We start from the raw sequence: 60,948 nt of genomic DNA, 5'->3' as shown, positions 1-60,948 counted from the left end.
AGATAATCAAATACAAACGGATACGAGATCTTTCAGATCGTTCCTAAGATTCTTTTAAAGTGCCCATCAAAAAAAAAAAAAAAAAAAAAATCCAAAGACAACCAATAATAGGATTTAACAACAACAACAACAACAAAAAAAAAAAAAAAACATAAGGATATAATAAAATAAATAATTGCTTAATAGAATAATTATGTTTAAAAGTAATCTTGATTATTTATTAGAGGTTTTTTTTTTTTTATCGAGAATGTACACACAAGTGCCTGTCCTGTGCATTTTATCTGCCGACCGAGTAACTAGCGATTTCTGCTGATAAACCAGCAATGTCACTCCGTACATTTACTTGGAAACTATGTACGGCGCATGTGCTAATTTTAGTTTGTGTTTCGTACACAGCTTTCCCTTCTACATGTGCCGATTGATGGACTAGGAACTTACTTTACTCATCTGTAGTTTCTTATTTCTGCACAAGTGAGTAATTGGTCCATTATTTTTTTTTTTTTTCTGTATGAATAGCACAATATTTAAATATATGTATTATATATATATATATATCGCTTTATTGGTTATATATCTATCGCTTTATTGGTTATAAAAGGATATGTTTAAGTACACATTGATCGCGATTGCTTTTCGTTCTGTTATTACAAGGAAATGAAAGCCAGTTTTACGTTTCTGTACGATAGTTGTGCCCTCTATGTGTATAAGTTGGTATCACTGAATTAACTTAAAAATACTTGACGTAATTGATTTTATTTATCAATTTAATTAATAAATACTAGATACTAATAATTACATTATTCTGTTCACGAAGACATAAAGGATTATATCATTCAATTAACATAATAACGCATATTAGTTAAACTTAATGAAATATTCAAATCTTTTAATTTACTCAACATAACAAGTACTAGATATAAAATGATTATATAAGTAATGACAAACTGGAAACAATTGTCTGCCTAACAACTGTTAAGCAGAAGGTCAAAATGTATTATGTTATTAGTTTACTGATTATATACCATAATTATCAGTTTTCTTATAAAAAGAGCTATCAATTTAAATTATTAACTAATGCAATTATAATTTCTTTAAATGGCCGTATGAAGTATGATGAAGAGCAATCTCCAACAATGAGTCCTGGGACTCCATATAGGTATCATATCATATAATAATAATAATCTCTAATTTTATAATAATCTGTTATAAAAACACAATGAAAATATTTCTTTGCAATAATGAATAATTATCGTTTTGTGCTTCATACATTGAAACTGAAAATTTATTTACACTGAAGAAGTAGTACACATGAACGTGTAATAGAAAAATACATGTGCTAATATCAGATTACAAAAGTAATACTACGTATATGAAAAAAATACAGTTACTGTTCAAGTTGTAATGTAACGATTGATAGGTTAACATGTTCGTTGCCAAACACGCGATATCGCGCGATGCGAGCTTTTACCAAACGGCCGATCACGCGTTATCGCGTGGACGTCGTTAACTAAATAAAAAAAATAAAAAAAATTTCGCCACCACAAGAAATTCCAATTTTCAGCTTGGCAATGAAAGTATTAAAGAAAGACTTGGGAAGAAAGAATATAAAATGGAAATCGACTGGAAGGAACTGTACGGTGAGAGTAACCAATGGCCATAGTCATACTGGTTACTTTTAAAAATTGAAATGTCGACGACGCAGACACTACAAAATTAAATGACTCTATCTACTAGGACACACGTAATATTCATCATATACTTAAGAAGACGTAATACACATACCGGCCACTGAATTTGGAACTTTAAATTAATTATAATACCGGAATTAACTCGTAAAATATTATTTATTAGTATAATTTTCGCCTAAGCAAGAAAGGTATCTTCAGCACAAAGCTAATCAAACAATAACTGATAATTCTAAAAGGTGCCACCTAAGTAGCTAATGTAAGAAAACTAAAAAAGGTCATTCGATTTCCTAACTTATTAAAATAAAAATAAAATAATTAAATTAAATAATATATGTAATTTTTAAAAAGAAAAGTTAAGAAAGACTAGCTGATTTAAAAAGTACTATCTCCCACAAAGGGGACAGACGTAGACCATGGGATCTGTTTAAGTTAGGAGAGTGAAGTAAAGTTTCGCATGTTTCTTTATAAAGCCATCCCATGAGGAACCGACTTTTGTGAAGGACTCTTCACAAAAGATCTGTTTGGCATGTGAATGCCAACAAATCATTGCTTGAAAGTGCAAAGTCAGTAATGGCTATAGCTCTAATTATTCTATTTTGCATTCGAATGAAAGGAAGCAGATTGTTTAATAATCTCCACCCCAACAGATGGCATGTTGCAGTGAAGAATTAACCCATGAAAAATGCAACATTGACAATAATATTAACATAATGAATTCTGTTAATCACGAACCTCAGTTTGTTTGTTAACCATGAGATATGGAAGTTCCATTTCAGGATGCCGTCAATATGGACGCTCTACTATTTTACCGAGTTTGTTCTTGGAATAATCTACAGTTATAATTTTGAATATCGGTACAATCGTTTCATGCCATTTAATAGTTCTATTTTGATGTATGTTATTTCTTAAAACGAATTATGTACGAATATATATTTAGTTTTATCAGTATTAATTTTAAGGCAATTAATGCTAAACCACTTATTTAGTTTCAACATATCATGGTTAATCCGATTTTCTAGATCCTCAATTGTTGCTTCAGTGTCTACTTATACTTCCTACTCACACAGATCATTTACATATATTAAAAATTGGATAGGTCCCAACACCGAACCTTGTGAGTAGTAGGGGAGCCTCTTCTGACCAAATGCTTCCGGTGGGCGTGGCTTTTCCCTGAGGGTATATGTGTCAATGGCTTCAGCTTGGAGTTTCTGACCAAATGCTTCTTGACGTCATTGTGAGTGACGTCATGAGTTTGGAATGTTTGGAATTTCCATGTGGGCAACTGTGTGAATGGCTTCAGTTCTTGTGTTTTGGTTCGCGTATGGGATTATGGGTGATTTTTTTGGTTCGCCTATGGAATTATGGGTGATGATAGAGATAAGGATTCGTGTTGTGATTGGTGGGACATTTTAAACCAAATGCTTCCGGTGTGCGTGGCTTCCTGAGTCAGAAATTTCCCTGGGAGCATATGTGGTCACTGGCTTCAGTTCTTGGGTTTTGGTTCGCGTATGGAATTATGGGTGATGGTAGAGATAAGGATTCGTGTTGTGGGTGTGTGTTGTTTTCAGATGTAGATACGTGACGTCATTTGTTATTTGTAAATAAATGTCGTCATTTGTTATTTGTAAATAAGTGACGTTATTGTTTTGAATGGAAAGGGAAATATTAGTGGATAAGTAATCGTGTTGTCATTGGTGGACACTTCTGACCAGATCAAGATCAAGATAAGATAAGGAATCGTGACGCTAATGTTTGTTGTTATTAAGTTTGGAATGATAATTTAATTTAACTATATTCTATGTCACACAAACATACAGTTTTTTTTTCTTCTATAGATGGTTGTACTAATTTTCCAATACATTTTGGGTATTTCTTTCCTGTTAAAGTGTGGGAATTCTTAGAGAAAGTCGTGATGGCTCTCGTGTTTCGAGTTTTTTTGAATAATTAATTATATACTTAAAAACCTGTCCTTAAACACACATACACACACACACACATATACATATACATATTAGATATAAAAAATCGCTAATGTATCCATATTGATACTCTAATATATACCCTATGATTATTCTTATGGAAAAAAAAAAAAAAACTATTCAGTATTAGAATTACGCTTACCAAAAACATACGAGCAGTTATTATGTTTAAGTTAAATGTGACACACATCCGTCATTGTCGTCTGTGGGAATTCTTAGAGTAAGTCGTGATGGCGGCAATCTTTCGAGCTTTTCTGAATAATTAATTATATACTGATGTCACTCAAACACACATACTTTTTTTTTTCCATACCTCATCTGTATTTTCTTCTATATTCATATTCTAATCAAGTTCATATTTTATTCATAATTCATCCGGATATTTTGATTTGTCTAAAAGTAAGATCTTAAAGTTCAATAAATAAATAAATAAACAAATCGTGTGTGTATTCACGGTTATTTCAAAAGTGTTCTTACTTAAGCATACATACATAACACATCAAAGACACTGTTTGTTCTTTTAAGTTTACATATTTATTTCACAGATATTATTTACATTGCAATATGCAAGAAATAGGAATTGAATTTACATATATCACCAATGCAAATGGTGTTTTTCTACACACACACATAAGACATAAAAATCGCTAATGTGTCCATGTTGATACTCTAATATATACCCTATGATTATTCTTATGGTAAAAAAAAAAAAAAAATACTATTCAGTATTAGAATTACGCTTACCAAACAACATGGTTTTTGTGTTTGTGTTGTGTTGTAGCTTTCCAGATGACTCTTCCAAATACGAATATCCTCCAGAAGATGTCTGCTCATCTAAGGGAGATGAGCTAGTTTGCCGTTGTCGGATTTCTTTTAGTCATGTCACTTCCAACTGATGCTAAATGCTCCCCCATCCCATACTCTAACCCATCATCCCTCTCTCCTCCAGCAGATGTCTGCTCAGGTTAGCGGAGATTAGCGAGATTATTATTCGCGGATATCTTTTAGTGATATAAAATGAGAGGGATTAGGGGAGTATTGCAGGGAAGACCTCAGTCACCCTCTTGACTATCTTTTCACTTCCACAACCTGATGCTATTTTTTTTCCTCCAAAGTTATCAGTATCAGTTGGAGGTAACATCACTAAAAGATATCCGCGAATAATAATCTCGCTAATCTCCGCTAGCCTGAGCAGACATCTGCTGGAGGAGAGAGGGATGATGGGTTAGAGTATGGGATGGGGGAGCATTTAGCATCAGTTGGAAGTGACATGACTAAAAGAAATCCGACAACGGCAAACTAGCTCATCTCCCTTAGATGAGCAGACATCTTCTGGAGGATATGGAGGGTGGGGGAGCCTTGCAGGGAAGACCACTGTCAACCTCTTGACTACCCTTTCACACCCAACACATAATGCTACTTTTTTTTTTTCCATCCAAACAATTTCGGACATCCGCAATGGCGAGATCGTTCATCTCATTGGTTATCAGTTTGAGGTGACATCACTAAAAGATATCTACAAATGGGTAGCTCGCTCATCTTCCTTTGGATGAATTCGAGCCACAGAGATAAAGTTTGTACCATAATGTCACAAAGTAAGATAAACGCACATCAACATCAATCCACCAGCATGCGAAAACATGTCTGTGAGTCACCTGCGCGAAAGTTTCATTTGGAAGGAACGGTCAGGTTAAAGGGTCAGGTAAACAGTACTATAAAGAAAAACAATCGAGTCGAGTGTCTTTTCAGTTACTGCAATTCGTTCATCCTGTGCAGCTATCGTATTGTGTTGTGTTGTGGTGTTTAGGTCCAGTAAAGTAAAATAATGAGTGAACCACAAAAGTCTTTGAAATTTTCTTTCTTCAGGAAAATAGTGTAAACTAAATATTGTGAAATATTTGTAGGTAATTACAAGTTTCGATTTTTTTTTCGTTGTAAGTAATATTTCAGCAAAATAAAATAAGCATTTGTAAAACTTAAATGAACAAAGATGTGTGTTGCTGTTGTGTTTTCCACAGTGAAATTTTTACTCAGTTATTCAGTTTAGAATTTGATAATAAAATCCATAACTTTATACCTTAATGCAATTCTGTTTAATTATTGTAAAAAATCACTAATGTGAAATTAATGCAAGGACCATGGGAAACCTGATATCCTGTAATTAAGTATTTAGAAATTTGTCTAATGCTACCTATTGACATTTTTTTTTTTTGAGTTATCTGTAAACATTTCGTTCGCATACTCGAAAATCCTACCTGTTAGAATTTGGTGATTTTACAGAGAGAAAGCAGATAATTTTACCCAAAACATAACTTAACTCTTAAAGTTTAGTATAGAAAAGAGGTTTATACTCTCCAGATAACAAAGTAAGATAAAAATTTGGTTATTTTACAGAGTGCAGATATTTTAACTCATCACGTTACCAAACTCTTAAAAAAGCTTGATGTAAAAAAGAAAAGAAGGTACATTTTTCTTTTCTTTTAAGATATTTGTACATGATAAAAGTTTAAAAACATATCACTGCCAGTCGAAACTTTTTTTTCAAAACTTGACAACACATATTTGTAGTTTGGTGAATAAAGTACAAATGAACTGAAAAGTGACAATTTTGTTACTACATCTGTAGATACCGTCACCAGACTAGAAAAACAATCGTACCAAATTCAAACAATACGACTGTTAGAATTTGGTTATTTACAGAGAGACAACTGATATTTTAGTCTATCACGTTACTTAAACTCTAAAAAAGTTTATTGTAGAAAATAAAAATGATATCGTAGCATGCAGATAACAAATGAATCAACATGTATATATCAAATAATAATCGCCTTTGGAAGAGAAAAATCAAAATCATTAACAAACTTAATACCCATACCCGTTCTTCATTTAAATGATACCAAATGATGAAAACAAAATGGGTATGAATTTCCAAACTTTGAAAAGCTGCTGAATTTCTTGCTTGCTGTGATCATAAATAGTTATTTGAATGTAAACATTTTATTTTTCTTGCGAGTCCAAACTTATTTCAAAACTTTACCACCCGTACATTCTAGTAATGGGGGAATTAAAAACAGAGACCATACCAAATAACGGATTTGTAGTTTTGTGAATAAAGTAAAAATGAAGTGATAAGTGACAATTTGTTACTACATCTGAAGTAGATACCTTCACCAGACTAGAAAAACAGTCGTACCAAATTCTAACAATACGACTTGTTAGAATTTGATTATTTTACAGAGACAAACAGCTGATATTTTAGCCAATCACGTTACTTAAACTCGAAAAACGTTTGTTGTAGAAAATAAAAAGGTATCGTAGTGTGTAGATAATAAGGAATCAGCATGAATGTATCAAAAAAAAAAAAATTACAGCCAATGGAAGAGAAAAATCAATAACATTAACAAACCTTATAGCCAGAACCGTTCTTCATTTAAATGATACCAAATGATGAAAACAATATGGGTAGGAATTTAAAACTTTGAAAAGGTGATGAATTTCTTGTTTGCTGTGATTCCAAAATAGTTATTTGAAGGTAAACTTTTTTTTTTCTTTACAATTTTCTTTCTTTCTTTCTGAGCTAATATTTATTTGAAATAAGAATACATAATTATTTATTTGTGTTGGAAAGAATATCTAATATAATAATTGTGTTAAAATATATAAATATCCCTACTGTGAAAAAGAAAAAAACAGTCGGACTGAGAGGATAACAGTCAAAATACAAATTTAAGTAAGACCACAACATTTTTTTTTTCTCCGTGTAAAATTTAATACCACAAACTAGATTTTTGTTATTTTATTTTTATTTATTTATTTTTTTTGACTCAGTGAGTTAAAAGTCTTATTTGTTCATGCAAGCCCTCAAATATATCAATAAACTGTCAACTCTTGGAAGCAAAAAAAAAAAAAAAATCGAGTATTATTTTAATAACCGGAATTTTAGTGCAGAAGATTTCATCTGAAATTACAATACTGCTATAATTTGGTTATTTTACAGAGCCATTAGATATTTTAAACCAACACGTTACTACACACACACACTATTTTTCACCTAGGTACAACAAGTTGGCGACCGGATAAGAGATATATCTTTAAGATACGACTTAGTGAGAAATCTACAGTGTTGGAAAATAAATTCACATTTTATTTATTCGTTAATTTTGCTCAGTTATTCTGTTAGAATATGTAATTAAACTGATTTTTAAAAGTAAAATACAGAAAATAGTCATTCAATTTGAAAAAAAAAAAAAATAAATAATTTCACTTGTCAGAATTACATACCTTAACAGCACTCGTAATTCGAAACAGGAAATTACACTTACCCTAAACAAAAAGGCGCATAGAGTTTCCCACCAAGCTTAGGAAACATAGCATGAGCAACTGTGGGAAGGAATTAAACAGAGAACGAACCAATCGGATAGTAATCTAAATTAAATATTCAACTAAGTCTCATATACTTTATATATTTATTAATTCTGCTCAGTTATTCTGTTAGAATATGACCTGTAAAAGTAAAATACAGAAAATAACGAATCAATTGAAAAAAAAAATAATAAAAATTTCACTTGTCTGAATTCCATACTCTAACAGCAATCGGAATTCGAAACCGGAAATAACACTTACCCTAAACAAAACGGCGCATAGACTTTCCCAAGTGGGAAAGAATTAATACAGACAACCAATCGGATACTACTCTAAATTAAAATTAAATGTAAGCATTAATTTACAACACCAATGAATTCCGACGGTAACGAAGAATGAATAATTTTAGGATATGTATTATTCAAACATCTTGATACTAAGTCCTTAGTCATATGTAATTATTTGAGAAATATCCAAACTTGAGAAAATGCTACCTTTTGAACAATACGGATGTGACTCATGTCATCCCCTTTGAAGAAAACCGCTCGCTGGAGGATATTGCAAATGACGAAACCACAGCATCTATGGTGTGTAACTAGTTCAGGTTACAGTATTTACAGAAATTTCATTCTTTGTGGTTTTTGTGTTTGTGTTGTGTTGTGGATATAAAATTGAACTATTTTGGAATATTCGTATTTGGAAGAGTCATCTGGAAAGCTGTAAGTACTTTTTTAACTTAAACATATCTGATCGCATGTTGTTTGGTAAGCGTAATTCTAATACTGAATAGTATTTTTTTTTCCATAAGAATAATCATAGGGTATATATTAGAGTATCAACATGGACACATTAGCGATTTTTATGTCTTATGTGTGTGTGTAGAAAAACACCATTTGCATTGGTGATATATGTAAATTCAATTCCTATTTCTTGCATATTGCAATGTAAATAATATCTGTGAAATAAATATGTAAACTTAAAAGGACAAACAGTGTCTTTGATGTGTTATGTATGTATGCTTAAGTAAGAACACTTTTGAAATAACCGTGAATACACACACGATTTGTTTATTTATTTATTTATTTATTTATTTATTTATTGAACTTTAAGATCTTACTTTTAGACAAATCAAAATATCCGGATGAATTATGAATAAAATATAAACTTGATTAGAATATGAATATAGAAGAAAATACAGATGAGGTATGGAAAAAAAAAAAAAGTATGTGTGTTTGAGTGACATCAGTATATAATTAATTATTCAGAAAAGCTCGAAAGATTGCCGCCATCACGACTTACTCTAAGAATTCCCACAGACGACAATGACGGATGTGTGTCACATTTAACTTAAACATAATAACTGCTCGTATGTTTTTGGTAAGCGTAATTCTAATACTGAATAGTTTTTTTTTTTTTCCATAAGAATAATCATAGGGTATATATTAGAGTATCAATATGGATACATTAGCGATTTTTTATATCTAATATGTATGTGTGTGTGTGTGTGTGTGTTTAAGGACAGGTTTTTTAAGTATATAATTAATTATTCAAAAAAACTCGAAACACGAGAGCCATCACGACTTTCTCTAAGAATTCCCACACTTTAACAGGAAAGAAATACCCAAAATGTATTGGAAAATTAGTACAACCATCTATAGAAGAAAAAAAAACTGTATGTTTGTGTGACATAGAATATAGTTAAATTAAATTATCATTCCAAACTCAATAACAACAAACATTAGCGTCACGATTCCTTATCTTATCTTGATCTTGATCTGGTCAGAAGTGTCCACCAATGACAACACGATTACTTATCCACTAATATTTCCCTTTCCATTCAAAACAATAACGTCACTTATTTACAAATAACAAATGACGACATTTATTTACAAATAACAAATGACGTCACGTATCTACATCTGAAAACAACACACACCCACAACACGAATCCTTATCTCTACCATCACCCATAATTCCATACGCGAACCAAAACACAAGAACTGAAGCCAGTGACCACATATGCTCCCAGGGAAATTTCTGACTCAGGAAGCCACGCACACCGGAAGCATTTGGTTTAAAATGTCCCACCAATCACAACACGAATCCTTATCTCTATCATCACCCATAATTCCATAGGCGAACCAAAAAAATCACCCATAATCCCATACGCGAACCAAAACACAAGAACTGAAGCCATTCACACAGTTGCCCACATGGAAATTCCAAACATTCCAAACTCATGACGTCACTCACAATGACGTCAGGAAGCCACGCCCACCGGAAGCATTTGGTCAGAAACTCCAAGCTGAAGCCATTGACACATATACCCTCAGGGAAAAGCCACGCCCACCGGAAGCATTTGGTCAGAAGAGGCTCCCCTACTACTCTTGTGGGAGTCAGTATTTTACTATTTTTATGCACAGTTGAAGGTGCATAGCTGGTATATTGTTTTCTATGAGTAATTCCCTATCTACACATTTTCAGTAGAAGTCATGATACATACAGTCGAATTCTTCAGGTATATCAAGAAAAACAGCTACTATGTATTTCAATAACCTTTGAGAATATAGATAATATATAATAGTGATATTGTTCTGTAATTTCTGATTTCAATTCTGTAACCTCCTTTAAATAACGGAAGAACAGAAGTTTAGTTATAAAATGTAGTTTTTCGGTTGCAGTTATGTGATCATACCTCATGTTTTCTATTTTTTAATCCAATTACTACATTCTATACTTCATCCTCGTTTACTGCATACAGTTCCATTGAATTCTTTATCCATGGTAGCTGACTTAGACAAAATAATGGAAGCTCTTGTTCTTTATTAATATGGTGTTGAACAACTGTTCCTCTTCAGTACGGCCTGAATTCTTCGTGGAATAGACTCTCAAGTAAGTTTTGAATAGAAAAGACTTTTGGAGGTAGGAATCTGTTTGTTAATCTAGTCTCCAAAATTGACCAGAGTGGTTCAGTAATCTTCGAATGTGGTGATTCTGCTGGCCAGTGAAGCTTTTTAAGTTAAATTTCATGCTCTACAAACCACTACTGTACAGCCTAAGCTGCGTGAATGGGAGCATTGTCGTCTTGGATTACTACATTACTGTTTGGATCATGGTACGCAGTTGATTACCCAAAATATGTTAATAATCACTTGCAGTACTGTCATGAACAGTAATAATGGGACCAATTGAATACTGCGATATTAACTGCCCAGACCATCATAGAACCGCTCCCCCACCCCTCTGTTGGAACCACCCATTCATTGTAGTCTTCCTTGGGTGTTCTCTAAACGCAAACTTGTCCTGATGTACGAAAGAGTGTGAAGGTCGACTCGTCTGACCATAGCACACATTTCCACTTTTCTAATGTCTGAGTTTGAATGCCATGTATCTCTATACAACACGTGCACTCCAAGAACCAACGCTGTTATTCATGGCCTGCTCAACAACGGCAGTAGCTACTTCATTCACTTGTTGTGAACTAATTGGTTTGCGATCTCTGCCAGGTGTAACTCCCAACGATACCATTTCTTAAAAACGACTGATCATTCGTCGCAGAGCACTTGGAGATCAATAGCAGACCTTTTTCACATTTGTTCAGGCAACGAAATTCGCGGAATGCATCAACAGCATTGCAATTGTTTATGTAGTGCAGCTTCAGATGCAAATTCAAGGCAAGTTGGGGGGAAGGTTAGTTCGATAGTTGATTTCTGAGTCATTGAAGAGGATGTTGTCAGTCATTGTAGAGTATGTTGTCTCATCAAATTTGCCAACTAATATGGGATTTTCTCTATGGCTCTGTTACTTCACCCACCTTCTGCCTCATATATAAACGATGTTCTCAGACTAAGCTTCAATTCATAACATGATCATTAGTTGGCCAGAACATCCCGTGTTTGACTAGATCTTCTTTGCTCTGGAAATAGTTATTGATTTATGGTTGGCCAGGTCTGTTTACATTAGTCTTTCTAATAACTTATCATTACCCTTATGTTGTATGTTGAGATGTAAACAGATGTTGAGTAGTATATCGCTATTGTCTTTCTCGGAGTACTTCCGAAGGTTTAGTTAGGTTTTATTGTTGTCTCAAAACAGATGTAGAAAAAGAGTTCCTATCGTTGGTGAGTGGAAATGATCTCATAACAGTCTTTCTCCTGCATAATAATGATTTCCGTGATTTTCATCATGAAAATCATTATTATGCAGGTCATCGTGAGATTTATATTAAAATGCTTCTTATAGGAATTAATGATTACGATGTAACGATTGCGTTTTTTCTTTTATAGAGAAATGGAGGAGTGGCAGAAGGGAAACAAAACGGTACTGGCCAGAACCAAGGCTTTGATTGAAAGCAAGAAACTGTGCGATGTAACATTTTATGTTGGAGAAAGGAAAGTGAAATTTGAGGCCCACAAATTGATTCTAGCAATGGGGAGTCCTGTATTTGAAACGATGTTCTATGGCAGCTTACCAGAAGATGAAGAAATTACAGTTCCTGACATTAAAGAAGAAGCCTTCGAAACAATGATCAAGTATGAGTCTTCATAATATTCTTCCGTGTTGAATACATGATAATGATATTACATATATAATATATAATATAAACATTTCTATATATATCTATATATATATATATATATATATATATATATATATATATATATATATATATATATATATATATATATATATAGATATATATAGAATATATATCTATATATAGGCAATGATGGAGCAGGAGGCCCGCCCACTCTCTATTAATCATCACAAAAAAAAAAAAAAGAATAGTATAAAACATCGAGTACCACCTACGAAGAATCAAAAGGCAATAGTGGGTGTGTTTAGATTACATTTCAATTATAGTATCTACTGATTTAAGTGGAACAGCTTTTATGTATGTTGCTCGCTATCTGCAAGAAAAATATGCTTGTGTATCCTTTGAATATATTTTGATTTCCATCTTATCTTTTCCTTACGTGTTAGTTACAATGTCAGGTCAGGCTCAAGTAAGTGATCTTTATAAAAACCTAATGCAGTGAAAGCAATTAACGCTACGATAGGGGGGTTAATACAATCTATTGAGACTGCTATGTTTAACATTTTGAGTGTATACTTTAGCCGGCTTGACTGTCTTGGAAAAAAAAAAAAAAAAAAAAAAAAATTCGGGTAGGAAACGGATAGATCACGTTCACCGTCCAACCGCAATTTCTCCAACCATAGTTGTTTGAAAAAGTATGTATTTTGATTAAACACGCAGATTACTTTAAATGAACTGTATTCTTGATATTTTCTATATAACTAATTTTTCTTATTTTTTCCCCTAGATACCTGTACACTGATTCCATCTCTATAGATTCATTGGAGCTTGCTATGAATACACTATACTGTGCAAAAAAGTACAACATTCACCATTTAGAAGAGGATTGTGAGCATTACTTAAGTGAACATGTTAAAAGATCTCTGGAAAAAATCATCCGCATATTCCAGTTTGCTAAAACTATGGATCTCCGGGATATTCTTTACCAATGCATCATGAAAATAGAGAAACACACAGAAGAGATACTGCAGTCGTCGGATTTATTTGAAGCTGATGTTACTACTTTACAGTTCATAGCAGAAAGAGAATCACTTTCGTTGTCATCAGAACTTAATTTATTTAAGGCTGTTTTGTCATGGGCTTTGGCTCGATGTTCTCCAGAAAACACCACTGAAAATGCCAGAGATCTGCTGAAAGATATTCTACCACATATTCGATTTTTGTCGATGGATGCAGAAGAAATAGTGATTGTTATAAGGAGCGGGGTGTTCACGATGGAAGAATTTGGTCCGTTTCTATGTCATTTAGTCGTTCCATTGCCTCCATTTGTAATGAACGTTGAAGGATTATCCACAAATGCAAACAAGAGAGAGTTTAAAGAATACGATGAAGTGGAATTCGTTTCAGCAAAGATTGAATACAGCGACGAATGTATTGATAAACGCGAGATTACATTTCATATCGGAGTAATTTCTGGATCCATTTTCATTTCTGGAGTTAGTTTACAATGGAATTCGATAGCTATTGATCGCGAGCATCGCGGTTATGTGCAGTATAACCGTTCGTCTCAACATCCACAATCTAGCTATAACATACTGTGGTCGAGTCACACTCCTGAACTTGTCCAGTGTTCAGTCACAGTGGCAGAAATTCCAAGAGAGGAGGAACTGATAGCGGAATATAAAACTGACTCGATTATTTTACGTTTCAAGCAACCAATATATGCAGAGGCAAAGTCTGGCTTTATACGATTGAAGTTTCCATCTTTGTGTTGGTCATTTAACTACAATCAACGGAATCGTTTCACGTCAAATGAAGAAACAATGGTTAAAGCACTTCAAGAATGCATTTTAGTGAAGCAGAGTTCAATTGAATTTGAAAGTTATTTGAAAATATCTCAAATTCCAAAGCATGCATCATTAAAACTGCTGTATAAATATCTCTGATGAGAAGAAGATAAGTAAAATTATATATGCCTTTATAGCATTAATATTTTGTGGTATTATGAAACATATTACATCATTTTTTTTTTTTTCGATTTTAAAATTCATGTGAGCAGTCCGAATTTCTCTCACTATGGAACGACTTTCATCAAAGTGGTCTATCTCATATCTTCTGGCATTTCAGTGATTGTCAATCGACATCTGAGACTTATACATCTGCTTTCCATTGTCCTTTATATTCTTTTTACGTTTTACAAATTTAAAGACTTTCTCAGATTGAATAACAGAAATAATACTTATCAGATTGAAGTCTTTCATTCCCCACTCTACCTACAATCAGACATCCATGACGTATGCTATAGTTTTCCTACAAGTATGCCAAAGAGGACAAAGAAAACATTCAGCATATACCAATAACATCAAACCAAAACCCAGTATCGTAATCGGACTGTACTGCAGCTAACAGAAACTGCAAAAAAAAAAAAAAAGAAAGAAAGTCAATTCTGAAATTGCTAACTGCTAGAAATATCCCTCATGTTCAAATGATAGCCATTCTTCTCTCCCTTTTCAAGGCCATTTGATGAAACATTTGTTTATCAATATGTCCTCAGCTGTCATCATCCAGGATGGTACTATTGTAAAATCACCTAACGACAAGACTGATTTACTGGCATCACACTTCTCCTCCATTGCATGAGTGACCAAAACAAAGCAGCATACTAAACTTTGTAAAGAACTGCTCATCCCACACCGCCTTTAGTCTTTCATTAGAGAAAAAATAGAACCTGAATAATTTGGACAAACAAGTCATGGTGTTCTCCTTTTTTTTTGTTAAAAACATATACTTGAAAACGATCATCCCTTCGGTCTTTCTACTGGACTGACATCTATGCTACAATATGGATACTGTGCATATTCAGCTCATTCAAGAAACAGAAAAGTGATAAAAATGAGTCAACAAACTATCATCTTATTACTTTTACTTTAGTTCACTCAACCTCTGTGGAGAAGAACATTATCAGCCAACTTCTTCACCATTAGCCTACCAGCTTAATGACTTGATAATATTTATTTAATAATATATATTCGATAGCCATTTCATAAAGAGGAATATTTTTGTTCAAAATGCTATTTGTAATAATCGTTAACACTTTTTATGTCAATACATCATTACATTATTCACTAGTTATGTTTTTTCTACTACTGAAGTACTTTATATATTTTTTATTTCACTTTCATTAGGAATTTCGATTTAAATTGACTCTGAAGTACTATTTGTATTAAAATCTTTGTAGTAGAGCTTAATCAGAATTAATAAAAATATTTTAATGAAGTATCGTTTTTATATATTTTATGGTAGCAACAAAAGGTAGGTTCATGTTATTGTCCAATTTCACCATGTTATTTTTATTTATTCGTATGGGGTTCCCCTTATCCTCTCCCGTCTTTTATGACGGGTTGAGTCCTCCTAATAAGGGATTAAAAAATGTGTATTTTATAACTGTAGATCCCTGTGTGTGTATACGGAGGTGGTTTACCTGTTCTGAAGGATAAAAAAAACCGATTTTTGTGGTGAAAAAAAAAAGTAAAGGTGGAGAACGGATTTTGAATAGAATAAAGTCACATCAAGTTGTAAAAAATGGACATCTATACATCAGGAGACAAATCTGGTAATGGAAGAATCGGAATCCTAGTCAACAAACGGATCTAGTCACATCTTATCTATCTCCAAAGTCTCCGAGAAATTAATGTCAATAATTTCAAACTCACACCCAAAAAACAACGATAATCTGTACATATGCACCGACTTGAGATGAAAAATCCAAGAATGCTTTCTACCATCATATCAAAGGCTTTTTCTTCCCAACACACAATCTCCACGTCACATCACAGGTGAGGATTTTAATGTACAAATAAGATCAGGTGTTTCATGAATGAATAAATAAATAAATAAAAAATATATATATAAAGAGGTGCGTCCAAAAAAGATCGGTGAATGGTATTAGAAAACAAACAAAACAGAAGATACAAACAAATTACTTTTATTGTCATTCAAACAATCGCCATCCTTCACAGCACATTTTGGCAACGTTCATAAAGCTTCTGGGAACTGTCAGCAAAGGCATCATTAGGAATCGATCGCAGAACCGCTGTCACACGTTCTTGGATTGCCGCCACGTCTGCAAAACGTGCGCCTTTCATGACGCATGAATTCCGGATCAAACTGGTAACACCAGGTCTCATCTCCTGTGACGATGGTTCACAGAAAGGATGGATCCTGGACACACATGATAATGAAATCTCCAGAGGTTTTCATCCCTTTTGCTTTTTGATCGTCTGTCAGCTTGTGCGGCACAAACCGGGAACAGATCTTCTGTTTACCCAAATCTTCGCGGACGATAGTGCGCACCGTGCCCTTGCTAATGCCCAATTCCTCCGCCAGCAATCGTAGAGTCAGTCGACGATCTCGTGCCAGCATTTGTCGCACTCGCTCGATCAGGTGTGGGGTTCTGCTTGTCGACGGCCGACCCGAATGTGGCTCATCCTCAGTCGTTTCCTTCCCGTCGAGAAAGCGTTTGAACGAGTTGTAAACACATTTTCTCACCGCTTCCGTCCCGTACACTTGCACCAAAATTTCATGCATCTCCGTCGCCGTTTTCCCCAATTTGTAGCAGAACTTGATGTTCACTCGTTGCTCCATTGCACTGTGACCCTACCTCTCACATGACTACGTTCGACTGCCCGCTGTGGGTTTATTCTGATGGTCACGTGTACTCCACGCTAGGTGGCGCTTCTCGACCTCGGAACATTTAAATGGAACAAGATCACAAATTGATCATATTTTAATCAGTGGCAAATGGGTCATATCAGCTCAAAATTGCAAAGCCTACAGTGTGGAACAAAACTCCGATCTTAAAATAGTAAAAGCACATATAAAAAACTTCATCTCAGTGCTTAAAACCTAAAACAAGAATAACAAATAAATATCTTTATAATGACTTATCTCTTCCATACAAACTCAGCATAAAGCAGTAATGCAAAACAAAGTAACGGCTTCGTGTCTGACGAACAATCCCTGAGTTTTGCTCATGTTGTACAGTCCATCCATGTGATAGAAGCAAAACTTTGGTTATTTCCAAGCATTCCTCATCTTATCAAAGAAATGGGCAACACATGCCACTGAAGAATTGGTAAAGAAACGCAGGATACTGAGAGCAATACAGGAATAAGAGGACTCGCAATCTAAATACTCAGTTAAAAGAAGTGAATGACGAAGCAGATATGACCATTCACCATGGCAAGGAAAACCGTGTTCAGTCTATCTGTCATAAACTAGAACTCTATCAAAATGTCCTTAAAACAAGCTATTGAGTAATTTATTATTCAACTTCATTATAGATGCCTTGCCAGAAATAATAATCCAAAAAGAACTTCCTATTTTGGTAGCAATTTTACGACGCAAGAATTGAAACTGCACTAAAAACCCAGAAGAAGGAGAAAGCACCTGGATTGGATGGTATAACAGCAGAAGCTAATATTAAACACAGTGGAAAATAGCTTTGGAAACAACTTCTAATTATCTGTAATACAGCGCTATCTACATTCAACGTTCCATCACAATGGATAGAAGGCCTAATAAAATTAATACCCAAAAGAGGCAATCCTTTTTGGGTATCGGTTTTCGAGCAACAACTCAGAAAATTACAGAGGAATCACAATACTTCCTTCTACACTGAAAATCAATAATGCTACTGAACAGAATGCTTCTAAAACGAATAGAACCACATGTACACATCTTGTACGCAAAACTCAAGTAGATTTCTAGATAAACAGAAGCATTGTTGAACTCATTTACTGGCTTAGAATGATGTTTTAGAAGCGGCAAGAGACAGAAACCTTCCCTTGATCTTAAACATCATAGATTTCTCAAAGCTTTCGATTTAATCAATAGACAAAGGATGTTCAAAATTCTCAGTAATTATGGCGTACCCTTGAAAATAATCAAAATAATAGCAGAAGTGTATCAGAACTATCATGCAAGGGAATGGTAATGGAGAAATGACTGGTTGCTTTACTATTTCCACTGAAGTTCTTCAAGGAGATTCTTTGGCACTAAATATTTTCATTATTATTCTTGGTAATGTATTCAGCCTCACAGGAAATGGGTACGGAATAATTCTCGAAGATTCGACAGCGCAAACCCATATAGGCAGTTCTCTGTCTTGCAGATGATGGCTAGCGGATTCACTAACAATCAGACAACCCAAACCCACTCAGATAATTTATATAAAAATGCAGCACTTATCGAATTGGCAAGCAACAGCAGTAAATCTAAAGTCCTAAAGAACGGAATACAAGGAAATATTAGCTAAATGACCACATTCTTCAATAATTAAACGACTTGCAGTACCTTAATTCCTACATCGATACTCTAACAGATAGCGAAAAGAAAAACACAAAACTGTTCGGTTCCATAAAAGTTTAACTAATGTCTAGAAATCCAATCTCATCTGCCATAAATATCAAAACTCCTCTGTACGAAACTGCCAGTCAAGCCAAATTTACGTATGGTTGCTCAGACATGGAACATCGCTAGTCAACGAGCAGTTAATATCATCAATAGCTTTGGGACAACATGCTTTCGAACAAGACCAGGATAAACATGCCAGGATCACGTTTCTAATATCCATTATTGAAGAAATCCAGCAAAGGATTTCTTCAATAATAGAAATAATAGAAATAATTATTAAAAAATCAACTGAAATGGTTGGAACACTAAGATAGATAGTCACCTTTACCTACGTTCAGTGTTTGCTGTCTACAGACCAACTAATGGACACAGAGGGAGAGGAAGATCAAGGAAATATTTCTGGCATCTCTTAAGCAAACTTCTTTTTGAATACGAGGCTCATTGATGATGCTAAATGAATTCATTCGTAGTAATTCTTGCTTAGCTTTCCTTCCTTTTGTCATGTTATTCTCATTTGTTGACATATGCACCTACCGGCCACTTGAATTACAAACCTTTATGCAGATGTATGTAAATCACTTACGCAGTGTATATGCAAAAATACTTGGCTACATGTCACCACGTGTTCTAAGCAACCATTTACGAATGCAGCTGGCTAATAATCGATCACAATGGGTGAAAAAAAAACAAAGACTCTTTCGGAGTTCGATAAAAGGGCTATTGTGGGTACCCGTCTGGCTGGAGCCACGATTTTGAAAACAAAATATATGCAAAATCTACATATTTGGATCTCCTTGATGAAACGCTGTCAGATTACACTGTAAATCGATTAATTTGTGCAAACTACAGGACATATGGATTATTTTATATACTAAGTGTAATTTTCATCACGAATTGCTGAATACTATATATTGTTTATGTATTTATTTTTCAGGTGACATTTTGCTACAATAGTTTTGCGCATGCCCAAAGAATGACAAAAACGTATATACTTACAGATAGTCATTGTTTCTATTTTACATGACTGAAAAATCCAATAAGAATAAAAGATTTAAATTGCGTACTGTAAAAATGGAAACATATTTTTGTTGTAAGGTAAATTTTTCCTCTTTAGTCATTACGAAAAAAAAATTGTGATATGCATGCAAGAATAAAATCAAAATTGGAAATTTTGAAAATTGATATGCTCATCTGTCTTTACGAACTGCAGCTTCGTCCAACAAATTAGTTAATTTTCATACATATACAGTGTTGGGGCAATGTTTCACCATCAAAGTGGATTATTTAACTTAGGATTAACTTAAATATTAAATAAACACGTTCTGAAAAATACCATAATCGATATTTTATAAGCAAAAATTGTTATTTACAATAAAGAAGCATTTTAACACGACTTATTTACATAAATGTTTAATACGACCATAAAAACGTGTTTATACAACTTACATAAATCTACACTTTGTAGAATATTTCAACTCTCAGGGACTTCACTTTCCAGTTCCCATATAACACAACACTAAATTTACAATCCTTCTCATCATATATTTTCTTATTCATGACTGGAGATCTACAATAACTTTCGAAATCCCTTCCGAACGTTGCCATTATAAAAAATTTGTCACTTTTCCTTGCACGGAAAACTGTTAACTTTTTTTCAGGCCAGAAATATTTCACTGACCTTTCAGTGGTCAATCGTGGTTCCACACAAACTTCATTAAAATAATAGTCGCTGCAGTTTTCGTGAACAATTACCCAGATACCACTAATCAGTAAGGATCCTCTCAGTATTTCTAATGTAAAACAGATCTTATTGCAAGAATTTGACTCGCTGAAGGTTTTCCCATCTCTCAAATTCTCAAGACTTTTCATTGAACAACTCTCTTCATACGAAATTAAATCAAAGCTAAAGATTTCATAAGAACTGTACTGCCTGGGATGGTCCTGATTATCTCCGATTAGTGAAACGGGCTCACATTCAGTGTCTGGTTTGATGGTTTTACACAAATATGGTCCAATTTCTTCAAATGTGAGTATTTCTGTTTCTAAGACATTAACAAGTTCTTCGGAAGACATCAAAGAAAATCTGATATGAGTCAACAGGTCTTCCAGAATACCTCTTATCATCTGCAATTTAAGTCCTTTCTTTTTCAGGTATTTCCTACCCCAGTCATGAATTGCATCAAAGAGCTGATATTCGGACTGGATTGTCAAAGAGTTCCTACTCACTAAGTATTTTACAGTGTCTTTTTCACATTCCAAAAAGTCGGACGATGTAATGATAGCCACCGTATCTCTGTCAATGAGTTCCAAGCATCTGTACATAACGTTAACTAGATCCATGCGTTTGGCAAATTCATGAATTTTGCAGACACATCCGCTTTTGATTGTTGCCTTTTCCAAAAAAACTTCACATTTTTCTTTGAGAGGCAATATTTTATATTTATCTGCAAGGTAGAAGACTTCCATGGCTGCTTCTGCTGATGGTATAGCAAACTGATCTTCTTTGTACAGGTAACTAAAGGAAAAGAAATCGCAAAATGTAGTAATTAAGTCTTGAAACCAAAAATACCAGTAGATTAAAACCAAAATCCAGGTACAATGAAAGGACTCACTTGATCATGATCTCAAAGGCTCTAGTGGTAGCATCGGGAACTAATACCTCCCCGTCTTTATTCAGTAAATCATGAAACATGGTTGAAAACACAGGACTCCCAAGAGCAAGTATGGACTTGTGGACTTCTGCTCTCATTTGTTGGCTCTCCTTACCAACTAAGAATGTCACATCTGGGGCCAGCGGGCCTCTTTTCAAGAAAAACTCCTTCTCTGATTTTTCCTCCGACAGCTGCAAAATTTTATAACACGTATTTAAGCACATATTTATTTGAACATAGTTCATTAATAACAAAAAATTGGAATTTGAGTTTAACACAGTTGAACAGCAAAGTCGAATGAAATTCTAGGGACCTGTTGCTAAGGTTTTAAATTAAACTGAGAGGATTGTCACAGTATTAACAAGAGGATTAATAATCTGATATAAGTGGTAGCGATTCCATTGTATTAAGTCTATTAATACAATAAAAAATTAATTAAACTAACCTGATCATCACGACTGTTTTGTTCATCAACAGTCAAATTCGTTTGCTGAGTAGGGTCCTGCATTGAGCATTTTTTCTCATGAATCTTGCGGTGTTTCCGAATTACGTTTTCTGAACACTTTTTGCATTCCACTTCTCCAAAGTCACACAAATTTTGATGGTGCTAATGAAATAGAAAAGCAAAGTTCTTGTTATATTCTTTGCAATATATCTATCATTACTGTAAGCTGATATGTAACAACGAATAACTAGATTAAAAAACAATTAATTACTTAAATGCTAAACTCTTAAAGCTTGGACATTAACAAATTGTCATCATCATCATGTAATCATTATTAGATATCCCTAAATTGTAATTCTTTCTTTACGTTATGCATGTGCAGAGTATGCATGCCCAGTATAAATTAATTCATGCCGTCCCTCCAAACATCATTGTCTAAAGCTAATAATGGTGACTGATATCAACCTATTCTCATGATGACAGAGCACTGCCGTGTTTGGATTTTCCTGTTGCGTTTGGTTTTACCCAACTACCATTATCAGAAGAGCTACCACCTAGCAAGAATCTGACTGGAATACATTGAAAAGACAAAGAAGGCTATGCATCAAGTGGGGAAAATCCAAACATTATGCTGTTTATGAATTATTTCGATCTCTGTACGTATGTTGAAAGAGAAAAATGGAACATCTTTTTTTTTGAAATGCCCATAACTGGATCAAACTTTGCAAAACCAGAGTTTTGGCTGAGTTACGAAAATGCTGTTGTCCAGTGTGCAAAGTTCTAAAGTCACAACTAAATTTGAACATCCATGCTCTTTATTATATATCATTATTTTTATTACCATTGTGTTTTTAAAACAATAGTAAAATATTATGAAAGATATCAGTCGAAATTTTATTTCGTATTTTATTACTTAAGCAATTTTTCTGCTGAATCTGGTACTGCTTCCAAGGGTAACATTGACTAATTCATGGACTCACGAAATGAAGAAATCGAACTAAATCTATTATTGTTATCAAATGTGCAGAATAAAAAATAGTTCGAAGCTTCGCTCACGGAGAAATTATAAAATGGAACATCAACTGCACAGATAAATGTCAACAAGTTTGTTATTTTATGTCTATGGCAAATGACCGAGTGGTATGATAAGAGTGTTTGTGTGAAAATAAGATAAACGGATAAACATCCTACTAATTTAAATTCATGAATGTAACTATCTAAAAATACATCGAATTGTTGACATTTTTCTCACAGCCTTTCATGTAATATATGAAAACGTGTGTGTTGAGGATTACTAAAAATCACTAAAATTGCTATCATATTACGAAATATATTAAAGGTCTTATTCTGATCATCTTCTAAAAAAAATATTTAACTCACAGAAATATCTGCAGAGTGAAAATCTTTCCCACACCATTTGCATGTTACTCTATTCACAGGACATTTCTTCTGTTTATCCAAATTTTTCGACATCGTTTAGAGCATGTGATCCTACAAAGGAAAACATCATTCCTTACTACTAAATATATCTAATCAAGCCACCAAGAAAGAATTTATTTTAAACTTTATATTTCATATTTATAATATACATATAATAAATAGACTTACTCGATTATTAGAGGAACTCAACTTCATTTAGGCCACAAAATTTGAAACAAACTGGCCAAAGAACACACAAATGTTCACAAAATCTGCAGACAATACATTTTCCCCTATTTTCTTCAGTGTAATTACAACTGATCCGATCAACCAATTATAGGAAAATATTGCAAGGTGCGAGTAAGAGTGTCCTGCACATAGGAGTTGTAAATCCTCGAGGATTTGCAATCTTGATATGTACCGGTAATTTATCATCTATTATTTCTTTTCAAAATAAATAAATAATAATTCGCTATATTTTTTTTTAGAATGGTTACTCTATAGGACTGTAAGAAAACAGTACCGTTGGTTACATTCTTTAACATGCCGTCGATCGAATCTTCAACATTGTCGTTTGAATTGAATCTGAAGTTCTCTATGTTATAGAGTTTATTATATAAAACTTTTATTTGCCAGTATGAACTATAACTATCTGAGGGGGGAGGGGATGAAGTACAAACAAGTTTTGTTGACAGTGCTACCCGTAGTCATATACTGCATTGTCGGGTAAGGTGACAGGGCTGAAGCCTCGAATAGAGAAATATAGATGAGAGGTATCAAACAACGCGAGACCATACCCTCAACTGACTGAGAACATAGTCTCGTATTTATCCTACTCATCCGATTCATGTTCACTACGTTGAAGCTTAGATGATTCATTGCGAATGTGGATCAGACACCACTTTTGAGGTGACTGTTATCACATGAGAACATACCAATTCATTGATTTTATATTTTGAAGAGAAGTAACTGCCCCAAGTCGCTACATCTTCCTCCGATGAGATTGTAAGGTTATTCCTTGTTCATAACCTGACTGTGATGACCACAGTGTTCGCTATTTGCAAGCATTCAAACGAAACAAACTGTAAAGTGTCAAAATCGAAGATATTCAAGTCGTCAAATTCTTCTGATAGAAAAGACAAAATATCTTAATCTTCCTATGGAAGAAGAGTTCTAATACATCAACACCATCATAATAATCATCATCAAACCTGTGCAAAGCTTTAGCTGTTAAAAATTGGGCATATGGCCTATTGTTCTAGATTAAAAAACTAAATTTTCAGAATTGAATGTAAGATGTATTATTATTATTATTATTATTATTATTATTATTATTATTATTATTATTATTATTATTATTCTGCAGCTTCTGCCACTTAAGTGGGGTCACTGTTTGTAATGAGTCTATTCCACACCTTCCTGTCTTGGGCTGTCACCACATCCAAGTTCTTCATCTTCAAGTCCTCTTCTACCATCTCTTCTTTGGCCGCCCACGCTTCTGCCTTCCTTGCACATCCATCTGCATGACCCTTCTTCCCACATATTCGTCCTCCCTCCTCATCACATGATCAAACCATCTCAACCTTGCCTCCTGTATTTTCTCTCCTAAGCTCGTAACTTTCACTGTTCCCCTGACATAGTCATTTCTCAGACGAACCTTTCTGGTCACACCGCACATCCACCTAAGCATTCTCATCTCTGCTACTTCCATCCTGCTGATGTTAGTTTTCCTCAGGGCCACAGTTTCTACAGCATATGTCATAACTGGCCTCACTACTGTCCTATAAATTTTGCCTTTCAGATTGATCGGCACCCTCTTATCGCATAACACTCCGGCCATCTCCCTCCAGTTCCTCCAACCCGCTTGTATCCTGCATCCCACTTCCTTCTCAGCTCCTCCATCTTCTTCCACTGTTGAACCTAAGTATCTAAAGTCTCTCACCTTCCTGATGACATTTCCTTCCAGCTGCAGATCTGTCTCCTGGCCGCCGCTGCCCACTGCGCAACACATATACTCTGTCTTACTTCTGCTCAGTCTCATACCTCTCTCTTCCAGTACTTTTCTCCATCTTTCCAGTTTAGTTTCCGCTTCTTCTCTTGAATCTACACACAACAAGATGTCATCTGCATACAACATTGTCCAAGGCGCATCTTCTCTCACCTCCTCTGTTACCACCTCCATCACAATATTACTCAAAAACGGACTTAATGCTGACCCTTGATGCAAGCCAACTGTTACTTGAAAACTTTCTGTCTGTCCTAAACAGGTCCGAACACTTGTCTTCACATATCTGTACATTTCCCGCACCAACCTGACATATTTCTCAGGCACCTTCTTCTCCCTCAGACACCTCCAGACTTCTTGCCTTGGCACTCTATCGTATGCTTCCTCCAGATCAATAAATACCAGATGTAGCTCCCTTTGTTTCTCTCGATATTTTTCCATCATCTGTCGTAACCCAAAGATTGCATCTGTTGTTGATCTACCAGGCATGAAGCCAAATTGTTTCTTTGCAATCTCCACCTCCTTCCTCAATCTACCATTAAGAACCCTTTCTAGGATCTTCATTGTGTGGGACATCAACTTTATTCCTCTGTAATTTTTACAGTCTTGTGCATCCCCTTTACCTTCGTAGATGGGAACAAGAGTACTCTCCCTCCATTCCTCGGGTATATTTTCCTGTTGGCAAACTTTCAGAAACAGGTCCCACAGCAGGTCAATTCCCTCTTCTCCAGTGCCTTCCATGCGTCCACTGGAATTCTGTCAGGGCCCACCGCTTTTCCATTCCTCATCCTCTTTATGGCCTCCGTCAATTCCATTCTACTGATGTTCTGCACCATCCCTCAGAAGGCTGCCCATCTCCTCTGTGAGTCCTTGCATTTTCCTCATTCAAAAGTCCCTCAAAGTATATTTTCCATCTGTTTCTTATGTCCACATCCCTCCATAATACTCTTCCTTCAGCATCTTTGATCTGCCTCACATGTAAGATCCTTTGCTGCTTTATTTCTACATTTCGCTAGTTGGTAACTTTTTTCTCTGTCCTTCCTTTGTTTCTAATTGATCATACAGATCTTGATATGCCATGGCCTTCGCCTGTGCCACAACTCTCTTGGCTTCTTGCTTTCTCTCTTTGTACACCTCTCTGTCCTCTTCCACTCTTGACTCATCCCACTTCTGCTTTGCCTTCCTCTTAGCTGTCACTGCCACTTGTACATTATTATTCCACCACCAACCCTCCTTCTGCTCTCTAATCTTTCCAGATGTCTCACCAAGCACCTCGATTGCACAGCTCAGGATTACTTTTGAATTATGTTTCCACCAATCTTGTACACTTTCCAGTCCATTCGAAATCCTCTCTAACACCATCTCTCTAAAACGATTCCGCACACTCTGCTCTTTTAAGCGAAACCATTTAATTGTCTTCATCCCATGGCATCCAGAAGTTCTTATCTTCGATCTTATTTTAAAGTCTGAGCACAGCAGTCGGTGTTGTTGTGCTACTTGATCTGTTGGAATTACTTTACAATTTGTCACAACCTTAAGATGTTTTCTTCTAGTCAAAATGTAGTCAATTTGTGAGCTGTTGTTACCACTCCTAAATGTTATTAAATGTTCTTCCCTCTTGTAGAAAAACTAGTTCACAATTGCCAGATCAAACGCTACTGCAAAGTCCACAACCCTCTCTCCTTCCTGGTTCATCATTCCCATTCCGTGGCCACCATGCACCCTTTCACAGTCTCTATTCTGTCTTCCTATGTGCCCGTTCAAGTCTCCTCCGACAATAACCATCTCATTTCTTCATCTAACACGTTCCAGAATTCATCTTTTTTCTCTGTTGTACAACCAACTTGCGGGGCATATACACATAATACGACCACCTGCTCTTCTCCAAGACCCAATTTCATTCGCATGATCCTGTCGTTCCTTCTACCCACGTCCAGTACTTCACCCTTCATTCTGCCACACACCACAATTCTTACACCATTTCTTCCCTCGTTATTCGTTCCAGAGTAGAGCAATTTATATCCATCTCCCAGTTCCTTTGCCTTTCCCCTTTGTCTCCTGCACACATAAAATGTCCAACTTCCTCTTCCTCATCATGTCTGCCACCTCTCTTCCACTTCCAGTCATGCTTCCAACATTCAGTGTTCCCACTCGCAACATCCTCTCCACCTGCTGGGCTCGCTTCTTTAACCACACCCGCCCTTGATGCGGTAGCCCTCGTCCACTTCTCGCAGCTGTAGGGCGATGTGGCTGTGCGTCGCTTAAGGGGTACGCCCTAGCCCTTATATCATTTTCTCTTTGACTCATAATCATAGTTTGAGTTGGCATTGAAGTTTTCCGACCGGATGCCCTTCCTGACATCAACCCTCGCATTTATCCGGGCTTGGGACCGGCACCTATTGAGGCTAGCTTGCCTCCTTCAGTGGCTGCATAAGACGAAATGACTTAGCAAGATAGGAAAGACTCACCCCTAGCCCTCGAATACGCTAATAGAATCAGGGGGAAGGAGAAAGGAGAGGAGAAAGAAGCAAAGAAAGAAGAGGAGAGACTAGTCTACAGAATAATATAACAGATATATATTACATGAAGTAAGGCATGGTCCAGCATCGGGCACCTCGGGTTTGCCATGCCCGTACTCACTAAAGTGAGCCATTGAGATGAAAAACAATGAACTACAATAAAATTAAAAATGCCAAGAAATTACTTTCTCGTTTAATACACTGACTGCTACTCATTTATGACAGAATGCTTCCATGCCATTCAGAATTGACTTTGCTGGTATGCCTATATATCCACACAATTCAACTGCCCAGGCCAGACTAACTTATGTAGCATAGAAACATGCATTACGGCACTTAGAAGTGGCAGTGGCATATAAGCAAATACCAGTTTGATGCTTTAAATTGTCAATGGTACAATAATGTAAATAATGATTCAAAATTTCATGTGTTTAATCTAGAAATGACCTTTTCATGTGGAGTCACATAATTTGGTTTGAAGAAGACTTTTTTTTTGTAAACTAATTGGATTATAAATCCTGCATTATAAATATTTGGAAAAGGTCCTGATACATCTTTTTCTTCTCCTTCCACAACAGAAGCAAAATGATGCAAAAGTATAAAGTCCCTATCCTTCTGAAGAGAGAATTATAACTGCGATGTTTTATTCGAAGAGAGTTCAATTAATAGCTCGTTTACTAGCAGTGTAGAAAAGAAATCCGGGTCCCCATGCAAGTAGAGTAGAATGGAGACCTTCGCCAGTTGCATATCGGAAATCCCCCTCCCACCCTCCAGATATAAGTTTGATGATTTTTTTTAAATATTATTAAGTAGTTAGAAAAACATTAACATAGCAACACAATTTCGGTATTATATACAAATATCGAAATTTTTCACTGTTAAATATATCATATCATATAAGGATTGTCATTTTGCCTCTTTACAAGGCCTTGATAAACTCTCACTTGTCATTATTATTATTATTATTATTATTATTATTATTATTATTATTATTATTATTATTATTATTATTAGATACAGGATAGTGGGTGCTGTGTAGGCATACGTTGCATGGTTGTATCGCTGGTCCAGTTTTTATACTTTAATGTGGTTCAAACTCCTGTTGTTAATTTAAAAGTGTCACAAAGTGACTCTTCTTGTCACGCTGAAGGCAGTGATATATAGTTCATCGAAATCGGCCAAGTTAATCCCAAATTTTGAGTGTGCTGAGGGTTGAGCAGAGTTCACCGTGGTCATTAGCGAGCATAGAACAAAGGACGTTGCCATCTTTTTACAGTTGTCCAAGGGAAGAAAGGTGAGCCACGAAGTGCAACAAGTGCCTGAAGGAATTATCGTCCGATGGAAGTCATATAACCTGCAGGAAATGCCTTAGGAATCCTCACTTTACATGTTACCTCAGAAACAACATGGCAATGCAAATCCAATGCCAAGCGAGAGAAATAGAAATGTCTATACTGCAGAGAGAACAAAGAAACGCCGCCACCCACGATGCAACTGATTACGTCGGAGGCAGAATCGGACGATGAACTGAACAGACAAAAAAATATCGGTGAGTCTTATAATTTGAGTTCCATAAATTCATTACTAGAAAAAGGTATAGAAAATATAAAAGCCAGCTTGGTAGATCTTGTCCAAGAACTATTTGATAAGCAGAATAAACAAATAACAAAAAAAATTAGCGAATATGAAGAGTTTGTTAAATTTAATAATTCAAAAGTCGAAGAAGTCTTACAACCAGCATTAAAGTACTAATTGATTATCAATTTGTGCTGACAGGCAGCACAAATTGATAAAATAATACACATCGGAACTTCGTCAGGAATTTAATTCGCTGAAACTACACTACGAAGTTTTAAACAAACAACAACATAAAGAAGACCTTGTCATAAACGGTCTTCCAGAAACTGAATCCACAGAAAAATCTCAGAGACGTAGTTTTAAAGTTATGCCATGCAATTGACATCCTCCTACAGCATAATGATATTCAGACCATAAATCGGATTCCCAGGAAGAACAAAAAACAAGGCTTGTCACGACCCGCACCAGTCATAGTTCGTCTGACAAGCAAGACTACAAGAGACAATCTCATAAAAGCCAGCAGACTGGAAAAAACCAGTAGTCAAGGATTTAAATGCATTGCAAGACAATATGCAAATCTTTCTATCTGAGTATTTAACACCTTTCAATCAGAATCTTTTGAACCAAGCAAGAAAAGAAAAAACAGAAAAAAAGTATCAATTTTTATGGATCAAAGACGGCAAAACATTCTTGAGAAAGTCACAGACTTCAAAGTCTATACAAATAAAAAGCTCGGAAAATATAGATAGGTTGCCAGAGTGAAACAAAAGACTACAACTTAGTTCAATAAGAAGATCTCAACACAAGAAAAATGAATGCGAACCATCAGATAGATGTAATTACAGAAGAATACATTAGTAATTGTACTATCGAATCCCTTGATGCATGGAAACAACACACAGTACAAGCGAGAGGGCTCTCAATCTTGCATATTAACATCAGAAGCATCCGAAAACATTGGTTATTGTTACAGGCTTATCTGAGGAATTACCCTGATATTATTGATATATTGATTCTAACAGAAGTATCCATAACTAATGACGATGCGACTGCTTTCCGAATTACAGGCTTCCAACAATATAGATCATGCCACCAAACAAAAAGAGGGGGTGGAATACTAATATTTATCAAACAAAAATTAATAGCAAAAGAAACGGCCTATCAGTTTGAGCATGCTGAAACCCTTTGCCTCGAAATCACTAATACCACCAATAGACAGCATCCCATAATACCGAATACTATTTACAGGCCACCAAACCTAAACATGATAACATTCTCGCACGAACTCAATTGCTGGCTTTCACGCCAAGAATTATGCTCAACCGAATACCTAATGATAATTGGCGACATAAACATTAATATTGCAAACGAAAACAAGAACAACACTGTACAATACCCAGACACGTTATCCATGTATAATCTAATACCAACAATAACATTATATACTAGAGAAGAAATATTCGGAAATACTCTAAACCTGCACACGAAGACAATATTCATGCAATGTCCCACAGAACAAAAGCGACAGAAAACAATAATAGATGAAGAAATAGTCAACCACGAAATAAGAAAAAACCGACTGGGAACACCTGGCATCAGATTCAGCAGATTTATACAGCAACATTAAACTCACACTGGAAGAAATATATAAGAAAGCTACAAATAAAGTCAGAATTCGTTTAAAACCAACACAAAATCCTTGGATAACACAAAACTTAATCCTAGAAATACACAGAAAGGACGCTTTATGGAAAGAATTAAAACGATATCCAAAGAACACAGCTTTAAAAACTGAATATAAGATAACAAGGAATCTCATTACAATGCAATTCAGAAATGCAAAAAGATATGCTACTACAGAGACAAACTAACCTCTGCACAAAACAACATGAAACAAACCTGGTATCTGATCAATGAGATGCTAGATTGCGTTTCAAACACACGGCCTCCGAAACCATAAAACACAGCTTCATGAAAGACGCAAAACCTATCCAACAACTAGCAAATGGCTTTAACCAATGCTTTGCAGACTCCATCCAAGAACTGCACAGAAATATTCCCGAATCACAAAACGTGACCCTCCACTTGGACCACAATCAAAACAGACATTATGGTTCCCAACCATAAAAGAAGCAGAACTTCTCTCTGCAGTACATAAAATCAAACAAAACAAAGGCCCAGGAATTGATGGTATAAGACCTAATTAGATATAAAGCAACATGCAACTAGTTTAAGTCCTATCCTACTAAAATTAATAAATAAAATATTTAAAACAGGACAGATACCAAGTATGCTAAAGACCGCCATAATGACACCCATATACAAACATGGAAAAAGAAATATAATCAGCAATTACAGACCTATAGCAACATTACCAATTATCAATCGAATTATGGAGCGCATCATACTGAAGAAACTCACAGCATACACAGAGACCTTTCATATTATCCCCAAAATACAATATGGTTTTCAGAAAAATAAGGGAGCAACATCTCTCTTGGAAGACTTTGCAGACGTAATTAATACCGCCTTAGACAAAAACAAAATTGCCATGGTAGTCTTTATTGATCTAACTAAAGCATTCGATACACTTACACATGAAACCTTGTTAGAAAAGATGAGGCATGTTGGAATAGACGGGTCTCTTCACAGGTGGTTTATAAACTACTTTCAAAATAGAAAGTACATCACACGTATCGGATCCAACCGAAGTAGAGTGCTATTAGTAACCTGTGGAGTGCCACAGGGAGCTGTACTCTCCCCAACTCTATTCAACATTTACATGCACGATATTAATCAGTTACCACTCAAAGGTAAGATATTCCAATACGCAGACGATACAGCAATAATATCCATCCATAATAACGCAAGCATAGCCAAAACAAATATGCAACATGATATAAATCTGATCATAGACTGGCTCACGAAAAACTCCATACACCTAAACTCAGAAAAGACAAAATTAATGATATTCAGAAATCCACTGACTCGACCAGTTGATAACAAATATATAACCATCCAACATCCACATATTCAAGTCACCTTAATTTGCGTATTTTGAAATAAAAATATATAGTTGGAAAAGAAAAAAAAAACTCTTAAAACATTTCACTCTGAGAAGATGGAGTCTTTCTTTAATAACCAGCATGGCCGAATGGTTTGGTATTCTTTCGCAACGAACGGGCTGCGGGTTCGAATGCTACACAGACATGGATGTTTTGTGAATGTCTTTGGGTGACAGATGAATTGCCCTGTATGACGCCATCGCCCGCATTATTGGACGCATAAATTGTATTGAAAAAAGTACTTTCTAGAACACGGTTTCTGGATTATGGTAAACAAATAGTCAACAATATTTTAAAAAATAAACCTCAGCTCAGCTACGATTCGATTATGCTGTAGGTTTACAATCTTTCGCGAGGTGCAAGTCCGATAAAAAAAAATTAAAACTCGAATAAATACAATAATTATTGTGTCTCTAATATAAAGAATTTATGTTTTTATTATAATCAACAACATCACTTGGGAAGACAGCTTTAATATAATTTAACTAAAGTTTACACGGTAATTTTACCTAAGATTATATCCAAGCCACGCCTCTTCTCTCAATACCAAACCGAAACAAACGTTCAGTGTAGGCGCCACCGTGTATACGCTACTGCAACTTGACAAATTCTGACGTTAATAAAATCACAACATTCAATCCTACCTTTTAATTTTGTACAGTTTTGAAGTACAACAAAATTTTCAAACTAAAATAAATCAAAACAAAAACCGCAGAAAGAATAATTTCTGCTAAATAATAGAATAAGCATTTTATATCAGAATAGAGAGAAAAAAAAACAGGGTTACTTACAAGAACTGAATTGTTTAATCCGTGTCTTACCAAGTTCGCCGACAGAAAAATTTCAACTGTATTAATCAGAAGAACCTTTCCACTGCTGATATGGTTTATCGATTTAGTTGAGAGACAAACAGAGATAATTCGTTTATCTGCGCATTACTGAAAAAAATTCTGACTATTTATTAAAGCAAAGTTGCATACGTTTGGCATAATATACGCAACAACTCAGATTTTGTTTCTATAAAACGATTTAAAAAATCTAATAATAATTATTTGGCGAATGCAGTTGCTTAACAATGATTATTAAACATAAAACATTAATGAAATCAATCTTGGACACTAGAGGGCAGCAGTATTCATTTCGGACTCTTATATTTGCCATATTTATTATTATTATTATTATTATTATTATTATTATTATTATTATTATTTGTTGTTGTTGTTGTTGTTGTTGTTGTTGTTGTTGTTGTTGCTGCACGTGCACCTCCAAAGTATCCACACAATATGCATCATACCTCTTAGTGACCTCATTAACAGACGAAGCACTCACAAGTGACCCTGACAACCCATTCCATTCATTCAACAATTTCCAAGCGAAAAGTCTAGTCCTCGCCCCTTGCTAACTATACTCTTACCCAACTTCCAGGGATAATTGTTCTGGCCCCTCTAGCCAAGTGCTGAAACATTTCCCCTGCATCAATCCTATAAAATCCTTTAAGCAACTTAAATGTTTCTGTCATATCCGTTCTTTTTCTCCTATCAGTCAACTTCTGCAAACTTATTTATGGATAGATCTTCTGATCTTATAAACAGATCCGACACTCTTGTACCCCGACTCCCCTCTGTCACAATCTGCTTTAAATAATTATCTGTCAGTAAGTGAATAAAGATCTTTCGTCTTTCCAATATCCGAAGTTGAAGTCTCCCACTCGATTCGACTTGCATTAATTTATGTGTTGATTTGCAATTACAGTCATGAGATATAATTTATAATTAATTATATGATTTACAGAACTTACGCTTGTTTTAATCGATTTTAGTGGAGTTTAGACTTGAGAAAGCGATTTTTTTTTTTTTTTACTACTACTTATTTTTGACATTTCTCTCAAAAAATCACGCTGTTATAATAAACTGACATACTGTGGAGACGTTTTCTAAAAGATCACTAAAATAATTTCTGAATAATTAAATAGTAAAATACATAAACCTAAGATATTTATTAGGTCTTATATGATTATTATTATGATTATTATGATATGATGATTATTATAATATGATCTCGTCATAAAATTAATTTCAAGATGTATTTTCTTGGAGCCAATATCCCATCCAATCCCACAGTTGTATTTGCATTCATATATTCTGCAATATCCTAATTGCAAATCAAGTCTACGTTCTTTAAGCATATGCACACAGCTATAGAAGATACAATATATTCACTATTTCAATGTTTCTTCTTACGATTCGAAATATTTTCTCACTATATTTTGTTGTTGTAACTTGATAATTTTTATATCTGCTGTATATTTTACAAAAACACAAATGATAACATGCGATAAATGTTCACAATTTATGGTAAAGAGATCCTTAAATCCTGTGTAGTTAATAATAATGATTATGTTTTAATATTAATTAATCATAATTATTTATTTTGTTTTTAGATAAATATCGAAAAAAATATCGAATCTGAAACTAAATGCTAACTGAAACTAAACCTAAAACCCAACCTTGTTTTCTTGTGTGAATGTGAGGTATTGTACTGTGTGAGTCATATGCACAGATAGCATGCTCAATGGAGTATTTCAGGAAATTTTAACTAGTGGAGTGGTTAAATATATCATGTACATTTTGCTTATATCTGAACCCATCTTAACTACGTTGGTAACAATCTCATCGTCCTGTATGTTGATGTATAGAAAATAATGTTACTAAAGCACCTTACTTGCTTGCAAGAAACGAAACATATTACAACGGACAAAAGGGGAAGAAAATATTTCATCATTTGAGTTGTATTGCATCACATTCATAAATACAACTGTATTGATAAATTCAAAAACAATCGTTCAAGTACAGACATGACTGATGATTTTATCTCTTCAATCATACGGTAAGCATAATAAGGTGTGATCAACTTATCATTGATTTCCAAGAGTGGAATAGAACTAAAAGAGGTCAACATACATCCTTTGAGGAGTAGAAAGCATCAGATTTATAAAGGGTGTCCCAAAATTCACTCAAGATTTAAATTTAGCGCCATTTATGCGTAAAGTGTTGCCAACGAGGAAAAAAAAAAAAAAGACAGCGTGACAGCTGACAGTTCAGGGTTATTAAAAATGGAGCGCTACACGAAAGAACAACGCATTTTCATTGTTGAGCAATATTTTCAAAATAATGAGGGTTTGGCAGCTACAGTTCGCAATTTTCGTACAAAATATGGTCGGAATAGGGATTTAACTTCATCAACTGTGAAAAGATTAATTAAAAAATTCAAGGAAACTGGATCAATTAGTGATCTTATACACTCTGGCCGTCCTTCAACAAGTCGTTCAACAGAAAACATCGAAGCAGTTCGTGGGAGTGTTGCTGAGAGTCCAGGAACATCAATTCGGCACCGTGGTCTTGAATTGGTCATTTCGAGAAGCTCTCTACAGCGTATTCTCGCGAAATATTTGCATCTTTATGCTTACAAAGTTCAATTGACTGAAGAACTGAAGCTTGCTGACCACACACAGCGAAGAGAGTTCATTGAATGGATTATGGAACAACAACAAGTGGATGCTTATTTTTCGAACAAAATCATCTTCAGCGATGAGGCTCATTTTCATCTTGATGGCTTCGTTAATCGACAAAATTGTCGCATTTGGGGTTCATAAAATTCACCAGTGAGAAACAAATGCATCCACAACGTGTCACTGTTTGGTGCGGATTTTGGGCTGGAGGCATCATCGGTCCATTCTTCTTCAAAAATGCGGCTGGTAAGGCAATAACAGTTAATGGTGCTCGCTATCGTGACATGATAATCCAGTTTTTTGTGCCTAAATTGCAAGATATGGATGTGGACGACATGTGGTTTCGATAAGACGGTGACACATGCCATACAGCCCGAGAAACAATTCAATTACTGCATAAATCATTTCCTGGTCGTGTAATTTCCCGTTTTGGTGATCAGAATTGGCCGCCCAGGTCATGTGACTTAACGCCGTTGGACTTTTTTCTTTGGGGTTTTTTGAAGTCTAAGGTTTATGTCAACAAGCCCACGACCACCCACGCCTTGAAGGAGGAAATTGAGCGCTGTATCAACGAAATTCAGCCACATATATGCAAAACGGTCATGGAAAATTTCGACAAAAGAGTGCGTATGTGCCAGCAAAGCCGTGGAGGCCATTCACCCAATATGCTATTCCATGCATAACCCTATACTGTAGACTTTATGAATCAATAAGAAATACAATTTTTAATTCAAAACCTGTGTTTCTATCAAAATTACTTCTTGCGTGAATTTTGGGACATCCTGTATTTATTATTTGAACTGGGTGAGTTCAGTTTGAATTTTATACCACCAGAGGTGAGCCATTCGTATGATTCCCCCGCTAAGTGCAAAATTGCAGATTACTTCGCGTAACAAACAATCTTAATATTTTTCAGAGGAAAATTAAGTTTCACGAAACTTAAGATTAGAATTTCTCAGCATACCGCAGTGGACATAGTGGCTAATTTTACATATCGATCTCGTGTGTTGAGATATACAGCATGTGGAAAAATATTATGCACACGTTATATTGAATATAATATTATTATATTATAAAGAGTTATGTGAAAGAACTTTTTTTAATTTTATCGTATTCTAAACTTATATGTCTTAAAATTTTTAGTATCTTAAAATTTATAGACTAAGATAGGTTGGTAAAAACGTAATAAATAAATATTTCTTTTTATTAAGTTGACCAGAGCTAAAATGGGGATTTATCGTATAAAGCCTTGGCCACATGAGAGATTTAAGGAGTTTGTAGATATTTACAGGGTTGATAGTGATTGATACTCGGTAGATTGCGTATATGAGAATGGGGGAGGGGAACTAAGGACAAGTATCATCCCTGTAAGTTGCGAAAAGAAGTAGTAAGAGTGTGAGAAGAAGCTATTTTGCATGGAGGGTAGTTAGACCATGAAATGTATTACTTGATTTTTCGATGAAAGTACAGACGGTGAACAGGTTGAAGAAATGATAGACGTCATTTGATGTTGGCTCCCATGATGAGTCTTTACTCCATAGAGGACCTGAATAATAATAATTATTATTATTATTTTGTCTCTAATGTTCCTTAGCATAAACTTATTACAATATCTCTTAAGCATACAAGAAATTAGGTTTTTGCTCCAGGAGTTATTTTACATCTGACACACTATGAACATTAATCACAAAAAAAGTCCAACCCCTGAACATAGACCGTTTTCACATTTGGAGAGGTGTACCGTGGTCAGTAGAGAAGCTCCAATTCTCCACGCACTGTAAATTTAAAACAGTTCAGTGCCAACCGTTTCTACTAATAATTCCATTAGCGAGTGTTTATCACAATGGGCATTGGTATATCCTCAACGTTTTACAAACACAGGCAATATTCCTCAATACGTTTCCATATTTAAGCTCCAAACTGGAAGCAAGATTTTCTTTCTGTTCATTCACCCTCTGTTTTTCATCCCACAAACCGGCCAAAAAAACGAAATTTACAACATGATACAATAGCTTCATATTCTTAGTTGCTTCGGGCCACAAATCTATATAACTACAGCAAATAGCATCTTTCATGCTCTGTATTATTCTCTCCTTAGACCAATAATTTTCTACCGATTTACGGGACTAATATGTGTACCATAAGGATGAACAGACTATCAATATGTGTGAAAAAAACGCACAAATATGGCCACTACCACCGTCATATTTTTCTTGTTGAAGCAATAAACCACGTTAGAACGTGGTTTATTGCTTCAACGTGATTTATTGCTACGGATGAGCCGAAGCGGGATTTGGCTGAATCAACGACTATTCATGAGTGTGTCCCTTTTATTACTTCTTCTGATTAAGGTTTCACTGGCCTGACAGCTGTTTCGAACTCTTTGTTCTCATCAGAGATAAGCCAGAAACCTTAAAATGACACGAATCCTCATTCAATACCGAAACAAGTCTGTTTCAGATAATTGTGTTTTTTCATAAATGAACAGCAGTCGGTGCTTAAGAGTAATTACCAAATAAGAGCCTAATTTTATTAATTTCGGCGTTGTAAAATAAGCAGACCAGTTCATATTTATGCACTGTTAAGAAACTTGAAAGTTTTTTAAAGTAGTGCAAGCTCTCAAAAGTAACAAACGTTTTCTACATTTCTTACTTTCCCTTCCTTCCATGTTTCGCTATAAAATATAGACAAGTTTGTAATATTTACTTACAGTATCTATATAAGGCAAACATATGCTTCTGTGTTTCCGAAGCATATGTTTGCCCGTGAAATTTACTCACTGCTTAATAAAAGCAGTGAGTAAATTTACTTTACCCACAACCCGTATATACTGCGAATATACGGGTTGTGGGTAAAGTTCGTTTCTGCTTTAACTGGCCGAATATCGAATCTTTCAACTGATTCTGCCGAATTCCGAAGCAAAACCAAATACAGTCATCCCTCGACTTACGTCCGCGTTCCGTTATGTTTGGCAGGACGTAAGTCGAAAAATTAAATCAACAGAGTTATAGGGGTTAGGGAGTTAACCGTAATAAGTATACTGTCATTTTAATTTTTAAACCTTATTATAAAACTGTACTGTGCGTTACTGCCACTATAAAACAGGAGAATAATCACCCAAATCTTCCTCCCCAATCACTAATTCATTACCTTCCATGCGTGAACGATCAGGCTGTGACTCTTCTGGTGTAACCTTTGTTTTTTGGTGAAAATGTCCAATGGGCTTTACTTATTCCTCTTCTTCTTTTCATCATAAATTTGTTCACAGAAGAAAACGCATCATGTACTTTCATTTCTATTACTAAGTAGCGTTCAACATCAGGGTCGATGTCTTCAGCCATTTTGAGAACATCAAACTGCAAAGAACATTTCAGCAAAACCCTTCCCTGTAAATTATTTAACTATCTCTTCCTGTTTCTTTTTTTTTTCCTTCCTTTTCTCGTTTTTCCTCTTCTGCAACAGTTGCTCCTCCAGGGGAACTTTCTATGAGTTGAATTATGTCGTCATCATTCACTTCGACATACAGATTGTTTGCTAGGCCTACTATTACAAACTTCCAAAATCATGCACAAACCTTTTTAATGTCTTTTTCCATATGCCACTCATACATTGAGAGTACACTTCGTTCCAATCCACAGCAATATTTTTAATAGCATGATAAATATTGAATGTTTTCCCGAATTGCATGAGAGTCTGGTCATTTCCTTCAGAAGCAGAAATGGTTTGTGAAAACGTTCTCCGTAGATAATAAGCCTTAAACACCGTAAGAACTCTCTGATCCATCGGTTGGATCAATGAAATAGTGTTTGGAGCATCTTGAACATGGTGAAGATCATCGCTATAAGACGGATGACCTGGAGCGTTATCTAGAATTAATAAAATTATAATTTTGCATAGTCATAATCGAATTCTGCTTTCTCCTTCAACATGTTGAAGAGCCTTAGTGCCTTAGCGGTTATGATGGTCACAGTGCTAAGAAGGAGTATGTGCTTTTGGTTCAGGTCCTCTATCCATAATGTAAGTGGCTTTACCATATCACCGAGAGGACCTTGTGGTTGCTTCGTCACTATCGTCGATTTAATGAAAGCAGATCCTTTCACAGCCTGTACGATTTTATACTTATTTTTCAAAATAGTCGTCACTGTAGAATAAGACAATCCGAAGTCATGTTCGACATATTGACTGTCGTACCAGCTTCATGTCACTTTATAACTTGTAACTTCGCTTTAGGATCAATTGCTGGCCTTTTTTTCTGTGATTCTTCACTTGGCTTTTTGATTTTGCATGTAGGAATCATGTTGCACAAAACATCGCGAAATATTTAACGATAAATACACAAATAACCCATTTCTCAAACACAAAATCAAGAGGAGCTGTTGAAGACACGTGCCGAATGCCGAGGGAGGTTGCCGTTGAAAGCGCTGTTGACACTGTGCATGCTTTACTTTACGCTCGCTTGCGTCTTGTTCGAAAGTATAGCCGAAAATGTTATTTATTTCCTTATGGGATCACGGACATATCTTCGAAAGGACGTAAGTCGAGGGATGACCGTATTCGGCACATGTTCTTCACAGCAACGAGTCACTACTCATCTCACTTCTGCTGCGATCTTCACACAATCTTATTATCTTCTTATTAGCATTACTTGCCAATAAAGCCAAATATGGTAATCAACACAAGAACAATAATTAGCGCTTCAGTTAATAGTATTTCCTATCAATTACTTATCAGGAATTAATATTTTTGCATACATTTTTGCATCATGCTCACCTTAAACATATTTATATCAGCCAGAAAAAATATATATTCTGTACATAGTCATTTTTTGTTACAATTTTAATCTAATAATGTCCTTTGCTATCCTTTAAAATATTTAAAGCAAACTCAACTTCTGTTGGGGAAAAAAAAAATACAATTTTGATATCGTATAATTATCATCTAAATTTTCTTGTCCAACAATAAAGCTTGGACTTGCTCGTTAATATTGTATTTTTCACTTGGAGTACTTGGGTTCCAAAACGGTAGTTTGTCTGTAATGCACAAGATTTATAAATCCTCTTATTCCTTTTGGTGAAGGGAGGAGTATGCAGCATTCTTTAATCCTTACCTCTTTTTTTTTTTTTTTTTTTTTTGTAAATCTCTATGCTGTTGGTTTTCACCATTGCCAAATTTGTCAAAGGGGGAATGCATTCCCCCCCTTCAGGGGAGGTAATGTTCTCAATATTAACTAGTATTTATTTGTATATATTCGTGAAACTTTGACATTCAATATTGTTGAATTGTGAGATTAACAATCTGGTGTTTTCCTGAAGACAAATCTTGACATACTAAAAAAAGGCCAATATAGGTTCGATTCATAGTCTTAATCAAACCTATATTGGCCTTTCTTGCGCACTTCCCATAATGGATGTTATCATGAGACAGTGTAGGTTTTTTATGATCTTTTTATTTGCTTTTTATTATTAATTCAATGCGAATATTATAAATGGGATTTTATACGTATTATCTTAACTTACAATCACTACCCAAAAATAATTAATTATAACAGTTTATATCACACTTCTAGAAGCATGAGTCGATTCTGAAGACACACACACACACCGACTGTAAGAACTTTTTCTAGACTTTTTATCGGCCGATTTCATAGTCTATATATGGTTTAGGCAGTTCTGCGTGTTTGTACTGTTAATGACGATTTAAGACAGCGAATTCAGTGTCTCCTAGAATAAACTAGGACCTTGAATCCGTCAACTGAGGAATGTTTTTGATTTTATACAGTTGCTGGTAAAAGCATGCAGTCCTTATTTTCCAAGGAAAGAAAAAGGTAGTAGTGGATTCAATGTCGCCTCGCTGTACAGTTTACCAGATTTTTGTCAGTGGTTACTACTCGAATAATCATAGGAAGAGAGTTCGTAGAGGTTTGATAATCACTCCAAACAGTACTGCTATATATAACATCCGTGTATTGAACCACATAACGAGCTTACTGTTTATTACCCACAGTAATCGGTTACACCCCTCAGAAAATTTGACTGCCAAAATACGTATGTCACTATCAGTATTCTTAGTGATGTACGTATTTTTAGCAGTCAAATTCCTCTATTTCGACAATTCCAGTATTAAAAGTCCTGATTTTTTTTTCTTTTTTTTTTTCGGGAATAGGATTTATTTTAAAGTATTTTTACGTTTTTCTTAAATAGTTCACTTAATTTTCTCCTTCTTTGACTTTGTCATATTTCTTCGTTTTAAGGCGATCTGTTTGACTGATATTATCTGTTATATTTTAAATATCTATACTTGGATTCTATCTGCATAGATTCAATGGAACTTGGCGAGAGAACATTATACTGAGCAAAAATATACTGTGTACACTGTCTTGAAACAGAATGTAAACGTTACGTGAGTGAACACGCTAATGTCTCCCTGGACAAAAACTGCAGCATTTACCAGTGTGCTAAATCAACGGATGTGGAAGATGTTCTTTTCAAATACATCATGACGATAGAGAAGTACACAGACGAAATCATGCAGTCATCAGATCTACTAGAAGCTAAAGCAAGTACCTTAAAATTCACAGTAGAAAGACAATCGCTGTCATTATCCCCCGAATTTCATTTGTTTCAGGCTGTTTTGTCATGGGCTATGACAAGATATGACTACACCAATGAAAATACCAGAGATCTACTGAAAGATATTCTACCTCATATTAGATTCCTGTCAATGACTCCAGGAGAGATAGTGAATGTTATAAGGAGTGGAGTATTTACAATTGAAGGTTTGATCCTGTTTTGTATCATTTAATCATTCCTGTGAACGCTTTTGAAATGACTGTCGATGGCCTATCTACGAATGCAAACAAAAGAGTATACAAAAAGTATGAGGAAGTGGAATTTCTTGCAACAGATGTCGAAAATACCGAGGAATCTGTTAATGACTGTGAGATCACATTTAGTGTAAAAGCAATTTCCGGATCTGTTTTCATTTGTGGAATTAGTTTACAATGGAATTCTGTTGAAATTGAAATTGTAGACGAGTATGAAAGTTATTTGCGCCGGTATAATCGCGCATCCAATTGGTATTCGGCACCGTGGTCAGAATACACTCCTAAAATTGTGCACTGTGAAGTTACAACAGTAACTTCACAGTGCACAATTTAAGTAGAAATCTCAAAAGAGGAAGAACTCGCAGCTGAACATAATAAAGATTCTATTGTTTTACAATTCAAACATCCGATATATGTCGAAACAAATTCTAGCTATACTCGATTGAAGTTTACATCTTTGAAATGGTCTTTTAATCATAATGAACGGGGTCGTTTCACTTCAAATGAAGAAAAATGATTAATGACATTTTGAAATAAGTTACATTTTTTTTTCATTGTTGATATTCTCCAGTATGATTTCTTTTAAACATAACAAGTAATTAGCCTGAAAATGTATTATTTCGAGTGAAATCTTAAACTCTAAACCTCGGCGTAATTCATAAACACTTGTAATTATATGTTAATTCTACTTTAATTTATTCAAAAGTTAAAGAAGTTCTTTTTTTTTTTCCCTGAATATATTCAATAAAGAATTTTTCATTCAAGATATTTCCTGTTAATCTAAGCAATGAAAGAAAGAATTCTCTCAGTTTTATTCTTAAGCAAGCATTGCAGAATTTCTAAAGAAATATGAATTTGTTTTATTTTTATCTCGTTTCAGTAGTCCTTAGCACTTTTCAATGCTGAATCAAAAATATCCCAAGTTTATTGCTTTTGTAACTAATCCACTAATAATACTGTGATTTAAAATCACTTTTTCTGTATTATTTTGCTCCACTGTATTGTTAATACAAGTAGGTTCCAATCACATCTATCTTTTGCATTTATAATTATTTTTTATGAAATCCTCATAAGTGAAAGTTTAAAAACGTATAGCACATTAGCATCGCTGAAGAAGTTACTGGAGAATGCCGAACTCTCAAGACGAGAAAGTGATACAGAAAATATTCGAGTTACTTCAAGACTCTCTTAGTAAGCGGGGATTGAACTCGATTTGGGAGTGAAAATCGTTTTAAATCCAGTCATTCATAGGTATCCTTTTGAACACTGTTGTGAAAGGTAGCATGCAGATTGGCAAATACTGAATCAAGAGGTAATGGATATAATCCAAAAAAATCACAGAAACCTAAGAACTTCACTTATCTCATAGCAGTAATGCCTTCATACTACATCAGTCTCAACAAATGTAGAAGAGAAGAAGCAAACAGTTAAAAAAAAAACGACTGCACGGATCCCTCGAGCCAAATGCAACCGTCCACAACTAGTCTGTTTATAACTTGACTTGTTTCAATTATTTATTGTAGATTGAATTAACCTGACTGCGAACTCATTGGAAAACCATGCCCGTGCATACTTGTGCAGTAAATTATTCACTATTACTGTTACTGAGTACACTTAGTTGTATGATGATGCCTCGTTTCTCTCTCCCTCCATACACACACACACATACAGCATGAGGCAAAAGACACTTTAAATTAGATATATTTATTAATTAATGTTGAAATTAATTACCATCAGCATTTACGTCTGTAATCTGGCTCGAATAGATATTCAGACGGTCCCTTGTAATACATCTATCAAGACTTTTTCCTTGTGTATATGTGTTATTTTAATACCTTGTAATAAATGTTATGTAACTGTAGCTCATTCAGTAAAGACGATATCCTTTGGATGTAAAGAAACTGATGTGGAATTACATCTAGAATGCGAAAACAATTGCATTAAAGTTTTTCGACTCAGAATTTGTTAGGCGGGCCAATACGATAGCAGGTTTTACTCTCCCTCTGCCCTAATATTCCTCTTCATACATTTTCTTATGCAGAGTAAAAGATATCTTTTAGATCTTTCCTAGCATTCTTCCAAACATTCCAGTTATATAAGAACAATTATTTTCTTTCATTGTACCGATAAGTTTTAGTTTGTTTTCAGCCAAAAATATATTAACAATACTTTATAATTAGTCACCTCTAGAATATGCGACAGCTGGTACAAAAATTGTGCGTGCTATTTTTTTTTCTCTGAAATTATCACTTCTTTAACAATTACTTTTACATGAGTTAACTTCAATCATTGGCGAATATTTTCTCACTTCCTCGTCGTCTGCAAGATGACATTCTCAAAGTGCATCCTTCGGAGTCAAACAGGTGCTAGTCAGTGGCAACAGACAAAAGATCGAGGCTATAGGCAAGATGGAGAAGAACAGTCCAGTGAAATGTACCAGTTGAACCTCTCACAAACTGATTTGAGGCTTGTTTCTGACCACAGCTTTACCAGTCTTGTGAATGTAAAATATCTAACCCGGCATCTAACCATACACGCGTCAACATTACCGCTTATACACATTTTTCACGGACGAATGATTTTCCATCAAACTCACATCTTCTGAAGTCACATGAAATATCTCTACTAAAGTAGAGATGCTTTAGTTTCATCTATATCAACGAAAAATTTGAACGAAAAAACATCGTCTGTCGTTTCAGTAAGTTATGCTGGGATCTCTGATATGAGTGCCATACACAAAGTAGTTCCCAGCATAACTTACTGAAACGACAGACGACTATTACCATCCTCTCACTGATGTGTGAAGATTTCTGCACTCAAATAGAATGGGGGGCGGAGCGGATCTTGAATGTGTGTTTCCAAAGTATCCCATTTTATATAACTGCGAAATGGAAGAATGGAAGAATGAAGCCATTGTCGACTGAAACAATCTGATATGGATCCAAAATTTTTTTTAAGAATCCGGTAGCGAATTTAATTAAAATGCACCCAACTAGACGCCGAATAACACGTGATATGCGGGCGAAAAACTAATCTCTGCATGATTACACGTTTTACAAAATTCACCAAATAACAATTAAAAATTCACATATAGATAAGGAATTAATAATTGCATTAGGAATGGTTACTGTTATGAAACTTAAAGGTTTAATGGATATTATGAAGGAATAAACATTGGTGTTTTCACATAGATGACTAAAATGGCGGTTCTAAAATCGAAGAGGTGAAACATGTAATATGCAAGATAAAAGGCATTGCGCAGGCAGCAAAATAATGATCGAAATGATCAGTTACGTGGAGAGTACAAAGAGCAAGCAAGGAACGTAACTTGATGGGTAAGTGTAGCAAAAGTGCAATATTAGCAGGAGTTGGCAAATGAAGCTAAAAGAAAGCTTAGGGTGTTTTTTTTTTTCGATATGTGGCCAATAGGAGAAATGATTATGGAAGGATGATGCTGGCTAATGTAACGGTGGAATAATAACCATTGAAGAGGACACGGCAGAGATGTTAAAAGAGCAATTCATTTAGATATTCCATTCTCGTGAATGTAAACATAATGCAGAACTTGAGAGCAATGGGAAGAACCACCAATGATGAGTGATCAGGTGTTGAGAAATTGAGAAACTTGATGTCAATAAGGCCGTACGATTTGATGATATATCACCCCAGTGTTGAGGGAATGTTATAGGTAGTTAAAGACAACTTTAACTTACCTCTTTAACATGAGTCATAGATTAGCATAAGTTCCAAAGGAGCGAAAGAGGGCGAAACTCTTCCGTTTCATAACGGGGGTGATAAGACTTAGGCTCCGAATTATTATCAAATCTGCTTGTCTGGAGTTATGGTAAAGATGAGAGCCAGAATGATTCAGAATTGGGTTTAAAACAGGATTCTTTTCTTTTATGGACACAGAATTACTTCTAGAAAATTTTAAACTATCGGCTAGATGTCCTGATATTAACAGAAATCTGGATTAAACAAGAAGTTGATTTGTACCATTTAAGCGGTTTTGAAAAATTATTATCAATATAAAAATAACAACAGATCTGGAGGTGTAATTATCTTTATTCGAAACTCCATATAACATTGATATGGATATTGATTGGGTTGATATTGTTCTTTAGCCATTATATACTGTATGTCGCATTGCTACACAGAATTCAACTTTATACAAGAACTCAAGTGCAGTCTAGATGAGATCACAAGTGCAAATGTTCTCATAATTGAGGGTATGAATATTGACTTGCTGAGGAATAGCAACTCCTCTCAAGATTATTACTTGTCATGCATGGGCTCGAAGAGTATATTAATGTCTTCACGAGAGAATTCAAGTGGTAGATAGTACCTAAATCAAGTATTTGGGAGAACTTTAAGTATAAACAAAATCCAAGCAGCTGCGCTCACTTGCATGTACAGCACAGAAACAGTGCAACCGAATATATCCCTTACACAACAATTGATTACAGAGTATTGAACCATAACTTGAGCATTGTCTCTTGGGAAGAGATAACGATGGAAACAAATACTGATACCACCTACCATGAATTTATTGAGTTATTAAACAGTAAAATACAAGACTCGGTCAAAGTTAAATTAATGGACCTGGATTACACAGGAAATCAGACCCTACATAAAAATGAGAGATAAAGTGTATTAAAAGTTTAAAAAATATCCTCACAAACAAAATTATGAACATAGTTTCAAGTACTATACAAATCTAATACACTATAAATTAAAATAAGGTAAAAACGAAGAAATAAATTCCAATGCAACTCCAGAAAATAACTGAAGTTTGTGAATAAATTAATCGCCAAAGATATACGCAAACAAACCCATCTCACACTTAAATATATGAATAGAGAAAGTGAGACAGAAGATTAGGTAAAGAATTCAACAATCACTTTGCAACGGTCAGTGAAAGTATTCTAAAAAATGATAAACCCACCCTTCGGAATTGCATTTCCAGGAGCATTGATACTCCATGTAACTTTTCACCAATTGCGAAAACGAAATCAAAAGTATTATAGTTAGCCTAAAAACAACCAAAAGTTTAGGATACAGTGCTATTAACACTAGCATTGTGAAAGAATAACAAGTGTACATTATACCAGGACTGACTCAGACGTCGGTTTTTCAACCCTCAAACCAAGGCCCGCGCTCATAGGGCCCGAACTTTCAAATTTCTAAGAAAATTTGATGATACAATTTTTGATGATAAAAATAATTAAAAAATAAATTTAATAAAGACAACTATATGTATTTAATGTTGTAAAATGTTTAATAATATTATATGATTTTTCGATAAACAAATACTTTCTTGCAAATATTTTGGGACTCCCACTAATAGTTATAATGTTATAATGTTAAATTCGCTTTAACATTCTCGAGTGGAGTTGGACGCTGCATCGGTTGTCTCACAGAATAATCAAAGCAGCATTCAGGAATTAAGCAGAAGGTCCTGTTCGAGAAGTATATTGCAGTTTCCAACAAAAGTCGGCGATATTATGAATGAAGAATACAGATGGTATAGGATTAATCTTATAAGGGAATTTTACATAGGCACATGGAATGTATGGGGGTCTACAGATGGATATTCTTGATATTGTCTTTAAAGAGATGATGCATACATATAAATTGACACAATGGGAATTACAGGGACCAGATTTCCCGAATGGTGAAGGTCACTTCAAAAGACAGGATGGTAAGCTAGTGATGTTATTCAAGATGTGAGTGACAGCATCATGGGATAGCTGTGATACTGAAAATAGTACAGCAGAGAACCCTTCTTGGTTATAATCCCGTTAAGGACAGGATACTTTGTATTAGACTTAAGACTCATCCTACCAATGTGTCAATTGTGGTAATATATGCGTCCCACACAGATAAAGTAAGCGAGGAATTCTATGAAAACTTATAGATTGGTTTGGACTGCCTACCAAGGAGAGATGTACTTTACATCTTAGGGGAATTTTAATGCAAAAGTGGAAGAGAGTATAAGAGTTAGGACTGAGAAGGGAATTTTACATAGGCACATGGCATATGTCATGTTTGGTCTGTGGTGAGAGATTGTTGGAATTTTCCCATGCAGATTAGTTATTACAAATACATGCTTCCAGAAACTACCAAGAGAGACCTATACTTGGACATCTAATATTGATAGGTCAAGACACGAAATTGATTACATCCTGGATCTCCAGGATATAATCAATTTCGGGAGACAAGCATCTCTGATGTGAACACTTGTCCTGGAGCAGAGTGTGGTACAGAGCATCAGCTAGTAGGAGCCAAAGTAAGACTGACGCTCCAAAACCTTCCTAGTTAGGCACATCCCAACAGACTGGATGTCAAAGTAATTCATAGTGGGTTCACATAAGAAACAAATCGATTGGAAGGTTTTTGAGACTAGTGAGAACTCACTAGAAATTATTTGAGAAGGAGTCAAGCTTATAATAGAGGATACAGCCGAGAAGTATCTTGGTTCAATAAGAAGACAAAGAGACCCATGGATATCAGATTCAACGTAGAATCTAAAGAAAGAGGTTGTAAAAACAAAGAGACAGAGGAACTGAAGAATATAAGAGATTGCATAGAGAAATCGGAAGAGCTATCAGGGAGGAGAAGGATAAGTTTTATACTAATAAATGTGAAGAGATAGAGTTCCAGATGAGGAGGCACAATTATAAAAAGACGTTTCGTTTAGTTCGTGACCTAACGCACAAGTTTAAGCCTAAATTGCATTTCATCAAAGAAGGAAATGGAGCAGTACTATCAGTATAACAGGAAATCAAAAACAGATGGAAAGAGTACTGTGAGGAACTGTACAGCACAGTGGTAAGAAAAATTTGGTGGAGCCCCCTCTCATCAGAAAAAGTTCGATTTTGACCTTCACTTTTGCATGAGTTTGAAAGAGCAGTTAAACAGCTTAATAGTATTAAGCCCTCCCGGTTGTATACGGAATCCCAGTGGAGTTAATTAAAGCTATAGGGGACGGAGACTGGAAGAAGTAGGTTTTCATACAACTACATAAGAAGGGAGATATGAAGGATTATAAGAACTATAGAACTATTATTTTAATATCTTATTCAAACAAAATTATATTAAAAAGATCATTCTAAATATGATTGAGGCCAAACTTGAGGCAGACGCCTGAGAAACAAGCAGGTTTTAGGAATGGTAATGGTACCAGAGATCAGATGCTTTTCCTGAGACAGATGATAGGAAAATATAAAGAATTTAGACTCCCTATGGTAATATGTTGCATGGACTACTTTAAAGCTTTTGACTGTGTTGTTCAGCACGTGAAACTGTGGGAAGGAATGAACAGTATCAGGCTGATAGTTAACGTGTTAATGTGGAGCATTGTTTTTCAGACGTAAGAAGAATATTAGGGATGGCTAAAACAACGGTAACAATCTTGTCTAAAATTTGAAAGGATGGATCTATCTCCAATCGGACAAAATTGAGGATTTTGGATGCAGCTGTTTTTCCAACGGTGACGTATCAATGTGAGATTTTGAACCTAAAGGAGTTTGATAGGAAAAGGAGAGCTGCTTTTGAGATGTGGTGTTGCAGAAGGCTGTTGAAGATATAATATACTGATGGGTGGCTGCTAGAAAGAATGAGTAGAACTTTAAGGCGCCTTAAGGATATTGACAGAAGAAAGCTGAAATACTTTGAACAAATTAAAAGGATGGAAGAAGGACTTCTCAGAACAGTAACAGAAGGAAAAGTTCCTGAAAAAAATAATGGGCTAGTGCATCAATGAGATATATAAAGTAAACAATAGTGGGCAAAAACAGATGCTTTGATAATTCACTCGTCAGCTTCATTTTTTGGGACATTATACCCCCATTTACAAACTCGCTGTCTTCTCTCAGTCAACTACATCTGTAAGCAAACTATTACTCATCCCCATCCTGATCAAGTTGAATAGAGTTATTATATGATATTATATCACTAGTTTAGTAAAATCTAGATACATCGCTGTACAAAAATTTCCTCTGTCGAAAGCACTTGTTGCCTATCATAAAATGTTAGTACATTGCTACAGCAGGATCTCCTCCAATAAACTATGCTCCTCTCTCTCTCTCTCTCTCTCTCTCTCTCTCTCTCTCTCTCTCTCTCTCTCTCTCTCTCTTTCTCTTTCTTTCTTTCGAGATCTCATTATTATCAATCCAGATTCGTATTGTGTCTCTAACTAGCCTCTCTAACACGTTTACAACTACACGATATTAGTCTATAGTTGAATTTCACTGAATTGAATTTTTACATATGCAGTGGCACTATTTTTCCCTCTTTCCACTCTTCACCTTTGTAATACTGCCGATATTTCGCAAAAATTAAGATATTATCATAAATATTAGTAGTACTCGTAGTAATCTGATATTATTAACGATTATTAATTTATTGATAATAATTGGTATTAACATTGTGATTCATGAAATATTTATTAGTATTATTGTTAGTATTAAAATGTATAAAAATTGTTAACTGAGTTTTTTTTTTAAAATGCATAATACAGGAACTGGTAACTAATTTTTAGAATTAATAAGAACATTGTAGTTATGTGTATGATTGCACGGATATGACTCCAGGAGGCGTTTATTATTAAAATTATCGTTATTTGGTTGATCGTTTCGTATTATTGTGCATATAAAATCATAAATGTATAAATTTAGGCTGTAAATGTTCGAAGAGTATAGTGCTAAGTGTACAACATTATCTATAAAATCATTTTCAGTTATATGCAGTGAGTATTTTTTAATTTTGTGACAGTTTTTAATGGTTAGACTTAGAAATTTTACGGTTTCGAATGAGGTAGCTATTCTTTTCTGCGTATGCATTTCATAAGTTTGTATTTAATAAATGATACTAAAATCAGACTTTCTAGTATCATTTGTTAAATGATACTAGAAATTATATAGTCTTTCTGTGCTGAAAATGTAGCGAGATTATTACTTAATATAGTATAATTACAACCTTGGATGAAATCGATATGAAGTCATTTGAATATTGTTGACTAATGTGTTTATCGCTGCAATACTATAATAACTATGACGGAATTCATATTGAAATATTTGTTAAAGGAAATCAATTTATGTTAGTTTTGTATTCTTAAGATTTAATAGCCAACTTTGTAAAAAATATTTATTTGTGTATAAAGTGTGGTATTATTTTTAAAGTCTTATGTTTCTCTTAAACTTAGCAAATATTGGCCATAGTTAGAGTGTTTGTTTATCGAATATTCGAAAGTTACGTCTGTTGTCAATTTTGGTAAAGCATCATTGTGTTTTATATTATATATACCTTTTCACTTGATATTTTTTCTGCTAGTTGCTTCTTGAGCATTATTCCAACCCCTCCAGTACTATCATTGTTTGCTGATTTATAAATAAATTTCCATTTTTTGTCAGCTGATGATGTTTCATTCACTTCACGATTGTCAGTTCTCCATCTATGTTCTTGTATACATATAATGTCTATGTTGCTTTTTCTGCTCCTCTAAGTAACTCAAAAAATTTTCCAGTTTTCTTGAGTGGCCGTACGTTACATGTTGAGAAGATGAGACTAGATTTCTATAATTTAATTTGATCACACTTTTTTGTACCTTTATTCAACCAAGAACTTCCTGGAAGGCTTTAATCCTTGGTATGCATAACTCTATCAGCAGTTGAGGCACAAGTCTGTGTGGAAGTAGCTGATATTATCTCGTTTCCTTTCGTAATCATTTAATATCCACATATTGGCCCTAATATGTTGGCCCTAATATGTTTTACCAGTCACGTTAGCCTATTGGGAATTTACCCAGGGTCTCCAGGGGCACCACAAGGAGGTGTGAGTTGGATATTTATCCCCATGTTATACTGTTTATACTGTTTATAAAATATTTTTATATAACTTTTGTAGAAAATAAAAAAATATAAGAATATTCTCCCTTACTTTGATTTTAATGGCTTTTCAGCTATGCCACCACGAAGTATTTATTTTTTTTTAATTTATTTATTTATTACAATTAACATGGATTGATTTGAATTTCATTAAAACGCTGTTTATGTTATTGTGTATAACTGTTTTTGATAAAGTTTTTAATATTAATATAAATATAAATGTTTACTGTTAATAGTTTACAGGGTATCATCGTTAATAATGATCATACCCTCTGACTGTAAAGACATAGTTCGAATTCTATTTAATAAATGAAGAATCTCTATAGGAATATTTCTACAGAAGGTGAATTTCTAGTCTAATATGAAAGCAAAATAGTCTTTGAATCCAGAAACTCCATGTTTCATTCGGCGAAACAGACAAATCAGAGAATACGAGCATTTCGCAGACATTGTACATTAACTTGATTGCTTTCGCGTCGGACATAGTTCTAAACAACCCAATAACTATCCTATTGTAGATAATAAATCTTCCACACGTTGTATAAGATTTGTATACGCCATAAAATCATTTCTTTTCTAGTATTTCATGCCTAGATAATCAGCAATCAAACAAGATTTCATTTTTCTAATTTTCCATTCCACAGTTTTATTCAGACCTGCTGTACCACATTTAATCAAGAAAAATAGAATTCTTACAGAAATAAAATAAGAATTCTCTAACGGAATGAACAGTTCCATATTAAGATTTTAATTATCTAGGCTATTTATGAGAACTCTGTTTTAGATTTTCAGTATATATAGAGAAGTTGTGTGCACGAAATTTCGAAATTCGACTAGTCACGTAATTTCTTTAAAAGTATATGCCTGTTTGGTCAGCAGTAGCGAATGCGGAATGCGTTCATTTCGCTTTAATAACTGTAACAGTACATGTAATTATTATTAATAGTATTAATAATAGTTTCCTTAAAGAAAATAGTTATTCAATCTTCGTAATTTATATGTACTGTTAAATTTATACGTTGCACATATGTGCAAATAAGTACTTGTTATATTCATAATTCTATTTAAAGCCATCATATTCATAATCATCTTGCATACATTGTTTTATATTCACTAGTGTCCAAAAGGTAAGGAGGAACTACATTTTTACCTGTATAGAAAAAATTTTAACGATTACAGCCAACTGTGGACATATTCTTTATTTATTTGTTCGCAATACGCATAAATTTATTGCCAGCATGCCAATAAATTATATTACACAAAAATATGTTATAAATTTCGTACAAATCAAATTACAATATTTTTGGCAATTTTCCTAAGAACAAAAATTAGAATTTTCCTAAGAACCTAGGCTATTTATGAGCACTCTCATAAATAAGCACTGTACATTAAGGAACAAATAAGCTTTGTACATTAAAGAATTAATGTACAGTGCGTACAGAACACTGTACAGAGAGACATGTTGGTATGGCACACGTCCACCCCGAAATTCAATACAGCCCTCACAGCGTCATACCATGCTTAGCACCAAGTGATTCAGGAGTTGTTGAGGCAAACTAGCTCACTCCTGCTTCAGAGCAAGGATAAGACCCTGATTATTTTCTCAAAGGGAATTTCAGAATGGGACTCAGACTACAGGCCTTAGGACGTATAGTCTACTTGCCGAGGCGAGCTAATCCCAGCGACTGCGAAGCAAGATTTAGCTTTTATGAAGAAAGAAGGATTAGCATACACTATTTAAATTGTTTGATACGATTTGTGGATGGGATGTTGCAGGTTTGTAAACTTTGTTGATGTAGCTTCCACATTTATTATTTTAATGTTCTGTAATTGTTTATGTTTTTTCAATTTTTGTGGTAGGTTGTTGAATAGCGTGGGTATGAAATGAGATCTCACTGAAGAACGTATGCAAAAAATACTAATAATACTCAGATTGCAACTAATTGCCCTTTTCAATTAGAATATGCATTTTTATACCTGTAATTATAATATAAAGCATATGTTTTTAATTAATAATAATTACTTTTTACTTGGAGTGTATGACTCAAGAAGTTATTTCTTCTTTAGCCCAGTCTTTATAAAACAACATAATTCCTCTTAACATTATTTTTTATTTTTTGCTGCCCTAGATTTTTTTTTTTTTTTCGAAATCAACCAGCTGGTCGCTATCTCTCACCATCAACGAGGTTGGTGTAATGACTGTAGTTTTAAGTGGAAAGTGATAGTCGTATCCCTAAATAGTATTTATTGGTATAAACTCGGGTTGTTTGAATCGACGATTTTATTTAGCCGTGAGATTATAAATACTAGTCTTTTGTGGGAAAAAAAAAATCTTGCCTATGCAAAGATCGAAAGATTAAATGAGGAAAAAGAAAGTTGCAGATCGTTAACTATAATCGAAATGATAGTAGTATTTCAGAAAACGTGTCATGGAATTTATTATAAAATTATAAGACTTTCATAATCTTCGTATTATTTTTTCTTTATAAATAATTTGCTAATATTTAACAAATGCCTATTTTTTACAGGCATGGCGGAAGACTGGCAGAGAGCAAAGGGTATTGTGATGGACAGAGCCCAAGCTCTATTCGAAAGAAAGAAATTATGCGATGTAACATTTTATGTTGGAGAAGCAGGAACCAAATTTGAGGCTCATAAATTTATTCTGGCAATGGGAAGTCCCGTATTTGAAACGATGTTCTACGGCAGTTTACCAGAGGATCAAAAAGTTACAGTTCCTGACGTTAAAGAAAAAGCCTTCGAAACAATGCTTCAGTATGTTTCTTGATATTATTCTTCAGCGAGGAATACATTAAAATAATATGACATATATAAGATGCTTTTAAATAATTGCCATTCATGTTTTCCTATGAACAATTTTTTTATTTATTTAATTATTATTTTTTAATTATTTTCTCCCCATACTAGTATATTTTTGTTCTTTGCTATGATTTATTTGCACATGCATGTTCTAACATGTATTTATCAAGAATAAATAAGTTAACCAGAAAATTAATTGGCATAATCTCCAACTAGAAAAGTTGTAAAGAAAATGTAGAAACGTGGCTTACTATCTTAATGAGAACTGCAAAAGGATTACTTTAGCTTCACCGTATGTATATCCAGATATGAAGTTACAACACAGTCAAAAGGGAAAAAAATAATATAAAAAAAAAAAAGAAAATTAAACTAGATAGAATTATCGAACGCTTTCACGCGAGACTTTCTCAATAGCTTTCATTTTCTGAAATGAATTTAAATAATCAGATGCAGCAAAAGTGACACAATAGAATTCATTAATATTATCCTTCCTTTAACAATCAATATCGATCCATTCATCCGTCAATTCATTGGACATCATCAGATGCCGTATGGTCACTCCACCTTGGTAATAACATAATAAAATAACCACTCCAAATAACATACCCGTCCTCTCCAGGTGGTCCTGTCGTATGCCTTTCTGGAGACGTCGACTTTCTGAAGTAATGTCCCTCCAGACGCATCTTCAGAGATTTGGTTGGAATGACACATGGCTGGAATGACTCATAATCCGTGTAATTATGATCAAAACGTTGGTATTTAAAATACTTTAAGTAAAGGAAAGTTAATGGTGTATCATACCGATACATTTAATTTTTTATGACATATTTGGAATTCAAAAAATAGCTCGTCATTCATTTCCTCCCCCCCCACACACACACACACTGACGTAGATAAAGGTCAGGAAAGACTACAGCAGTAGGCATAGGAAATAATAGTCCACAGAGATGTAAAGACCAGTGAAAAATGTTTACAATTTTCACTTGGTGCAGGATTCTCAAAAAAAAAAAGAGGCATTTGTGAGTGATATTCACATAAATCCCACCCACGAAAGACTGTCAGGCTGCAGTATATATATATATATATACCATGGGTGGGCATTGGTTACATAGTCTGGTAACTCCAAATAACACACACACACACACACACACACACACACACACACACACACACACATATGGAACTTTTCGAAGGACTTTAGGCCTCGAATAAGCTGGATAGCGATCTCATACCGGGCGATGATATTCATCGGCTGGAGACTAGATACATAAATCACTCCTCCGACAACCAGAAAACATAGTATTGAATCAAACAAGCTGATTGTACCTGACTATAAACAAAATCTTTCTAGAGGAATATGAACATATAGAAATTATTTTTAATAACTACCTTTCCATAGATATTATACTATATTTCAACTTTCCTTTCATACCTTGATTTATTTTTTCCTTTAAAAGTTATCTGTATTACCTAATTTTCTTATTTCGTTTTTAGGTTTGTTTATACGGATTACGTCCCTATAGACACACTGGACTTTGCTATTGACACATTATACTGTGCAAAAAAGTACCTCATTCGCTACTTAGAAGAAGAATGTAACGAATTCATCAGTGGACACATTAAAAACTCCCTGGACAGAATCATTACCATTTTCGAGTTTGCTAAAAAATTGGATCTGGATGATATTCTACTCCAGTGCATCATGAAAATAGAGGAATACGCGGAAGAAATTTTGCAGTCTCCTGATCTACTAGAAGCTGATATTACTACTTTAAGATTCATTGTAGAGAGAGATTCGCTCTGTGTGTTTACAGAATACAGTCTGTTTTCGGCTGTTTTCTCGTGGGCTGTGGCAAAGTGTGACTCAGAAAACACCAATGAAAATCCCAAAGATCTACTCAGAGACATTTTACCTCATATTAGATTTCTTTCAATGAATTCAGAAGAGATAGTGAATGTCATAAGGAGTGGAGTGTTCACTTTGGAAGAATTTGGTCCTTTTCTATGTCATTTGATCGTTCCATTGCCTTCATTTCAAATGAATGTTGAGGGTGTATCAAAAAATGCCAACATGAGAGTGTATAAAGAATATGAAAAAGTGGAATTTCTATCGAAAAATCTCGAAAATACCGAAGAATCTATCAATGAACGCGATGTCACATTTAGTATAAGAGTGATTTCTGGATCTGTTTTCATCACTGGAATTTGTTTAGAGTGCATTTCTACAGATATTGATCAAGAGTATTGTAGTAGTGCGCAGTATAATTCGTCTAGCATTTGGCGTTCTGGTGGTAGCTTATTATGGTCAGAATACACTTCTACATTTGCCCAGTGTGAAGTAACAACAACAGGAAGTTCAAAAGCAGAACTGACAACTCAACGTGATAAAAATTGTATTGTTTTAAAATTCAAGCATCCCATCTACATTAAAAGCAGTCCTGGTTATACACAACTGAAGCTTACATCTTTGATTTGGGCATTTAATTACGATGAACGGAGTCGTTTCACGTCAAAAGAAGAGAAAATAGTCCCAGCACTTCAAGAACGCATTTTGGTGACGCATGGCTCAACGGAGTTTGAAAGTTATTTGAAGATGTCTCAAATTCCAAAGCATACATCATTGAAATTGCTGTATAAGTGTGTGTAATGGGAACAAAAGATTCAAGGCCTCTTTGTTATTTTCGTGTTTATGAAATCCTGAACTCTGCTACTTAAATTTCTACAATTTCGAAATGCTCCTGTTAATTTCATTTTCAAAGTGGAATCATTTCAATTTATTTTCGTTGAATATGTTTATCAACGGGGATTTTGTGAGTAAATTGTTTCATGCTAATTTCGATTGATGCAGCCAATGAAAATTTGTCAAATCTGAAAACAGTTCTGCAGAATTTATAAACAAATATTTATTTCTTATTTACTGTTTTTGTTATCGTAGCTTGTTACCAAAACAATATAACTCAAAGTTTAATATCTCCTTTTAAAGTGTAACCCACTTATGATTTCGCAGTTTACATTTTTATTTATTTATTTATTTTTTATTCTTATTATTTAATTTATTATTGTGTGTGTGTGTGTGTGTGTGTGTGCGCGCGCGCGTGGGTTTGCGATTTCCTCCCCATAGTAACCTTACCAGGGGGTAATTTACAAATACTGATTATCACTTATATTTATATTTTTGTATCAATATTCATATTTGCATTTATATTTTACCTCTATATATACATATTCCGAATTTACATCCATGTTTTATATTTATATTGTTATATAAGACATAGAGAATCATGGAACAAATTCGTTTCTAATTTAGAACATGATTTATATAAAATAAGACCCAATGTATATAAGAATTTGAAACGCCTAAATGCAGATACTAAAGAAAACATAAAATTAAACACCGAATTGAAATTAGAAGAATTGATAAATTTCTACACAGAATTGTGGACATATAAATATTTTAAAAAAGACAACTGGCAAACACTTAATGAAAACCAAAAGAAAATAACTAAAGAAAAATTAGAAATCAGCCTGAAAGAAACAAGAAACGGAAAATCACTTGGAGAACATAAGCTAGGTTCAGAACTGTATAAATATGCAGGAACAAGATTCAAAGAAAGACTCCTATTATTTTTAAATAAAACTTATACAACTAGTAACCCCCCCCCCCCCAATAGAATGGAAAAAAGCAATTGTGATCCCTGTCTTTACAAAAGGTAATAGAGATAACCCTAAAAACTATAGAGGTATAAGCATACTAAATTGCTCTTACAAAATATATAGCAGAATTTTAAATAGCAAGCTAATAAAATATTGCGAAAACATTATTTTAGAAGTATGGAATGGGTTTAGAAAAGGACGATCATGTATAGACCCAGCCTTTTGCCTAAAATTAATAATAGACAAAAGAAGAGAATACAATTTAGAAACACATATTGCATTTATTGACTTTGAAAAAGCATTTGACAAAGTTAAAAGAAGTATTTTATTTAACATATTATATGTAAGACAAATACCTAATAATATCCTAAAAGCTATTACAAGTATATAATGAAAATAATTAAATACAAATAAGATTTAATCATGAGCTATCATATACGAAATAGATAAACCAAAGGGGTCCGACAAGGATGTCCCCTCTCAGCAACTCTTTTTAATATTTACCTAAATGAAATAATAATAAAAATTTCCATCAAGGTATTAAACTTTCACCTACTGTGAACTTAAACAATCTCCTTTTTGCCGACGACCAAATAATAATTACAAATTCTGAAGATAACTTACAGAAAGCAATTTTAGATCTAAATGAGATAGCCAAAGATTATGGTATGATAATATCAACAGAAAAATCCAAAACTATGGCCTTCAAAGGACAAGATCCAGCAAGAACTAAGATAGTAATAGATAACAAGATCTGAGAACAGGTGGATTCATTTAACTTCCTAGGATGTATGATCACATATGAAAATGAAAAAGATATAAATGTAAAAATTGTAAAATATTTAAAAATAACAGGTGTAATTAACTCTATATTTAAACCAAACCTAGTTCAAAAACAAACCAGACTAAAAGTATACAATACATTAGCCCTACCAGTCGTATTGTATGGAAGTGAAATCTGGACAATAAAACAAAAAAAAAACAAACGAAGATTAATAACAGAAATGAAGTTTATGAGAAAAACTGCAAGGTATACTCTATTTGATCACAAAAGAAACGAAGAAATTATAAAAGAATTAAACCAAGAATCAGTAAATAGAAAAAATTAAAAAATATAAACATAAATGGATGGAACACGTTCAAAGAATGAAAATAGAAAGATTACCAAAACAAGCCTTAAAGTACAAGCCATTACGAAAATGAAAACCAGGACGTCCTCTTAAAAAGATTCAACGACGACTTCTAAGGACGGAACAGGCCACGCTAGTCCTAAATCCTTGATACACATGATGATGATTGTTATATATAAATATATTAACACTATAAAATTCACACAATATCAGTAATTTATGTTACATTACAACGACTGGAAGTTGATCTTATTGGCAAATTTAATTAATTCTGTGTAATGCTTCTGGATAAGTCTCTGTTTTGACACTGGCCACTTACCTCCAGAAGTGATAACGTGTTGTATTAGGGGCATCCGGATGAAATCCCGTAGCTAACAGTCGTAAAGTATGTGGTCAATAGTCTGTTGAAGGTGTGGATTACAAATGCATAGTGGTGATTTCATGATATGGAATTTGTGTGAGTA

The 60,948-nt window shown here is 34.4% G+C and overlaps 2 protein-coding genes across 2 annotated transcripts; one reads left to right on the top strand and one right to left on the bottom strand.

The window, feature by feature from the left end:
- Positions 1–411: 411 nt before the first annotated feature.
- Positions 412–15,005, top strand: LOC150106025 (BTB/POZ domain-containing protein 2-like). The gene is made up of 3 exons (XM_090393757.1): positions 412–471; positions 12,316–12,561; positions 13,354–15,005. The coding sequence occupies exons 2-3, from the start codon at positions 12,320–12,322 to the stop codon at positions 14,510–14,512; spliced, it is 1,401 nt and encodes a 466-aa protein (XP_090249883.1). The 5' UTR covers positions 412–471; positions 12,316–12,319; the 3' UTR covers positions 14,513–15,005.
- A 5,144-nt stretch (positions 15,006–20,149) lies between these two features.
- On the bottom strand, positions 20,150–33,498 carry LOC150106024 (BTB/POZ domain-containing protein 6-like). Its single transcript, XM_090393755.1, has 5 exons — positions 33,454–33,498; positions 23,457–23,567; positions 22,077–22,238; positions 21,593–21,822; positions 20,150–21,495 (listed from the first exon to the last, which is right to left on the bottom strand). Exons 2-5 carry the CDS (start codon positions 23,547–23,549, stop codon positions 20,433–20,435), a joined length of 1,548 nt encoding a protein of 515 aa, XP_090249881.1. The 5' UTR covers positions 23,550–23,567; positions 33,454–33,498; the 3' UTR covers positions 20,150–20,432.
- Between the last annotated feature and the right edge of the window lie 27,450 nt (positions 33,499–60,948).

The sequence above is a fragment of the Typopeltis vanoorti genome, chromosome 6 (assembly GCF_054136105.1).
Source record: "Typopeltis vanoorti isolate ZY-2024b chromosome 6, IOZ_Tvanoo_1.0, whole genome shotgun sequence".
In the NCBI taxonomy this organism is placed as follows: Eukaryota; Metazoa; Arthropoda; class Arachnida; order Uropygi; family Thelyphonidae; genus Typopeltis; species Typopeltis vanoorti.
The sequence above is the reverse complement of the archived record's forward strand: the minus strand, read 5'-3'. Positions and strand labels throughout refer to the sequence as shown.

Coding starts and splice junctions, on each gene's coding strand:
- LOC150106025 (XM_090393757.1), top strand. CDS start 12,320: ATGGAGGAGTGGCAGAAGGGAAACAAAACGGTACTGGCCAGAACCAAG. Junction 12,562..13,353: donor GCCTTCGAAACAATGATCAA/GTATGAGTCTTC, acceptor TTTTTCCCCTAG/ATACCTGTACACTGATTCCA.
- LOC150106024 (XM_090393755.1), bottom strand. CDS start 23,549: ATGTCGAAAAATTTGGATAAACAGAAGAAATGTCCTGTGAATAGAGTA. Junction 22,239..23,456: donor TTCACTCTGCAGATATTTCT/GTGAGTTAAATA, acceptor CTATTTCATTAG/CACCATCAAAATTTGTGTGA. Junction 21,496..21,592: donor GCCTTTGAGATCATGATCAA/GTGAGTCCTTTC, acceptor CTTTTCCTTTAG/TTACCTGTACAAAGAAGATC.